Source organism: Kogia breviceps, chromosome 11, assembly GCF_026419965.1.
Source record: "Kogia breviceps isolate mKogBre1 chromosome 11, mKogBre1 haplotype 1, whole genome shotgun sequence".
Classification (NCBI taxonomy): domain Eukaryota; kingdom Metazoa; phylum Chordata; class Mammalia; order Artiodactyla; family Physeteridae; genus Kogia; species Kogia breviceps.
In genome coordinates, this window is record NC_081320.1 from 43,370,893 (window position 1) to 43,441,533 (window position 70,641).

Below are 70,641 nucleotides of genomic sequence, written 5' to 3' on the forward strand. Positions count from 1 at the left end.
CCTACCTCTTAGGAAGCATTCATGACTTCATCGTACACGGGGCAGAGGAGACAGGAAGGGATGGCATTACAGAAGAGCAGGCAGCTTTCAAAGGAACATCAGGTATCCTGGTTTTTAGGATGCTCTTCGCCCATTTCTTAACTGGGGGGCCTTTCCTCAGCCTTTGCACACTGCCCCCACTGTTCCTCAGGCCATCTCCCCAGCAACTCCCCTCCCCATCTGGAGCAAACCAAATTCCTTCCTAGCATCGCTTAGGCGGAGCTGTTTAGAATCAGACACATCTTTTGTGGCCTTGAGATTGTCCTTTCTATGGCCCACGAGCTCACGTTCCACCCAAGAAATTTATCAAGATATTTTTTAACAAAGATAAATATCTCCCTAAGAAGAATTCTGTTGTCACCTGTTAAGACACTAATGTAGCCTTTTCTTTTCTTTTTTTTTTTTTTTTAGGTGGAGAGAATAGTTTAATGAACCTCATGTACCTCCACAGCTCCAACAATTATCATTGTTTTGCCAATCTTGTATTTACATGAGATAAATTCTTGGGAGAGGGCGGTGGTACTTTTAAAACACAAATGATCCTATCAGAACAAGACAGAGAATATAGGCTTAACCACCTCTGCTTCCCTTGTCGGGGAATCCAGGGAGAGGACTGGAGCGTAGGAGCCCCCCCATAACCCATGGGGGACTGAGGGTGGGCACGGAGCAATGGCTTAAGGTGTGCGGACCAAGAGGATGGGGCGGGGTGTGTAGATCGGGCGCCCGGCGAGGGCGGTGCCAGGACCCGGCTCCGGGGGGCCAGGCTTCCCGCGGGGCTAAAGCGCCGTGTCGGGCTCGGGGTCCAGCGGCGCCCCCTCGCGGGAGTAGAATTCTTCGATAATGTTCTGCGGGATGCGCTTCAGCATCTCCTTGGGGAAGATGCGCAACAGCTTCCACCCCAGGTCCAAAGACTCGAACACCGAGCGTTTCTCATAGGGACCTAGGGACAGAGCAGGAGTGTTAAGGGTGTGTGCGCGTGTGGGTGTCGAACTTGGGGGTTGCTGCCTGAACGCCCTCAAGGCGCCTCACCTTGGTTGATGAAGTTCTTCTCAAATTTCTGCAGGAATTCCAGGTAGAGCAGGTCCTCGGAAGAGAGCGCCTCCTCCCCCACCACTGCCTTCATGGCCTGCACGTCCTTCCCGATGGCGTAGCAGGCATACTGAGGAAGGGGCGAGGGGGTCAGCGGTCACGGCAGGCTTACCGCAGGAGTCCCGTGTTCTCCCATGTGACTGTGCGGGGACCCCAAAAGGGGAGGAATTTTTTTCTTCCAGGAGAAAAGTTCGTGGTCCAGCTAGGGCTCCAACCTCCAGCTTCTGAAACTGGCTTCCCCACCAGCCCTTGGGCTCTCTCCTTACCAGCTGGTTGGAGACATCTCCATGGTCCTTTCTCGTCATGCCCTCCCCAATGGCAGACTTCATCAGCCGAGAGAGGGAAGGGAGGACGTTGATGGGGGGGTAGATCTGGGCGGGGGTGGGGGGTGGGGGTGGGGCGAAGAAGGCGTGTCAGAAGGCAGGGTCCCAATTTTCCCTTCTTTCCCACCTCTACCTGTGTCCCCTCCCCCTGTGCTTCTCAGGAGACTGGTCCTTATTCATCCCACAGAGAGGTCGGCTGGTCACACCCCGCCCTCCTCTATCGCTCACAAATTCTAAGGCTTGGGTATACAGGTGGCTACATGTGCGCACCTAGACAGGAGAGTGGAGGGGGAAGATGACATGACATTAGTTCATGAAAGTCTCGCTATTTCAAAACTTCTGATAATTTGGACAAAAGCCAGGTAGAAACTTAATAGTTCGTAGTTGCAAAGATAAGCTGGCAAACAAAGAGGAAAGAGTAAGGGGGTGGCCTAAGATGGGACAGACACATTTTCTAACCCTTTGGTACATTATTCACCACCTACTTGTGTCGGTTACCTATTGTTTTTGTTCACCAAAGCAAATTACTAGAAAGGAAAGAGAAGTGATATTTATTTTGTATCTATGATCTGCTAGATGCTTTCTGTGGGCCAACTTATTTTATTTTATTCTCCACAGTGCAACTGTGTGATACATATTATCATTCCAATGTTATAGATGAGGAAACCTAGGATCAGAGAGATGAAATGATTTTCTCAAGGTCCCACATCCAGGTAGGCTGGATTCCACCCAGACTTGTCTTCTGTCTGGGAACCAAACAGTCTTCCTGGGGATTATCTCCTGTTAGGGGTTAGCCTTGTCTGGCCCCTCCTCATTCACAGGGAGATGAAGTACAGGGGGTGGTGGGACATTGGGTATTAGTCAGTGTCCTTTGGAGATGGTGGAGAGAGCAGGAAGTGGGTAAGGAGGGGACAGTACCTGTTTGTTATGAAGCTGTCTGTCCACATAGATCTGTCCCTCTGTGATGAAGCCCGTCAGGTCTGGAATCGGGTGGGTGATGTCTGCAAGGAAAGGCACTGGTGTCAGTGTAGATCCAGGTCTCCACCCACTCAGGGCCATGTAGGTTCTATTCCCTCACAGGAGTGGGTGATCGGGGGAGGCAAGGAAGGGACGGCGTCTACCCTGATGGAGGAACAGAGCTACTGCACATCTATATAAAGAAGCATGAGCGGGACGGTGGCCATGGAAGTCGGAATCCACTAAGGAGTGTGTAACAACTCACCTGCTGAAAAATTTTAAAAAATTAAAAAAAAAAAGAAGCATGGGTCCTTTAAGTGTCTGGGTAGGATGGGAGGGCAGGAGGGCTGCAGAGGGTAGCGGGCAGGGAGGCAGCTCACCGTCGTTAGGCATGGTGAGGATGGGGACCTGAGTGATGGACCCGCCCCGGCCCTCCACGCGGCCTGCCCGCTCGTAGATGGTGGCCAGGTCTGTGTACATGTACCCAGGGAAGCCTCGGCGCCCGGGCACCTCCTCTCTGGCAGCTGAGACCTGCAATGTTCGTGGGCCTTGGGGTAAGAAAGGGGGCAAGAGGCTGACACAAGGAAGGGGAGTGGAGGGCTCAGTGACCGTGAGGAAAGGGGTGGGGACAGGCCTGCGTGGGCCAGCCCTGGGCGCAGTGACTACAAACACCTCACCTCCCGCAAGGCCTCTGCGTAGGAACTCATGTCCGTCAGTATGACCAGCACGTGCTTCTCACACTGGTAGGCAAGGAATTCAGCCGTGGTCAGTGCCAGGCGCGGGGTGATGATCCGCTCGATCCTGCAGGTACGGCCAATGTTTAGAGAGCCTCGAGGCCCAGGCCTGTGCTTCATTTAGCCCCAGTGCTGAGTGGATGGTGAACTGGGAAGCTGGTACAGTGCCGAGCAGCAGAGGACTGGGTAAGATGAGCTCCAGGCCTAGGCCCCCAGATCCAGGCCATGGTTCCTGGGAGTGGGCCCTCAATTACCTCCTGCTATTCAAGGTAGGAATAAGGACAGAGGCTGGGACAGGCAGGGAGCTTGGGTGAGAGAGGGACAGGCAGGGCCAGAAGTGACTGATGAGGATGACAGTGTCCCTCGCCCCCCAGGGCACCCGAGCTTGGGTCAGCTGGATCACTCACACACTCTGTGTCCTCAGGGTTCTCTCCTTACTGTTCCCCTCACTATTCCTTGCTGGGCATGGCTCAGAGGCTGGCCTGTCCTGGCAGCCCCTTCCACTGGGGGCACCCCAGGCACTCTCAGTCCCCGGGCTCTGTGCCTGTGGCACTTTTCTCCGGTGACGTCATCTGGGCCTCCTGAACTCTGCTACCTGGTTTGAGTTCCTTCTGCGTACCTTCAGTTCCCAGGACAGTTTATTAGATTTTTTTTTTTTTTCATCACCTAACCTACAGATTTAAACTCACATTTTCTCAACTTTTAAAACAGCAGTTTTTCTAAGCGAATGGTTTAGGGAACTATCTCTTTAGTGGTGACCTTGTGGAAGTGAGTCTCGGATGAGGAGCCCTGACTTGGGATGGTGGCTGGATGCAGGTTGTGGGCAGGGCGGAGGGGCGGCAGGTGGCGGGCGGGCTGTGGCCCAGCTCCCCGTCTCTCCGTGTGCCGTCCCTACCTCTTCCCCGGCCTTGGTGTCCCCATCTCCACAATGAAGGGGTGTTCTCCCAGCTCTGGCCCATGGCTGTAGTTCTGGGATGTCTGAGACCTGGTACTCTGGGTCTTGGAAGGGGACAGGGCCTGCTGCCTAAGGGCAGTATGGGTGCCAGGGGACGGCTCACGTGGGGTCGTTGGCCAAGTTCAGGAAGAGGCAGACATTTCCCATGGTACCGTTCTGCTCGAAGTCGGACTTGAAGAACCTGGCTGTCTCCATGTTCACCTGGACACACAGCAGGGAGGGCTGGAGGCGGGGCCCAGGCTCCTTCCCTCTCTTCTCAGTAAAGCCTATTGACTGACCTGCTAACGGTCACTGGGGTGAACCTGGGGCTTGAGAGGGCAGGGGCTGGGTTTGCTGCCCAGTCCAGGATAGGGTCTCATCAGATCCCCAGAGAGAGGTTCAGACTTCAGGCTCAGCTCTGCTCAGTGCCACCCCTGCCCCTTACCCTGCCCGCTGCTTCCCTGCTAAACTCCCCGTCCCTGCCTTGGGCCCTCTAAGGGCCCCCAGGATCCCCTTTCTGAAGCTGTCTTGTCTCCCTAAACTCCCTCCTCCCCCAGCTGTCCTGGGCTCATCTTATAGCTGCCGTGGCCTCGGGGCTTCTGTGGGGGACACACTGCCCGCTCCCCCAGTCATGCTCTTGCTTCTCCCACCAGACAGGCTCCGACTTTGACGGCTTCTCAAGAAGAAAGATAATGCCTCCCCCATAAGACTGGGTGTGCCAGGGGCCAAGGCTGTCCGCCCACAGCTTCCAGAACTTGCCAATCGGCCCAGCCCCGCTTACCCCCATGGCTGCAAAGACGATGGCAAAGTTGTCATTGTGATAATCCAGCACGGCCTTGGACTTCTTCACCAGCCCAGCCTGGCGGCAGATCTGGGCGGCGATCTGGGGGTAGGAGGAAGGCCATCAGAACCAGAGCTCGAGCCAGGCCTCTGAGCACCACTGAGGAGCACGGACAGGGTAATTCCCAGCCCATCCTCCCGCCAAGGTCTTCGGTGGGAGGGACCCAAGGTCAGCAAGGTAAAAGGGCTGCCCTGGGTCCTACGGCCGCTCTCAGGGGAGGGCTGCCTTATTCTGTGGCACCTGAGGACCCAGGGTGCCTGTCATGAGGAGCAGCGTGGAAAAACAGTTCCAGAGAGCAACTGCCTACCATGGGTTAGGGGCGACTTGGCCCTTCAGAGTCCTCTCTGCGCCCCCAGGCTGCTAGCAGTATCTCTGGGGTTTGCCCCAGGCCTGCAGCGTGTGGAGTTTCCGGTCGCCATGTCCAGATCCAGGACGAGCGTGTGTGTAGGGGAAAGGTAGGGACACTTATGCCGTCTAATTCCTCCGAGCATTTCGAGGGTGAGCCGGGGCGCATCTGGGAGTAGAGGAGTGGGAGTGGTCGGGGGGGGGATCATTCTAGAAACCTTGTCACACCAGCTGCTCTGGGAAGAAATGGGCTGTCCACTCTGGGTAGAGGGGGTAGGGCAGGAAACCTGCACAGGGAGGCTTCAGACGGCCGTGGGGCTGGCCCCAGGTGGGGTTCGCTCAGTGCAGGCAAGTAAAGACCATTGCAAGGACCAGTGGTAGAGCCGTGGGCTCAGCTGCACAGGACATTCAACACTGAGGCTACCCGTGGGGTCTCTTGTGAGCCAGTGCGAGCCCCACTCACTCTGGATGGAGGCTTGGAGATCTGTCTGGGGGCCCTGAGTCCCTGAGCTGCCAGGAGACAGCTGCCCGTGACCCCAGCCTGCTCGGCACAGGAGGTCTCCCTCGCTGGCCCACCAGCCCTGGCCTCTGCTCTGTCCCTTCCCCTTGGTGGTGCCCACAGGCCCCTCGAGGTCCTCACCTCATTGTGGGGGAGCCCAGCTGCTGAGAAGATGGGGATCTTCTGGCCACGGGCAATGCTGTTCATGACGTCAATGGGCGAGATGCCCGTCTGAATCATCTCCTCTGGGTAGATGCGGTCGTGGGGGTTGATGGGCTGGCCTGGGAGACGGTGACCATGGACACTGCTCAATGGGTCAGGCCTTGCCCACCCTCCCCCACCCCTGCCCCAGACTCCAGAGCAGCACTGTTTAACAGAATTTTCTTCCATGATGGAAATGTGCTCTAACTGCGCTGCCCAAAACATAGCCCTGGCCACGTGAGCATGCATAATGTGGGGTTTTTAAAAATTAATTTATTTTATTTTTGTCTGTGTTGGGTCTTCCTTGCTGGGAGTGGGCTTCTCCTTGCGGTGGCTTCTCTTGTCGCGGAGCACGGGCTCTACGCTCGCGGGCTTCAGTAGTTGTGGCTCGAGGGCTTCAGTAGTTGTGGCTCGCGGGCTCTAGAGTGCAGGCTCAGTAATTGTGGTGCACAGGCCTAGTTGCTCCGCGGCATGTGGGATCTTCCCAGACCAGGGCTCGAACCCGTGTCCCCTGCATTGGCAGGCGGGTTCTTAACCACTGCGCCACCAGGGAAGACCCGCAATGTGGTTTTGAAATGAACTTTTATTTCATTTGAATTAGTCTGTATTTAAATAGCCACAGTCCAGTGCTCCCTTGGACGGTGCCACCCAGGCACATTAGAAGTGGCAGGCAGGTGGATACCAGAAGGCAGGAGAGTGAGGGTCTTGGGCACCTGGGGAACTTTGCACAATGATGATAGCATTTTATAGGGATGGGACATGAAATGCAGCTGGCCCCAGACAGAGAGGCCTTTGCTGCTCTCATATCTCACCTGACCTGCCTGTTAGTATGACCAGTCCTGGCGGTGAGCCCTGGGCAATGGCCCTGGCCTTTATCTGGGGCAGAATTTCCAAAGGCGAGGTGACAGAGGCAGTGACTGGAGTGGGGAAGGTAGTTGGGGACTGGGTCCCGAGAGCTGTCCCGAGCCTCCGGTCACTTACCATTGATATCCAGGAAGTCCTCTGCCATGACCACTGGCCCCTTGTCAATGGGTTTGCCAGAGCCATTGAAAACCCGACCTGGGAGTGGGTGAGAGGGGTTGGGTGATGCTCAGGAACAGCCCTGGGTCTCAAGTCCCCCTCCCCTCAGCCCTTGGTTACCCCCAGGCAGCTGGCTACAGTGACTGCCTCCTTGGGGTCTTCCCTCCTCTCCTGGAAATCTTTACAGGCAAGGCCTTGGCCCAGGACAGTGAGTCTAATGGGGAGTTTAGGGCTGGAAAGAGGAGAGGGCCAGGTATGGCAGATCTTGGGAGAAAATTAGGGGATGTGCAGTTCGTTTCAGCTTGACCCCAAATAGATGGCTACCTCCTCTGCCTCTAATTTACTGAAGCTGCCTTCCTCATGTATTGAACACCTGCTGTATGTCAGACCCTGAGCTGGAGTTGGGGGTCAAAGACAAGGCACAACCTCTGACCTTACAGGGCTCCCAGGGGAGGCAGACTAGGTAAAGAGGCAATGACAGTGCAGTCTGCTAGGTAAGCACTTTGTCAGGGAAGCTGGGCTGGCCAGACAGAGGGACGCCCTCACCCTGCCCATCCCTACCCCTCACCCAGCATGTCCTCCGACACTGGAGTCCGTAGGATGTCCCCTGTGAATTCGCAGGTGGTCTTCTGGGCATCGATCCCAGAGGTCCCTTCAAACACCTACAAGGTAAGAGGTTAGTTAGTCTAATAAGCGGTTTACTGGGGAGAACGGGGCCTCCTATTCTAGGCTCCCTTTGTGTCCAGCTCCGGGCAAAGCTCTCTCACGGGAAATAGAACATTTTCTGCCTTTGGAGTTTATAAGATAGTGTGGAAACTTTGTGGATTCATTCAGTTATTCAACCACCAACATCTTATTGACACTGCTTACCTGAACAATTGCCTTGGTCCCAGCCACCTCAAGCACTTGCCCACTCCTCTGAGTCCCATTGGGGAGGGTGAAGTTGACGATCTCAGCATACTGGGCAAACTGGCAGGAGGGGAGAGCACCCCAGAGTGTCAGTGAGACCAGAGGTGAAGTCCCTGTCTCCTCCCCAGACTTCCTTGACCCAGTCTCAAGCTCCTTTCTCCCATCTTGTGCCCAGATACTCTTGGAAATGAACTTCAGAGACTGGTAAGTGGAAAGCTTGAATTCTGTTTGGGAGGCAGTATACCTGGGTGGGTAGGAACGCTGACTTTAGAGTTGGAAGACCAGGGTTAGAACTGAAGCTCTGACAATTAGAAGCTGTGTGACCGTGTGGAAGTTACTTAGTGTCTCTGAGCCTTACTTTCCTCATCTTTAAAATGGGAATAATACTAATACCTATTTCATAAGGCTACTGTGGGGAGGAAATATATGGAAAGTCATTAGCTGGTGCTGGGACCTTATAACCGCTCAATAAAATGTAGTAGCTATTATGGCTGTTTAGGTCTCCTGACAGCACCATTGTTTCTGCCCCTGCGGACTAATGGTGAACACACTGGCAAAGTTCTCTCCTCAGCTCCCAGGTGTCCCCATCTACCAGTGGCAATCTTTCCCTAGCCATGCGGCTGGGATCAATTCACACGTAGTCCTCAGAGGCTTCAGGAATAAGAAGAATCAGGCAATCACTTTGCTTTTGGCTAAGATCAAGTGAAGTATTCATTCTTATCAATGTAGAAAGCATCAGGCCAACATCTGGAATATATAAAGAAATCTTACAACTCAACAATGAAAAGATAAATACCCTATTTTAAAAATGGCAAAGGATCTAAATAAACATTTCTCCAAAGAAGATATACATGTGCCAATAAGCACATAGATGCTCAACTAATTAGTCACTAAAGAAACACAAAATCACACAATGAGACAGCACTTCACACTCATTAATATGGCCGTAATAAAAAAGACAGATAATAACAAGTGTTAAGGTTGTGGAGAAACTGGAACGTTCAGACACTGATGGTGTGAATGTAAAATTGTGTGGTCACTTTGGAAAATAGTGTGGTGGTTTCTCAAAAGGTTAAATATAGAGTTACAATATGACCCAGCAATTCCACTCCCAGGTGTATACCCAAGAGAAATAGAAACACATGTCCACATAAAAACTTGCATATGGGGCTTCCCTGGTGGCACAGTGGTTCAGAGTCCGCCTGCCGATGCAGGGGACACGGGTTCGTGCCCCGGTCCGGGAAGATCCCACATGCCGCGGAGCAGCTAAGCCCGTGCACCACAACTACTGAGCCCGCGTACCACAACTACTGAAGCCCGTGCGCCTAGAGCCCATGCTCCGCAACAAGAGAAGCCACCGCAGTGAGAAATGAGAAGCCCGCGCACCGCAAGGAAGAGCAGCCCCCACTTGCCGTGACTAGAGAAAGCCCGCATGCAACGCAGCCAAAAATAAATAAATTTTTTTAAAAAAGGGATGAATTACTGATCCATATTACAACATGGATAAACCTTGAAAACATCATGCTAAGTGAAAGAAGCTAGACACAACAGGCCACATAGTATATAATTCCATTGATATGAAATGTCCAGAGTGGTCAAATCCATAAAACAAAAAGATTAGTGGTTGCTGGGGGCTGGAGGAGGGAGGATTGGGGGTGACAACTAACAAGGTCAGGGTTTCTTTTTGAGGTGATGAAAATCTTCTGGCATCAAGTAGTGGTGTTGGTTGCACAACTCTGTGTATAGACTAAAACCCACTGAACTATACACTTGAAAAGAATGAAGTTTATCATATACACATTATATCTCAATGTTAAAAACCAATCAGGCTGTCCCTCCAGGACCACAGGCAGCAAGTGGGTAGGTGGATGTCTGCCCCAAGGGAATCCCCGAGCTCCGCGGTCTGTGTGTGCTTCAGGAACCAAGTTCTAGATGAGGCTATGAGCCAAGCCAAAGAAGCTGGGCTGGGAGAGCAGACGCTCTCAGCTGACACTGGTCCTCAGCTCTGGGCAGCACCAGGAGAGCTAAGTCCTGCACCTGCACCTTCTTCCCAGGGGAGGTCCTGGAGAGAATGCATAGCATCGCCCAGGCTCCCTCACCTTGCTGCCCATCCACCTGGCTTCCTTGGTTCACTTCAGGGGTAAGTCATAATCTTAATCCAATTTAAAAAAAGACTGTACCTCTCCCTGCAATGTTTCTAATATTCTGGGAAATTAAAGTACTCCTCTAAGTTACTTCTTAGATATTAGAGGAAATCAAAACTAAAATCACAGAAGAAACAGAAAATAATGAAAAGGATATCACTTCGAACACATCAAGCTGTACAGTGTTTTCTGATCATAATCAAAGTACGTTAGAAATCAATAACAAAAGGATAGTTAGAAAAACTTCATACATTTGGAAATTTTGAAACGTTCTAAATATAGAAAAACTGGGACTTCCCTAGTGGTGCAGTGGTTAAGAATCTGCCTGCCAATGCAGGGGACATGGGTTCGAGCCCTGGTCTTGGAAGATCCCACATGCCGTGGAGCAACTAAGACCATGTGCCACAACTACTGAGCCCACGAGCCACAACTATTGAAGCCCGCATGCCTAGAGCTTGTGCTCCGCAACAAGAGAAGCCACTGCAGTGAGAAGCCCACATACTACAAAGAAGAGTAGTCCCCCCTTGCCGCAACTAGAGAAAACCCGTGTGCAGCAACAAAGACCCAATGAAGCCATAAATAAATAAATAAATAAAAACTTATAATCCGATTAGAAAACATTTAGCACTAAACAATTATGAGAAACTATTTTTCAACACACATGTGATGCATTTAAAGCTTTAAATGCTTATATTAGAAAAGAAAAAAGGTAGAGGTAGTTTAAATCTATGCAACATGAAAAGTTAGAAAATAGAACAACATTAAAATTCCAAATAAAATAAAAGAAATAATAAAAGGGCAGAGATTGTTAAAATAGAAACAAATATATAATAGAGATGATCAATAAAGCCAAACTGGTTCTTTGAAAAGACTAATAAAATAGACAAATCTCTGGCATCACTGACTAAAAGACATGAGTAAATAATTGTTGGAATAAAAAAAGTCAAAGCTAGCTATATTAATAATATTAAAAAATAATTTAAAAATTATGAATAACTTTACACTATATGTTTCAGAACTTAGATGAATAAGTTTCTCGAAAAATACAAATCAAACCAAATCCAATGAAAAACAAAATAGAAAGCCAGGATAGTCCTATAGTCTTCAAGATATTGGATAAATAACTTAAAATCTTTCCAGGAAGAAAACACCAGTCCCAGATAATTAGTGAGTTCTAACAATCAAGGAACAAATAATTTGAAACTTACTTAAGCTCTTCAAAAGACTGGAAGAAAAACTCCAGTCTTAATTCAATTTATGAGGCAAGGATAATCTTGATACAAAATAAGATAATAATGGGAAATTTATAGGCAATCTCAATCATGAACATAGATGCCAAAATACTAAGCAAATATTAGCAAACTAAATCCAGCGATGTATCAGAAAAGACCACAAGTTACAAACAAACCAAACAATAAAAGAAAAAATCTAAAAAACAACATATGAAGATAAACACACATACATACACACAAAAGACCAAGTTGGATTATTCCAGGGATTCAAGGCCAGTCTAACATTAGAAAATTTACTAATAAATTTATCTTATTAATGAAGTAAAGGATTAAAAAATGTTACCTCAACAAGTTTTACAAAAAGTTAAAAAAACCACTATGATTGAAAACAAAGAAACAAAGAACAAAACTATTCTTTGAAAACAGAATAAAAGGGAAATTCCTTAACCCCCAAAAGTAGCCTCAGAAAACCTACAGAAAATATACTCAATGGGATAATGTATAAAACAGTCTCTTTAAATGTAGGAGCAAAACAACACTGCCTGCTATCATCATTCCATTCAGCATTGTACTGGAGGAGCTAACCAAAGTAATAAGATGAAGAGAAAACAGAAATTAGAGGAAAACAAAACTATAAAATGGAAAACTCCAAACCCCAAATCAAATATAGTACCCCCAAAAAACTATAGACTAATTTCTCTTATAAATATAGATGCAGAAATTATAAATAAACTACTGGCCAGTCAAATCAAACAATGTATTAAATAAATAAACATGTATGACCCAATGGGGTTTATTCCAAGCATACAAGCTTAGATCAATCAACCTCTGGGAATCAGTCAACATTTCACAACATCGTTTATAATAATAGGGAGTTTGTGAACCTAAAGGAAAAACCCCACAGGATTATGCAAATAGAAATCAAAAGGCTTTTGATATACTTCGGCAGCTGTTTGTAATGCAATTCTATGTAAAACAGGAATGGAAGGTAACTCCTTGAATACTAGACAATTTACCAAAACCAACATCAACATCCTTCTAAATGGTAAAATGCTAAGCCTATTTTCATTTCCAATAAAATCAGTAATGCACAGAGAGAGATGCCTGTATCACCGTTGTTACATAATATTGTTTTGGAATTTTTGGTTTATACAATAAGACCAAAAAAAGAAATTGAAAAGTATACCAATAAACATAAATAGAGAATGTTCTATTTTAAAAAAAGGTAGTGAGGGAAGACCTTATTCTTCAGAAATGTTAAAGAAAGGCTGTAGAGGGCTTCCCTGGTGGTGCTGTGGTTGAGAATCCGCCTGCCAATGCAGGGGACACGGGTTCGAGCCCTGGTCTGGGAAGATCCCACTTGCGGAGCAACTAAGCCCGTGTGCCACAACTACTGAGCCTGTGCTCTAGAGCCGATGCGCCACAACTACTGAGCCTGCGCTCTAGAGCCCATGAACCACAGCTACTGAGGCTGCACGCCTAGAGCCTGTGCTCCACAACAAGAAGAGCCACTACAATGAGAAGCCAGTGCACTGCAACAAAGAGTAGCCCCCGCTCACCACAACGAAGACCCATTTTATAAAATAAATAAAATAAAGTCATCAAAAAAAAAAAAAAAAGGCTGTGGAAATATTCCAGGTTATAGGAGGCTAAACAGACATGACGATTAAATGTGATACCAGGCCCTAGACTGGATCCTGTACTGGAGGGAGAAAAATGCTATAAAAGACTTTATTAGGTCAGCTTATAAATTGGAATATAGATTGTAGATTAAAGTATCAGTGTAAATTTCTGAAGTTGATAACTACTGTGGTTGTGTAAGAGAATATCCTTATTCTTCAGAAATACACACTAGAGTTTTGGGCATAATTTACCCACAAAATATCTAAAAAAAAAAAAATTAAGCACACACATACACGCACACACATGCATATACACTCAGAGCAGTGATAGAACAAATGGGTAGGTGGATATTCCTTGTACTATTTTTATTTTTGCAACTTTTTATAAATTTGAAATCGTTTCAATAAAAAGTCAAATTAAAGTATGGCAGTGGAAAAAGAGACGGGATTCCCTTTATTTGCAGATGATATTGTATATCTAAAAAACCCTAAGGGAATCTAGTTAAAAACAAAAACAACCCCACCCAGGATTAATAAGAGAATTTGGCTGTATACAAGATAAATATATAAAAATCAATCTCAGATTATTTTCCATTATGTTATCATAAGATATTGAGTATAGTTCCCTGTGTTATAGAGTAAATCTTTGTTGGTTATCTATTTTATTTAAGTAGTTTGTACCTGTTAATCCCACACTCCTAATCTATCTCATAATCTGAAAAAATATATATACAGGGCTTCCCTGGTGGCACAGCGGTTAAGAATCGCCCCTGCCAGTGCAGGGGACACTGATTGGAGTCTTGGTCCAGGAAGATCCCACATGCCACAGAGCAACTAAACCCGTGTGCCACAACTACTGAGCCTGCGCTCTAGAGCCCATGACCCACAGCTACTGAGCCCACGTGCCACAACTACTGAAGCCCGTGCGCCTAGAGCCTGTGCCCCGCAACAAGAGAAGCCACCGCAATGAGAAGACCGCGCACCACAACAAAGAGTAGCCCCCGCTTACCGCAACTAGAGAAAGCCTGCGTGCAGCAACGAAGACCCAATGCAGCCAAAAATAAATAAATTTATGTTTTTTAAAAAAAGCTTCTCATTTGAAAAAATATATACATAAAACTGAATCACTTTGCTGTATACCTGAAACTAACATAATATTCGAAATCAACTATACTTCAATTAAGAAGTGTTCCCCCCAAAAGAATCACAGAATATTAAAACATATCATTAAACAAAATTTATGCAAAAAGTGAAAAAAATCGCTTATTTTTTCTATTCCAGCAATAAATGGAAGAGGAAATGGAGAAAAATATTTCATCCACAATAGGGTCAAAACCCATAAAATATCTGGAAATAAATTTAACAAGAAAGGTACAAGAAAATAATAAAATCTTACTGAAGGACAGAAAACAAGCCCTGAACAAATGGAGAGCAATAGTGTTTTCCAAGACAGAATGACTTACTATCATAAAAATAGAAATCCTTTTCAAAAATATATAAATTCAATGCTTTCCCAATGGATTGTTTCTCCTGGAACTTGATAAAATGATCTTAAAATTCATGTAAATGTCTGAGAATATGCAAAAACAGTTATGGAAAAGATCAGGGGTGGAGGACTTGCCTTCTCTGATATTAAAACTTGCACTAAAGCTACTGAGGTCAAGTGGTCAACGTTGGCGTGAGGCAGATGAACGGAGATGTTGGAAGGCTAGAGTCCAGAAACAGATCCCAGATTTTAGGAGACTATTAGAGAACAAATGTGGCATATAAGTTCATAGGGAAAAAGAATTTATTGTACAAATGGTGCTAATACACTGGGTATCTATCCCTATCATAAACACAAACGCATTCCAGGCATATAAAAATTTAAATATAAAACTAAAAAAAACAAAATACCAGAAGCTTTTCTTCTTTCCTTTTTTATGGAATAATCCAGTTAAAAGCTGGATAAGAGAGACATCTTTAAGCAAGATAAGAAATCCAGGGGCTTCCCTGGTGGTGCAGTGGTTGAGAATCCGCCTGCCGATGCAGGGGACACGGGTGGGGAGATCCCACATGCCGCAGAGCGGCTGGGCCCGTGAGCCATGGCCGCTGAGCCTGCGCGTCTGGAGCCTGTGCTCCGCAACGGGAGAGGCCACAACAGTGAGAGGCCCACGTACCACCACCACCAAAAAAAAAAAAAAAAAGAAATCCAGAAGCCATAAACAAAAAAATAGAAATCTTTGATAACATAAATATTTGAAATTTCTGTATGACAAAGATACCATAAACAAAGGTGAACAATAAACAAAGCAAAACGTACAACTCAATGTGTAGGAAACTGTCACAGAGGAGGAAGTGCGATCTCAGCAGATAAAAAGATACTCAGCTCCGCTAGTCATCAGGGAAATGCAAATAAAAGCAAGATAGGACTAGTCTTAACCATTAGGCAAAATTACTGGAGAGCACATATTCAGTGCTGGCAAGGATGCTGGGAAGTGGGTCCTCTCATGCATGGCTGGTTGGAATATGAATGACCACAAACTTGCTTGGCAAGCAATTTTGCCCCAAATTGTCAATATCTATTTAAAAATAAACTTTGAACCAGCAATTCCATTTTGGGGAATCTATCCTGTAGCAATAAGGGCACCAGTATAAAAGGGATATATATATACATATATATATGTAAAGGGATATATATTGCTCTACTGTTTGTAATAGCAAAACCTGGAAACATGCTGATTGTCTATCAAAAATGGAATACATCACGGTACATCCACACCACGGTATGTCCAAACCATAGTCGCTATCAAAAAGAATGAGTGGGCTTCCCTGGTGGCGCAGTGGTTGAGACTCCGCCTGCCGATGCAGGGGACGCGGGTTCGTGCCCCGGTCCGGGAGGATCCCCCATGCCGCCGAGCGGCTGGGTCCGTGAGCCATGGCCGCTGAGCCTGCGCGTCCGGAGCCTGTGCTCCGCAACGCGAGAGGCCACAACAGTGAGAGGCCCGCGTAAAGAATGAGTAAAATGTGTATCTACTGACATGGAGGAAATACTCGATACATTTTAAGAGACTAACACCAACGTAAACATCTAACTTGCTTATATTTGTCCATATACAGCAGGATCTTTACATTGGTTATCACAAGAGGTTGGGAATAAAGAGGTTAGGGGCAAATAGTTAACCTTGTGTCTTTTATTTCACTAGTTACAAAAAGCATGTTTTGTGTGTGCTTGTAATTAAAATGCAAAAAAAAAAAAAATGGGGGGGAATTCCCTGGCGGTCCAGGTATTAAGACTCCGTGCTTTCTCTGCAGGGGGCCGGGATTCCATGGCTGGCGGGGAACTAAGATCCGGCAAGCAGCGCAGTTCGGCCAAAAAAAAAAGGGGGGGGGTAGGGGGGTAGGGGAACATGTTCAAGTACAGTGACGTCGTTGTCACCATCATGACTATCATATTCCCTGCTGTCCACACACCAGTGACCTTCAGGGCCAGGGATGAAGGGTGGATGGCTCAATTCCCCAAAGGGGTGTGAGCAAGGTGGGGGCGTCCCTCCAGGGCTCCCTGAGACCGGAGGTTGAACCTAAGACAGGAGGATTCCCAGCTCTGACAGTCACTGAAACAAGCTCTGGCTTGGGCCCCTCCTTGTCCTGTGAAGAGGATGCCAGGAAGGCGATCTTGTTCCCTCCCATACCATCGTCAGTCCCCGCGGAATGGGGTCACTGGGGGAGGGGGCTCACCTCAAGAGGAGTGCTGAGGTCCGCGGAGGGGCTGATGCCGGACAGCCTTTGGCTTCATAACCACAAGAGGGAGCCCAAGAGCAAGGACTGCAAGGCTCCGGGAAACAAGTTAAATACAAGTCCTGGCTCCAACCCCTCTTCCGGTCTCTGTGGGCTTGTGTCTTTCTCTCTCTGAAATGGTCACTGGCCTCATTGTCTGGGGCGCAGATGGTGGGCTGCTAACCTCAGGAGGAAAAATGCTGGACAGAACACCGGCCTGAACAGGCCCCAAAGCAATTAGGCAGTGGGCCCAATGAAAAACAGGCAGCAGGCTGATAAAAAATCGATCCTTTGGGAACTTCCCTGGTGGTCCAGGGGGTAAGACTCCACGCTCTGGGAACTAGATCCCACTTGCGTGCCGCAACTAAAGATCCCGCATGCCGCAACTAAGACCCGGCACATTCAAAATAAATATATTTTAAAAATTCTCTATTACCTTAAAAAAAAAAAAGCGATCGTTGGTATGTGGGTTTGTGTGGGTGATGGAGAGAGGAGAAGAGATGACATACTGTGTGTCCCTGAAAGATGAAACATCACAGAAAGTGAACTTTAAACAGTAGAGAGGTTACAGCCAGATAGGAGGAAGAACTCTCAGAACCATGGCGCCCAAACATGGAGGGTGTTTTCTGGAATCCTTAGGAAGAGAATGCCAGTTATTTGTCTGGGGGGAAGGGTGGGTTTAGCCACTTAGAGCAGTGTGTGCAACGGGAGAATTCCAATGTGCAGCAGTGAACTTTTATTTATACCCCTTTTCACAGCCGCAGACCTGATTCTCTCAGCTCTCACTGTTGGTTCCTAAGAGAATTGCAGGGAGTGTGGATGATTCAGTGCAGCCCACGTCCTCTGCTGGAGATTCAAGCGGGTTCCCCCAGCCAGGGGTCAGGCACAGGGGTGCTGTCACATCCACTCAGTAGCCTGGGAAGTTCTTAGCAAGCCTGGCAGGACTTGGACAGGGCGTGCTGCCTCCAACGCTTCTCCCCATGACAACGCCCAGGGCAGTTTGGGAACTCCTCTTTGGAAATTGTTTTTGGACCTGATGCACACACACTTTTGAAAGTTTTTTTCCCTGAAGAGTTTGGGAGCAGCCACAGACATTCGTAACCAAGGCTGGTGGGTAATGTGAATCTCAAACAAGGGCCGGTTTGAATCACCGAATATAGCCGGCGGAAGATCCTCTAGAACAGCGGTTCCAACAGTAATCGGGCCCTCCCCTCAGCATTAACCACCGGGAGCTTGCTAGGAATGCACATTATTGGGCCTCAACCCAGGCTGCTACCTTAAGAGGTCTTCATACAATTTCAAGGCCCTGATTACCTGTCTAAGAACTTTGGATCTATGCAAAATTCTTCCCCCAAATATTTTTCCATTTGAGAAGGATGGAAGCAGAAAGCGTTATTGCCTGTGTGATTCAATTCGGGCAGAAGGTGGCGCTATAGAGACAGAATTGTGGCATTTTTGCCCAAGCAACTCTAGAACAAGGAGTGTGGGACAGCGGTGAGGGGTGCATAAAGGTGCCTTCTCCATCTCCTGCACTTATGAGACTGTCAACTTCTGATTCCTTTCCTTCCCTCTGCAAGCCCAGGATTTTCTGGGTGTCTCCATCACCCAGTTACTCTGTTCTACACGAGCTACCGATGTGTCCTATAATCACAGAACCATAGCCTGGGAATCTACCTCCAGTCCAGCCCCACCTTACAGCTGGAAAATGGATGTCTGCATAGGTACTGACTCTCCATACAGAGTCCTATATAGACTGACAGGGAATGTGGCAGAGGTGGGCAAAGGGGCAGGAGATTCACCAACTGTTTATTTAATCAGGCATATTAGCATTTCCGCATTCCAGGCAGGGCTCTCTCTAGCTGTTCTCAAGGAGGAATAATAACAATACATTTATCTGATTTGATCCTCACAACAATCCTATTGTCTGTTTTTTTTTTTCCGGCCTTGCTGCAGGGCATACTGGATCTTAGTTCCCCAGCCAGGGATCAAACCCATGCCCCCTGCAGTGGAAATGCAGAGTCTTAACCACTGGACCACCAAGGAAGTCCCCTATTGTCATTTAATGGATGAGGAAACGGGGATTTACAATCCTAGACAGACGGTTCTCAGACTTCAGAGAGCATCAGATCACCTGAGGGCTGGAGGGCTGAGAAAACAAACTTCTAGGCCCTCAGAGTTTCTGATTCTGTTAGCCTGGGGTAGAGCCCAAGAATCTGTATTTCTTTTTTCTTTTTTTTTTTTTTTTTTTTGCGGTACGCGGGCCTCTCACCGCTGTATGGCCTCTCCCGTTGCGGAGCACAGGCTCCGGACGCGCAGGCTCAGCGGCCATGGCTCATGGGCCCAGCCGCTCCAGGGCATGTGGGATCTTCCCAGACAGGGGCAAGAACCCGCGTCCCCTGCATCGGCAGGCGGACTCTCAACCACTGAGCCACCAGGGAAGCCCAAGAATCTGTATTTCTAACAAGTTCCCAGGTGCTGCTGGTGCTGCTGATCTAGAATTGACGGGTAGTTAATAGAAAGGGTGGGATGGATCTGGGATTAAAGTTCAAGAAGTCTGAATCACAGGGTCTGGTTCCAGTGCGCATGTGCAGACCAACTCTGCCACACTTCTTCCCAGGGCATCCCTGACACTAACGGGCCCAACTGTGATGTCTCCATGAGCTTGGAATCTGTTTTCCAGAAATGAGTGGGTCTGATCTCTTTAAAATAGTTGGCTCAGATTTTGACAGGCCCATACTTATTCATGCTCTTATTCATTCATTCATTCATTCACTCACCCTTCCTTTGAACAAACTGAGCTCCCATGATAAGCTAGGTGTTCAGTAAAAGTGCAACATGGGGCTCTGGGAGCTTGGAATTTATAAACACCATCCGAGTCCAATAGGAGGTCACATTGTGGTGGGCTGGGAGGGGCAGGGAGAAGACATGTGGCCAGGTGGTGACCAAATGCCTCGATGGATGCTGCCAGCAAGACAATACACAAAGCCGAGAGCAGGGACAGGCTCACTGCTTCCAGGAGAAGGTGAGTCGGAAGAAGGGACTGGGGGGAGAGGTAGTGGGGAAGGCAGAGTATGTGCAAAGGCCCAGAGACATCAAATGGCAGCTTCACACAGAGACAGTGTGGGTTTCTAAGTGGGGAAGGGAGAGTGATGAGATGTGGAGAGGTATGCAGGACGCTTATAGGACAGAGGGCCTGTGAGGTGAAGCCATGGGGAGACCTAGTGAGTTTGGAGCAGCGGAGGGAATGGGTGAGGGCTGCATGGCTGCAGGGTAGAGGATGGGAGGGCGCCAGGCTGGGGCCCCAGAGGCCATGGCCGTGATAATGGTGTGGTGGGTGGGAGATTGCCGACAGAGCATGGGCCAGGAGGGGAGGAGTCAATGTGGCACCCAGATTTCCAGTGTGGGGTTGGGTGGCGTGGGGTGGGAGACAGGGGCGGACCTGGTTGGGGGGACGCACGCAGAGTGATCGGGTAGCTTTGCAGAGCTCTTTACGCCTCGAGAATCCCCAACCCCGGGACTCAGAATACTGCTGGTGTCTGCCATGGTCCTACGGTTCCCCGAGGACACCAAGTCTCCCGCACCCCACCTCCTCCGTGAGGCCCGCCTTACTTCCCGCTTAAGCTGCCGGCTCCCAGGCTGAGACAGTCCAAAGACCTTTGAAAACCTCAAGCTCTGGAGAGTCAGCTGGCATCCTGCCGCCTCCTCCTCTTCCTTTTAAAAGAAGACCCGTGAAAGGCAGGTGGGAGAGTCCTGCCTTCCGGGGAAGTTAGACACAGCCATTCTACTGATGAAGAAAGAGGCACAATAGCTGCAATGCCCCTGTTCATTGCTGGTAGGAGCAGGTCTCTTAAGGCCCACAGAAAAGGTGGGAAGACAAAACTTCGGGTGGCCAGGGAGGGAGAATGTGGAGGTGGGTGTCTGGGGATCAGGAAGAAGGGGGTGGGAGCATGGGGGCCACTGAGGGGCAGGGCAATGTAGAAGAGATCAGTACAGGGGCCAGGAGCACTGAGATTTGGCCGTGGTGCCTGGGAAGAAGTCTTACCTTGACCTGGTCCAGCACCACCAGGGGCCCATTGACGCTGCACACGGTCCTGTAGGCTGGGGGAGGGGTGGGGGTGGGTGAGGGTCTCACACCGACACCCGGACAGACAGAGACAGACACACACACACACACATAAGCATCCTCCATCTTCCCTCCCTCTAAGAACCACCCCCTCTCCTCTCTGGAGCCAGAGCTGTCAGGGTCATTAGCTGTGACAGGGCCAGCCACCATTGCTGTAAGGGTCATGCCCCTGCCCGCAGGGCCCCCCGCTGCCTCGGACACCTGCAGGAGGCTGGGGGAGGGCCAGGGCAAGGGCAGAGGCCCCTTGAGTGCTCCCCTCCCACCCCCCAGCCATCAGAGGCCTTTCTCATCTCTGAGGCTACTTCCCGTCTGGCCTCGGCCCCCGCTTACCCACTACTCCTTCCTCTCTGACCCACAGCGTTTTCCAAAAGCTAGAGATGTGATGAGAGCTGCCCTCTCTGCACCTCAGCAGGACCACACTTCTCTCCATCACCTCACACTGACTGGGCACTCTGTGTGTGTGTGTCTGTGTGTGTGTGTCTGTGTGTGTGTTGGGGGTGCAGGCATCAGTGAGAAAAGTCAGCCAGGGCCCTGCACTGCCAGGAGGTCGGGCTCACTGGGCGCCTGTGGGAGTGGGGAGAGAGCAGACCCACAAAGAAGGAGCATGAAGCAGATTGCCCCCGTCCTGATGGCTGCAGAGAGCCACAGATGGGGATGTGAGCTCGGCTTACAGGGAGGATTGGGTTAGACATCAGGAAATACTTCCCAGCTCCAGTGCTGGGGACCCCAGTAGGAGAAGCACAGACTGGCAGACAGGAAGCTTACTTTGGTTCTGTGAGGCGCTAGCTGAGGGACCCTGGGTCCTTCCACCACCCATGACCCCGGGACACAGTAGCCCATTTCCAGGGTCCTTCTGAAGTGCCAATGGGACAACTGGGGTGAAGGAACCTGGCAGGGCAGGATGGTCAGGGGTGTCTGTGAGGTCTCTGAGTCACTCCCAGGCTGGAAGGGCCTCCGACAGGACAGCAGTCCAGCCCTCCTCTCAACAGGCCAGGAGAATGGGGCTCAGAGGGGTGGAAAGCCTGCCCAGGGACACTGACCCTTGTGGCAGAGCAGGGGCGGGGCCCCCCTCGTGCTTCCTATCAGACCACATGGGCTCCCACCCGCCCTCATGGTTTTAGCAGGCCTGCCGCCCAGCTGCTCCCACCAGGTGAAGCTAAGTGGGGCTCAGTGGTCAACCCCTTATTTTTGTCAGATCAAAGTTCCTTTCTTGGGGACTTAGTCTAGGAAGACGGACTGGGCAAGGTGATCCTTGCACAGATGTTTTCTATGTTCTCCCGAGCTTAAGGACTATTAGGGAAACTCAGGAAAGCTAAGTTCTTCTCGGACTTGGGCCCAGAGTTGGGGCAGTCCCCCCCTTTCCTGCCCTCAAACTACCAGCCCCCACGTGCACCTGAGCCACTCTCTTATCCTTTTCCCACAGAGGCGGTGTCCCGTCTTCCATCTAAGCCAGCCCCTCCCCGGCACTGGGAACCAGGCCCTAGAGAAGGCTGAGCACTGGGGTGACCGGCCAGCGCTCCTTCTCTCTGTGGTCTTCTCATCAAGCAAGTTCTGGTATTTTCCATCTTAAAATCACGCCCTCCGCCCCAGTCCTTGTCCAGCGATGATCACAGCCCGGCTCCACTGCCCTCTCCCTCCACCTGCCACCCACACCTCACCTTCCAGTCTGGCTTTGCCCCGTGGAAGGGACCAGGGCCTGGATGCACTCTCTCCTGCAGGTCCCTGGAGGCCCCGCCCTGCCTCTCCCCCTCACCTCTCTGGCTACTCCTCAGCCTATTTTCATACCTTTGGATGCTGAGACCTCAAGGCTGGAACCTGGCTCTTGACATCTCACTCCTGCCCTCCAAGCTCTGCTTCCCTCCTCCCTCCTCCCGTCCTATCTTCAAGCCTGCCTCTCAGATGCCTTCGAAATACTGGGCTAGGCAAATAAAGGAGGCAAAGAAAACATGGAGCCTACCATTTAAAAGGGGATAAAGATGAAATAATTGCCAACTGCTCTGAAGGGAAATAGCAGGGTGGGCAGGAATGGGCTTGAACACCAGGCTTGGAGCTCATGGGGGAGGCGCCTTGCAGCAAGGGCCATTTGAGCTGAGGCTCCAAGGTCAAGTGGAGTCATCCAGGCAGCCCCCAGACAGCTGGACAAAGGGCACATCTGGCAGAGATAAGGAGGCCCAGGGGCCCAGAGAAAGAACTCGGGGCCTTTGGGGAACAGAAAGAAGGGCAGCATGTCTGGCGTGCACAGGCTCACTTCCCTTGTGCAAGAGGGACACATCAGTTCCAAGACACGTGAGGGCAGGAGTGTCTGTAGTGTTCAGTGCTAGATTCCACCTCTTAGAATGAGGATGGGCCTATGATAGACACTCAGTAGATATTTGTTGGATGAATTATGGAAGGCATCACTTTGCCCCACCAGCCCATTCCCATATATCCCACCACATCAGGACCTATGTGTTCCCCCTACATATACACACACACCTTCCCATCCCCAAACCAAATGAGGATCCTGTCGCCTACTCTGGCTCCTGCCACCCCTGTGAAGGTAGAATGGAAGGGATGAGAAAGTGAATACACAGCCTAAAGGGGTTGTAGGCACAGGAAGACCCCAGCCTCTGGAGGGTTAGGGCAGAGGCCAGGGCATCAACCTGCCCACCAAGAAAATCACCAAACAGCCCTTCCTGCCCAGAGGGCATTTTGATCAAACCCTCTGGGTTACTAGGACTGTGTGAAGTAGAGAGGAGCCAGGGAGCCCAGCAGAGGGAGGGTGGAGGATTGTGAGAACAGGGGAAGGAGCACGGGGCAGGGAGACCCGTGTTTTCAATAGCCCTGGAGAAGAGCTGACATCTTACTGGCCCTATGGAGAAAAATACCAAGACAACTCTAAAATACCAACAACTCTACCTGCTAAGGGGAGAAGCGGTGAAGGTCACAGGCACAAAGAGGAGAGCGATCTGGATGTGGGGGGGCCACTCCAGCTCCCGAGGAGGGGCTGGTCTGCGGGGAGCCCAGGCAAAGTGCTTGCCTGCGGCAGAGCTGGGTGCTCGGCACTTCTCAATTCTTTGCAGCATGAGGTCTCTAAGTCCCCCAGCCTCATCCATAAGCTGCCTTCCCAGGATTCCCGCGGACACGGTTCTTGGCTCTAGTTGCTAGGTAAATACATGGCTCCATAGCCTGGACCTTTCAATGAAGACAATCCACTTACGTGGCCATTTCGGTTCAGTCTCTGGCGATTGCCTTTCTTTGTCCGAGGCCTCGCCCTTGACTAACTACGGCAGCTCACTGGGTCCTTCCCCCTCTGAAGTCCCACAGCTGGCACCCAAGTGGGTGCCCTGCTCTCCAGCTTGTCCGGTACTGGAGACAGATTGTGTCTCTCCCTTCAGACCAGGGTGTCTCCTCTGTAGGACTAGACAATATCTTTTCTTACAGGCTGTCTGGTTTGCACACAGCCAAGGTGGTGGCTGAGCAACAAAGGGGTCCTTGACCGGAAGCCAGGTCTTTTGTCTGCGCCCACCCCCAACTCTGACGGTGTCCATTGCATGGAGGGGCAAACTGAGGCCCAGGAAGTGAGTGGATTTCTCCTAAGGCCCACCACCAGTCAGGACAGTAGCCTGTGGCACTCGAGGCTTACGGCCCTACTCCAGCCCGGGGCACGTCCCTGACCCTGGAGGTGGTGCTGGAGGCAAGGGCTGGACGAGAAGACCCCTGAAGGGCACGGACACGTTGCAGACACTCCCTCCAGCTGCTCCGCCCACCCCCTCTCCATTGTCCTAGCTGACACTTCGGGTTGCTCTTCGGGCTGCGGGCCCCTCCTGCTCCCACCTCCCCACCGCCTTCCCCGGCAAAGGCTCAGCAGGGCTCCGCTAATTAGGGCCGGCCCAGCCACACCTGCAGCGTCCCGGGAGCCAGCAGAGGCGGGCGTCCATGCGTGAGGCCGGGGGTGGGGGGGGTGGGGCGGAGCAGGCCCTGTACCTCCTCCCAGATCCCCGCTGGAGGGATTAGGGGAGGGAGGGCAGGGGCGGAGGGTTCTTAGAATCGGCCCAAGACCCTGACGGTGGAACTCTCTCCGTGTAACCTCCCTTGCCTTTCTGTTGAGGAAACCAAGGCAGCCAGTGGTTTGGCACTCAGGGCCCTGGGCCATCGGACCGGGCTCCAGCCCTCCAGCCAGACTGCCAGCCCATCCGTCCTAACCTCTGCTCCTGCGGGGCACCCCGGCCCCTCAACCCCACCCCTTCTGCCCCACACAACCAGACAGAGCTCCTGCCGCCTCCTCTCCGTGGAGCACAACTCCAGCTCTGAGGAAGGCAGAGTGGTCCCTTCCTTTCCCAGGGTGGATACTGCTGGGGTCCCTCCCCATCCTGATTCTACCCTCCTCCACCCCCGCTTCTGCCCTATTCCCTCCCTCAGCCACTGCAGAGAAATCACCTTTAATGCCTCAGGCCTGTTTAGTCCACCTCCTCCTCCAGGAAGTCTTCCCCTGGACCCATGCCATGGCCAAGCGAGCTCTGGGACTGGGAGTCAGCTGCCCCAACCCCTGGCCCTCTGGTCCCCCAGCTCTCCTCCTAGGCTCCTCTGCCTCTACACAAAGTTCTCCTGCCTGGAAGTGCTTAGAGTCCCCTGGTGGGGGAGGAGGGCAGAGAGGGGCACAGGAGTTCACCTGCCCAGGCTCCCGAGGAGGAAGTGGGCTGTTGGAGAAAGCTGCAGGTGCAGAAGCCGCTGAAGAATCCAGCCTCCCTCTGGCTGGGGATGCCGGCCGGCCCCGGCCCCTGGGTGGACCTGTGAGGACACCGGTGTGCAGCGAAAGCACAGGAGTGGCCTCTGGGCGAGGGGCTCACCTCGCGCTGACCCGTGACTCTGGGTGGGCTGTTGGGTGTGAACACAGTTGCCTGGCTGGGGGCTGCATGGTGCCAACGGGGGGACACTGCTGTTCCTGCTTCCAGCCGGGGTCAAACCTCCTGGGTGTTGGCCTTAGTGCCAGGGCTTGTGGACTATAAATAAGAGGCCGGCTGCGGGGGGGGGGGGGGGGGGAATCCCGGGTAAGATTGCACCCTGGGAGGGCACATTCCAGGGAGGAGGAAAGCCGAAGCTGTAGGTCCAGACCTCAGACCCCACCCCCCACTCAGCACCCAGGAGGCTCTCCGGTTCTCACAGGGGGAGGGGAAGACGGTGGAGGAGCCCGCGGGGGTGGCCGTCACCGGGCCTGGACAAAGGTCAGCTGACTCTACTCAGGTCTCCAGACCCGGGGTCTGGACCCCGGGGGGGCACAGTCACTGCATATTTCTGGGCCTTGGTGACCCCGGCTTTGCAGTCGGGGAGGATCTGGACCTTCATCCTCCCCGGGCCCGCGGGGCCTTCCTGATAAATCCGACCCCACTCGCCCTCAGTTTCTCCTTAGCGGGAGTGTTCCACCCGCCTCGGTGCCGGCCTCCGGCCTCAGGTGGTGGCCCGCCCAGCCGAGGCGCTGCTCCCCCGAGCCCTGGGCCTGGCCGTTCTGCTCCGGCTCTACTCTCTGTGGTGCGGGCCCCGCCGCACACCCAGCTCTCAGCTGCCTCTCCGGACACTCCCCCTGCCCCGGTGGGGCTGGCTGGCTGCAGAGGGAGGGCTGGCCGTGCTAGGCCAGCTTCTCCCCATACACACCCTCTTAGGAGCCTCTGGCTCTGCTTAGCTGGTGCCGGCCAGGCCGGTTTACTCCAGTAAACGGGGCTGTCTGAGAATTCAAGAATTCGCCACACCAGGGAATGTGACCTTGGACAAGGAAAGATGGCTGGAGCAGGGGTGCTCAGTTTGGTCCTGGGGACTTCCAGGGTTTTCTGCCCCAGACATCCGTACTCGGCCCACCCCTGCAGGGCGGGCAGTCGAGCCACACCCACAGATGCCCTCGATGTCCCCTCGGAAGCCCGCAAGGGTCCACTCCAGTGCCTGTGGTCCCCACACCCCTACCCCTGGATGCCAGGCATGCGCCCTTCTCCTAGCTGCTCACACAGACATGTGACATCATCTGACCACACACTCATCCATGTTCTCCCCGTGAGCACGTATGCGCACACACACACACACGCACTCTGAGTGTACAAGCACACACACAGAGTCTCACACATTTACTTTCTGATCACACACACGCTCAAGCTGTCACATACATATTCACACACATATGTCATCACCCAAGTGAAGGTGGGAGCACACGCCCACCCAGGTACATGCCTTCCCCTGGTTCCACACCCAGGCACCCTCCCCCAGAATGCACACATGACATGACACACACGGTGTCATGTGTTCCCCATCCTGAGAACGCACACACACTCTGCGTTGCCACATACATCCCCCAGGGACACTTGATTATACAACCCCTCACACTGAGTATTCTGGTGTACACATGCACACACCCCAAACACACATATGCACACAAGAGTGCACACACACACACACACACACTCTTGGGGACAGTTGGGAGCTCTCTGTGGACTTGGGGTCTCAGTGCAAGATCACTGACGACAGGAAGGTCCCAGCAGCTACTCCCCTGCCCTTCCTTCTGGAGTACCCTGGGCTGGGGACCCCCATCCCCCCACCCGCATCACTCCGCAGGACCCAAAGCCCCTTAGGTCTCCCCAGGTCTCAGGTCCTCCGCTTTCCCTGAGGCTAAGAAGGAGGAGACCTGGAGACCCAGCAGCCCACCCGACCTCACCCACTGGGGGTCATACTCACTGACGCGGGGGTGGGTGATGTAGTTTCGGGTGACCGCCTGCACGTGCTCTCGGGTGGCACCCAGGTTGGAGCCACTGCTGGGGACCCCCCCGGGGCTACGGTCTACCTTTGCGGCCATGGTGAGGTGGAGGGCTGGGAGCTGAGTGCCTGAGCCTCCAATACTTCTGGCCCAACTGGAGCTGGAGAGAGCCGGCCAGCCTCCCCCTGCGGCCACCCCTCCCTTCCACCCTCCTCTCCTCCCCCGGGGTTGACTGTAAACACGGAAACCTGGCGCTTTGGCTCTGAGCTCTTCCAGGTCTGGGAGGTGCCCTAGGCCACCTGGGAGCGGGAGGCTGGGGGAGGGGCAGAGGGGTAGGACAAGCTTCTCCCAACTCTGTCTGTTCCTCCATTCCTGCCCTGGCCCTGCAGCCAGTATGAAGTCAGCCCTTCCCCGGGAACCTCAGGTGCTCCGACAGCCCCATGCCCCTCCCATCTCCTCCTGGGCTCCCTCCCACACCCCACTTCCGGCAGGCTGCCATCTCCTCAGGTCTTCTCACTGTCCTCCCAACCTGCCCTCACCCTGCCCTCCTTGCCCTGACCACATGTGGGTATCTCTTCCCCCGCAAAATTCCATCATCATCTTTTTTCCGCACATCTATACAGGATCATTCTCAGGCCAGCTTCAGTGCCACCTCCTACAGGAAGCCTTCCCTGGATCCTCCAGCACCCTGGATTCACCACACATCTGATCTCTTTCCTATGTCCATGTCCTGCCTTTTGGGGAGTTTTCTCATTGCCACCACTTGGCTGTGAGCCCCCACGAGCTCAGCCTGTGTTGTTCCATCAGACTTGGGTCTCCTTAAGCCTTTCTGTCTCATAATATTGAGGGCTCCCTGAGAACCAGGGCACGTCTCTCTCCATCCATCGCAGGACCCTGTCTCTCCTAATATTTCACCTCCAGGGTCCCAGACAGCAGGTCTGCCCTGACATTTTCAACCCAAGGTAGAAAGTACAAATGGAGGATCCCTCTTCATGCCTGGTGGCTAAAGAAGTTGTCCCCTGGGCCGTGGAGCATGCACAGGTCTGTTGGGCAAGGCATCGTGGGCACTGGTGTTTGGCTGCTCCGGTGACCTGCGTGTCTCCTTGCAGACTCAGGATCTCCCAGCATCTCTAAGGACCTCCCCAAACTACACTGCCCCACCGAGGGAAAGGGGAAGCACAACTGTCTGGGGGTCCCTGTCTCCCAGCACCCCCCTCTGGGTGACTCAGGGCAGCCAACTTGAAACCAAATATGCTTCCCAGAGCAGACTGGAGCTGACGGTGCTTGCCGTTTCTTCCTTCAGAGTCAAAATCTCACCCTGCATCCTCCGACCTGACAACCCATTTCAGGGTTCTCCCTCTCCCACTTCAGGTTCAACCCCCTCACAATTCCTAGTCTTTCAAACAACTCTCTTGGGCTGGGGTGGGGGATGGGTGTGACTTTGAAGGGCAGCAGGGGGAGATCCTTGTGGTGATCAACAGTTCTGTATCTTGTTTGTGGTGGTGGTTCCACGAATCTTACACAGGTGATAAAGTGACATGGAACTACACACACACACACACACACACACACACAGCACCAATGCCAATTTCCCACCAGTTTTGATACTATACTGTAATTATGGAAGATGCAACCATTGGGGGGAACTGGGTGAAGGATACTCAGATTTCTCTGGACTATCTTTGCAACTCCCTATAAGTCTACAGTTAGAGCAAAATAAAAAGTTAAATAAAAGTGTCTTATTTAAGCAAGAAAAAATTTTCAAAAGTGCTTCAGATTGGGGTGTTTGTAATGGGTGGGTCCTCTAAAGCATTGTGCGGTCATGCCTGGGTTTACCTGTGATGCCCTCTCTCCAGCTCTCTGGATCCTGATCTCACCTTTCACTAGTCACCCTCTCCAAGGCCTTGACATGCCCCCTCTCAGAAGCTTGCAGAGGGCAATGCTTACCAAGGAAAGCACCGTTGGTGGTACCATGGGACTTGTAACGCCCGGGTGGGAGCTCTAACTGGCAGCGGGGCGGGGTCAGGTGGGTACCCCGATCCCCCCCAGTTGCGAAAGTGGCCCCAGCTTCCGCCTCTCCCATCAGAGGTCCCTCTGACTGTGGCCCATTTTCCTTCCCAGTGAGGAGCGGGAGAGGGGATTGAGGGGCAGTGGCAGTGCTGTGGGGACTCCGTTTCCCTTCTTGTCATTGTTTTCCTTTTATTTCAGTTAGAGGCACACGCACGCACGCAAGCCGCACTCACACACACAAGCTGCGGTACCAACGTCATCCCCTGGAGAGTCTCTGAGCCGCAGGGTGGGCGGGGCAGGGGGTGTGGCTGCCCCTTCTCGTCTCTGGGCCCAGGAGGCAGGGGTGGTGCTGTGCTTGGGGACTCAGTGTCACACGGCGGGGTGGTGGAGACTTAAGCGCTGGCCTTCTTGCCGCAGCCGGGGCTGCCTCCCCTCCCGTCCAGCCGGCTGTAGGGCTCGAAGGCCGAGGAGCCCAGTTCGTAGCCGGCAGGCAGGTCCAGGAGCGGGGAGGTGCAGAAGCAGAGTGCTGGCGGAGGGGGCGGCAGCGAGGGCGACGCTGAGGCGGAGGTCAGCGGGGTGAGGTGCGGGGACGAGTTCCTGGGGTCACCCAAGGAGGCGCCCCTGTGGCTGGCAGGCAGGCGCGGCGGGCCGGGGGTCAGTGTCAGAAGGCTGGGGGCGCCGGGCGGGGACAGCAGCCGGCCCTGCTCCAGCAGCCGCAGGATGTCGGGCGTGGCAAAGGCCTTGGAGGCCGAGGAGGACGCCCGCTTCTCCAGGTCTCTGCTCTGGTCTTTCTTCTGCTTGGTGCGGCGGTTCTGGAACCAGACCTTCACCTTGGGGTGGAGCGAGGGGAGGGGTGTCAGCGACGGAGAGGGGACAGGCAGAGCAAAGTGGCGGCAGTGGCGGGGTGGGGTGGGGTGGGGGGGACGAGAAAAGGAAGGGGCAGGGGAGTGGGGAGGGGGGAGCAGGGGTGCAGTGAGAGAGGAAAGAAGAGCAATCAGACTGTCATTATGGTCTTCCCACAATCAGGCTGACTGGGGAAACTGATAAGAGACACTGCCCCCCCCCAAATCATGGGCACCCCTCCACTGCTACGCTGACCCTAGGATGGAGGGGTGGATTGGCATCTGGAAGGTGGAGGCGGGAGGGCACAGATGAGTTCCCCTCTTGGCCCGCACTCCTTCCACCCTTAGCCACCCACCTCCCCCTGTCTCAGCCCAAATGCTGCCTCTGAAGGGAGCTCCCTACAGACCATCTGGCCGTCCCCCTGTTTGACACTCTCAGCAGTTCCCTCCCACCCTATCACCTATAAGCGCTTCTCAACGTGATACCAAGTGTAAGAAGATGTGTCAGGATGGTGAGGGACACTTCCAACGGCCACACACCCAAAGCTGGGGACATCCTAAATGGAGGCACCAACCAAAGGGCAGAGACCTTTTTCAAGGCCTTTGAGGGGAGGAGAACTTGCCCTCTGCCAGCACCCGGCACTCCAACCCCGTCCTAGTCTGTAGAAGGAAAGGAAGGCTGGGGTCAGGGCGGGGCTCAGTGGTCAGTTCTGCGGGGCCCCTGACAGTGATGGGATTTTCTCCCTTCTCTGGGAAGGACAGGGTGCTCCCCCCAGGAGGCAGGTTTTGGGTCCTGAATCAGTTGCAGGGCCTGGAAATGCCTGAGAGAAGGAGAGACTGACAGTGGCTCCTCAGCTGGAAAACCTGTCAATCACTGCAGCACCCAGACCCGTGTCCCCAGGAGCACAGAGGCTGGCCCTGCTTCTGGCCCAGAGGCTGGCAGCTGGCTGGGTAGTCTGTGCCAGCAGGATGAGGAGGGACCACGGAGTGGAGGGTCCAGAAAGAAAAGCAGGAGGAGACCCGCTGTTTCCCTCCAACCTCGGAGGACATAAGGGAAGCTGTGACTCACGTGAGAGCTGGAGAGAAGAAGCACGGGGCCTGGGCAGGATGAGGGCTGAGCTAAGGCTGCCTGGGGCCGTGCCTCCCATGCCGCCTGTGGGAGCAACTGCCCCTCTAGCGAAGGCCTGCAGCCATGAGGCTCCTCAGGCCACAGGGTGCCATTCTCCTTGGCCTCCTACCCTGGGGGAGGTTGCTGGTGGGCGAGGGTGAACAGGTGGCTCAGACAGAGCACACTCCCTTCCAGCGGCTGTAATGGGAGGGGCTCTTCCCCTGCAGGTCCCTCCAGCAGTGAGTCAGGCCTGTTCTGAGTGGGCGAAGGGGGGAGGGAAGAAAAGATTTGAAACAGATGCGAGTTGGGTGTTTTAAATGGGATTGGATTGAGTTTCAGTAACTGAAAGTGACCAGGGAGTTATGGGATCTACTTGAGGTTGATGGCTGCATTCACTCACTCACTCATCATTCAGCAGATAGGTATCGAGAGCCCGCTCTGTGCCAGGCGCTGTTCTAGGCGGGCGGAATCAGCAGTGCACAAAGCAGAGCAAATCCTTGCTGTGTGGAGTGGACGGGGAGAGGGGGAGATAGAAGGTAAACAACCAATAAAAACAAACAGGCGTGGCGGTCCGGTGGCAATAAGTGCTTTGAGCAGTGTTTCTCAAATTACTCGTGGTGAGGAACCACTTTTTATTTAAGTTTCCAACCTGTCGTGGACCAATACTTTTGTAAAATACAATTAAAATGAGCTACTAGAAAAATTGCTATGTGTATTTCTAAACACTTATTCTCCATTTCTGTACTTAACTTGGCATGCACAGATAACAGTTTGTGGGCTGGCACTTTGGGGGCACAATAAGGAGGGGAGAGGCGGGGAGGTGACTATCTTATCAGTGGGGTGGCAAACACAGCACCTCTGAAGAGGCGACGTTTGAAGGTGATATCATAAGGGATGGTTGAGTAAGATTCAACCAAGTCTGGCTGAAGGAAGTGACTATTAGTCACTCTAATAGTCCTTGATTGCTCCAGGAAGTGGTCCCACCAGATCCGTGGGGACCGTGGCTCCGCGTGTCACTGCAATCCTTTCCCCTGCTGGGAAGCCTCCTGGGTTCTCGGCCAGGCTAGCGCCTACCTCAGGCCAGGCACCACCCCCCAAAACCCCTGAGTCTCAGTTTCTCATCTCTATAATGAGGATAAAAATACCTGGGCTGGACTTCCCTGGTGGCGCAGTGGTTAAGAATCCGCCTGCCAATGCAGGGGACACGGGTTCGAGCCCTGGTCTGGGAAGATCCCACATGCCGCGGAGCAACTAAGCCTGTGTGCCACAACTACTGAGCCTGCGCTCTATAGCCTGCGAGCCACAACTACTGAGCCCGTGAGCCACAACTACTGAAGTCCATGCACCTAGGGTCCGTGCTCCTCAACAAGAGAAGCCACCGCAATGAGAAGTCCGCGCACCACAACGAAGAGTTGCGCAGCAATGAAGACCCAACACAGCCAAAAACAAAACAAAACACAAAACCTGGGCTGTGGCAGGGATCAAATAGGAAATCCCTGTAGAGGGCTTAGCCTATAGCCCACACTAAGTGTGAGGTATTGTTTATTGCTCACTTTCTCTGTTCCTACTTCTGAACTGGAGGGAGAGGACAGACTCAGAAGTCATGGTTCCTTGCCTCAGGAAACTGAGGATGTAGTGGAGAGTGGCACTGACCGCTTCCAGCAAACGGAGGGCAAGTGGGTACAAAGGGCGTGGCAGTAACAGGGGTGCCACCAATGATGAGGGAAGATTTCACCAGTAATCTCCTACCCGTCCAGTCCTGCTGCAGCTCTGGGTGTAACAGAGAGGGGAGGGCATGCCTAGAACAGCACCTGCTACATAGCAGGCATTCAATAATATATTCACCCCAAAGTATGGGTGAATATACTGAGAATTCCACAAAATTCTAGCCATGTAAACTTGGGCAAGTTAATTAGCCTCTCTGAGGCTCAGCTTTCTGAAATGGGGATAATATTACCCATAAAGTCATCTTTCTTTTAAAAAAAGTTTTTTGGCCATGTCACACGGCATGTGGGAATCTTAGTTCCCCGCACCCCCTGCGTTGGAAGCGCAAAGTCTTAATCACTGGACCACCAGGGAAGTCCTGAAAGTCATCTTTTTATAAAGATTAGAAGAGCTAATGAATGTGCCTGCTTTACATTTTGAGCATTTTATTTAATTTCTGTGTGCCTCACTTTCCTTCTCTTTAACATAAAAATAATAAAGAGCCATTCTGGTGTACTGAAAAAATACACCTGGTCTTTATACCTGGTTCTTGGCCCAGAGCTTTTTGTCATCCATAACCAGCTCCTTCTGAGCACACCTGAGTTTATGCTAATGAGGTGACTCAGGGTGGACCTCTAGTTTCAGAATGGGGGTTGGTTGCAGCAAGACCAGACCTGTGACTAGAGGGTTGGAACTTTCAGCCCCACCCCTCCAAGGAGCAGAGGGGGCCGGAGACTGGGTTATAAAGTCTCCTGAACAATGAGGTTCGCTCCATGAACTCTCCCCACTACACCAGGCTCCATGCATCTCTTCCATCTGCCTATTTCTGAGTTGTATTATTTATAATAAATCCCTAAAAGTAAATGCACTGTAAAGTGTTTTCCTGAGTTCTGTGAGTCATTCTAGGAAATTATCAAGCGTAAGGAAGGGGATGTGGGAACCCCCACATTTATAGCTGGTCAGAAGTAGGGGTGGCCCTGGGACTTGCTACTGGCATCTGATGTGGGACTGTCCCATGAGGCTGAGCCCTTAACCTGTAGTGTCTGTGTTAACTCCAGGACTTAGGGTCAGAACTGAATGGAGTTGCATTGCTGGAAACCCAGCTGGTATTGGAGAATTGGTTGCTGTCGGTGTGGGAAAACACCACATATTTAATGTGGGAAGTGGTGTCAGAAGAAAAACTGCACACCTATCCCACGAGGCTGTGGTGAAGACTAAACCAGTTAGAACACGTTTAGCACTTAGAACAGTGCTTGGTGCACAGAAGCTCTCAGTAAGTGTTAGTTATACTGTTAATTATCTGCAAAACCCCAGGACTGGGGAAAGAAGAAGGAGGGTAGTAAGCAATCATCAGTTAGTCGAGGATTGACTGAGGGCCCACTGTGGGCCCAGATGTGTGCTGGGCTCCCCAGGGAGGCCTGAAGAGCAAATGTGGCTTTCAGATACATTCGTGCTTTTGGGAAGTGCATACTGGTTGGTGCCCACCACATCACACACACACACACACACACACACACACACACACACACACACACACCCCACACTTTACAGGTCAAGCCATGTGGAATAGGTCTTGCAGCAAAGTCAAGAAGCCTTAGGGAAGGCTTCCTGGGGGAGAAGGGGCTTGGCCTTGACCTTCAAGGGCAGATAAATGTAGCCCGTACTGCATGCAGGGCAGGGGAAGGATGAGCACTGAGAAGGAGCTTCTGGCCTGGGCGTCTGAGGTGCCCTTGGAAAGAAAGTTTCAGGGAAGAGTTTGGGGGTAAAGCTAGGCAAGGCAGAGGGAAATTAGGGCAAAGAGGAGGGGTGACTCTGTGCCTAGACTTCAGGGTCTGAGGGGGTCTCCCTGACTCCCCACTCGGAGCTCTGGCCCCGCCTGGCCACTGCAGGCCCCCTGAACACAGCCTGGTTTCCAGCCCCAGTGACTCAGCTGGACGGAGGGCCCAGCTGCCCCAGGCCATCTGCCGGGTCGTTTGGGGCTCTACAGGGGCAGCTGGAGGAAAACAGTCCAGGCGGAGATGCCCCAGCCTGCAGGACAGCAGCTGCTCCCAGCAGCCCATGTGATACTGACCTCACTGCCGCGGGACGGCGGTACCACGGCCGGGGCCAGGGCGGCAGTGGGAGGTGCACGGAGAGCCTCACAGATCCTCTGGCAGCTTTCCCCAGACTGTCTGCTTCCTTCTCCTCTCCTTCCTCTCCCCTTCCCTTCATGTGTCCTGGTTTGGCCCTTTCCATACATTTATTGACTGACCTCCCTCAGCCGTTTACCTGTAGCTGGACTTAGAGTGTCTAAGTCTTTTTTGACAAGCTCCAGGGTGGTTACCCAGTTTACAGGCAGCACAAAGAGGCCAGACTGCTTGTCTAAATCCTACTTCTGGAACTTAGTCGTTGTATGACCTTGGGCATAACCTCTCCTGATCTGTAAAATGGGATAATATTGGTAGCTACATCATAGGGTTGTTGGGGGGATTAGTAAACTAACAACTAACTTAGAACAGTGCCTTAGCACAGTAAGTACTGGGGAAGTATTTTGGGGTTGGCCAAAAATTTCGTTCAGGTTTTTCCCTAAGATGGTTTGGAAAAACCCGAACGAACTTATTGGCCAACCCAATATTATTATTATTACTATTGCTATTATTATTATTTAGCTCTATTACCAGCTTGAAATACCTCCATGCACACAGAGTAGGTGCTCAGTGCCATGTGCTAAGCCCTTCCTGGGTGAAGGGGGCATTCAGACCCCTTCTCTCCAACAAGAGGTTCAGAGGCACACTGGGATGAAGGGAGGATGGGAAAAGGCCCAGAATGGGGAAATGAGAGGTCCCCAACCCAATTTTGTAATGTCTCATCTTGCCGCTGAATCTTTGCTCCCAGCAAGCCCACCCCTCACCATGCCTTCCTGCAGGCTCCCTCCTGCACCAACAAACACCCCCCTGCAACTTGAATGACCCTTCCTCTTATTCCCATACTCCACTGGAAGTAGCACCTGATACATCCAGAAGCCCCGCACACCCCGACTCCCTCACCCACACCCTGTTGGCATATACCAACTTTCTCTTGTCAGCACTATATTTATTTGCTCTGGTTTATCTGTAACTTTAAGCCTTTCCCTAGTACATGTCTGAACTCCAAAGCTGGGTCTCTGAGCAGCAGCCCACAGGCCTCATACCCCAAGGACTTCCCGGGCTGCCAGGGCAGGGATGGAGTGGCCTGGCCCTGCCCTTTTACCTGGGTCTCCGAGAGGTTCAGCTGACGGGCCAGCTCAGTGCGCTCACGGCCCACCACATACTGGCAGCGCTGGAACTCCATCTCCAGGCGGTATAGCTGCTCAGCTGTGAAGGATGTGCGGCTCCGCTTAGGCCGGTCCAGGTCCAGGCCCTTGGGCAGGACAATTTCCCGGATGGCTCCTTTGGCGTCTGCAGGGGTCATGAAAAGAGGCAAGTTAGTTCACTAATTAAGGATTTAAGCCACCAATGAGCATCTTAATGAGAGGCAGCATGATCTGATGGGGAGCTCCTCATGTCTGGGTCTGGCTGTGTGACCTCTGACAAGTTGTTTACCCTCTCTGGGCCTTACCTCCTTAATCACCCAATGCAGTATGTTGTATCTAATGTATGTATGTGAATGGGCCTCAGCACAAATGTCAGGTCTATCATCATAGCCTGGTCAGAAAGGACTCAGTCTGACCCAGTCAGGATTGTCTTCCCTTAGCAGAATAAGAAACAAATGGAAAGAGAAATACCAAGTCCTCAAGTGCAGAGGAAAAGATGGGTTATAATTGGATATGATCAATCAGGTAAGGCTTACCAGAGGAAATGTCCAGAGCCAGGTCTTAAGCCCCGTGTGTGTGTGTGTGTGTGTGTCTAGTGTGTTATGGGTGCAGTCTCTGTCCACAGACCCTCCTGGGGTCCAAGAAGAGGCTTGCTGGTGTGGAGCTGGGATCCCCAGGAGGAGCCCAAGGACCATTGCCACTGTATCAAGCTTCTGGGGTGCCTTTGAGAGGGGGAACTTCAGCCACTCCTCGTGTGCCTAGTCCTAAACAGCAGGGCCACCCTCCTGCGCCCTGGTCCGATGCCCTCCATGCATGGGGTTTCTAATATTTTGGAGCCTACTTAGGAAAGGTTGAAAAATCTGTAGCCCACATTCACCAGATAGTCCCACTGAAAGAACTCAGCAAAAGCAAAATTTCTTGGGGTGGGGGTTTTATATATATATATATATATATATATATATATATATATATATATATATATATATATACATACACACACACACACACACACACACATCAGCTTTAAGTATAGGGGCAAAGATGATCTACGTTTGAACCACATACATTGATGGCTTGAAATCTTGTTATTAGAAAAGTTTTATGTCAAAAATTAAAGTGTGGAAATATGCAGCATCATATTCTGTAGGATTTACCAAACCTCTCCCAACACGTGCTGTTAATAATGATAAAGCTAAACTAAGAGTAATTTGCTGTTACATAGGAAGGTTAGTGTCACTGGGAAACTTACCAACTCAAGGCAGCGCTTGTTACCAAGCACAGATAACAAAGCAAACCTCCAAGCTTGCAGGAGGTCCGCCCATCTCCAGGGGGCATGCACAGTTGAAGTTTGCAATGCGGTCAGAAGCATTAGTGGCCGTGGCCGCTTATAATAATAGCTGACATCTCTGCAATGCTTGCTCTGGGCCAGGCACCGTTTTAAGTACTTAAACTCTCCCCATGTCTCAGTGGTTGGAACTGTTATTATCCCCATGTTACAGATGGGGAAATGGAGGAACAAATTTTAAGTCACTTACCCAAGTTCATACTGACGGTGTTTAATAAGGTCTAGAAACACCCTCATTTTACTTGATGAATACCCTCTTTTAGTAATCCTTAGTGATTCAATTGATAGGTTATAGTGAGAAAACTTTGGTCATGGGTAGAAAATAGAATGGGTTCATCATTGCCCTGGAAGATGCAGGAAAGGAATTGCATTTGGGATGTGCTGTTTGTTAAGAGGCTCCTTCTGAGCCACAGGACTGTAGAGCCTACTTTTAAAGTCCCTACTCTAGAGGGTGAACCTGAGACCTCTCCCTCCAAGTCCCTCAGTGTATTTTATGAGACCGGTTCTTCCTGCCTCCTGCTAGGGCCAGTTAATGTTCACTCCTCCAGGGTGCACTTTAGCTCTTCATGGGCTCCTAGCTCAAAGGTCCTGCCCCCCCACCCCCATCTCAGAGGTTTGAGCACCTTTGTATTCTCAGTCAACCCTCAGGGAGAAGGTGAGCCTGGGTGGGGGACAGAGTCACGGCCCAGAGGCTGCCGTCCCCCACCACTGGGCTAGTCTTGCTGAGCACTGGGCAGAGCACAGCACATGGAAGGGCGCCCTGCTCTTGGAGACTTGGTAGAACGGGGACAACTCAAGCTTCCCCCCACCCCGATACTTTCTACATTTTTAAGTAGTGGTGTAATATTTGTGACCCCGTTGTGACTGGGTCCTCTTTGCACAGGTTCTACCGTCTACAACTGTGAAACCAGTCTCAGAACTTTCCTCACAATACTCAAGTGAGCCCAGCTCCAAAGGCACTGATTTTATTAAAAATGTCTTGGGGGGGTGTGAACAGGAGACAGGGTGAGGGGTGTCATACGTGGTGCTGGAAGCTTCATATCCTCTTCTGGGTAAGCCTCCTGGAGCCCACCTGAAGCTCTGAGCCTGTGCTCCTGACCACTGAGGTCAAACCACATAGGCCCTCCCCCACCTTTCCTCTTTGTAGAGGAGCTAAGAGAAGCATTCCTGTTTCGGGGAGCAGCCAAGGGCAGCCCTCCTCCTCAGGGCCAGGAGAGGCAGGAGCATGGAACAAAGGCACCTCAGACTGGTCCCCAGATATCCAAACAGGCCCTACAAATCGGCACATGAAAGGATGTTCAACATCACTAGCCATTAGGGGAAAACAAATGAAAACCAGGAGAAATACGTATCAGAGTAGCAAAAATTAAAAGACTGAGGGGCTTCCCTGATGGCGCAGTGATTAAGAATCTGCCTGCCAATGCAAGGGACAGGAGTTCGAGCCCTGGTCCGGGAAGATCCCACATGCCATGGAGCAACTAAGCCCGTGCACCACAACCACAGAAGCCTGTGCGCCTAGAGCCCATGTTCTGCAACAAGAGAAGCCACTGCAATGAGAAGCCCACACACACACCACAGTGAAGAGTAGTCCCCGCTCTCCGCAACAGGAGAAAGCCTGAATGCAGCAATGAAGACCCAACACACACACACACACACACACACACACACACACACACACACACACACACACAAGTCAAGTTTTATGTTACGTGAAATGCATCTCAATTTTTAAAAAAAGGGTGCCAAAAGGCTGGTGAGGATGCCAAGAAACTAGATCTCTCATTCATTGCTGGTGGGAATGTAAAATGGTGCAGCCACTCTGGAAACTGACCTGGCAGTTTAACCTGTATTAACCACCCCGTGACCTCATTCCTGGGCATTTATCCCACAGAAACGAAATCTTAGGTTCACATCAAAACCTACAGAGAGATGTTCATAGTAGTGTTATTTGTGGTAGCTCCCAAATGGAAACAATCCAGATGTCCCTCAACAGGTGAATGGATAAACAAACCGTGGTACAACAATGACTATTGATAGACACAGCAAACTGGATACATCTCCAGGGAAATTATACTGAGTGAAAAAAACCAAGGCAGTCCTTCAGATTATGTACTGTATGATTCCATTTATATTACATTATCAAAATGACAAAGTTACAGAGGTGGAGAACAGATCTGTGCTTGCCAGGGGTTAGGGAAGGGAGGCTGTGACTATATAGGGGTTTCTTGGTGGTGACAGAACAGTTCTGTATCTTGATTGGGGTGATGGTTATATGGATCTATAACTGTGATAAAATGTCATAGTACTATATACAAAGAAAAAAGTGTATGCAAAAAAATGGGTGAAATCTGAAGAAGGTCAGTGGTCTAGTTAACTACATTGTACTAAAGTCAATTTCCAGATTTTGATCATTATTGTAGTTATATAGGATGTCACCATTGTGAGAAGCTAGGTTGTAGATACATGGGATTTCCCTACCATTTTTGCAACTTCTTGTGATTCTCCAGCTATTTCAAAATAAAACATTAACAACAACAACAACAACAAAACATGCCATGAAGCTAGAATGATGTTTTGTCACAGAAACTGACAAATCCATTAGTGGAAAGAATACAATAGTGTTTCCCCAAATGCCTTTGCATTTCACTTGTGGTTTGTAAGATGATTTAAAATGGTACATAAATAAACCTTTGTCATTTCAAAAGATATGCACTTATTTTAGGGTTTACTAGAAAAAATTTAAATCTATGATTTTATATGCTTAGCATGAAGCTAAAGTAGGTATTTCATTTTAAAATATATTATGCTAAAATATTAAGTAAATAAATGAAACATGAATATAATAGAAATGGTAAAGTTGGTATTCAAATAACTGAATATTGGGAAACAAAATGGAATAAGGAATACACAATAGAGCCATGTACATATAGTGACAGAGTTTATGATAAAGGGAACATTCTACATGGGGACAGGTTGGTCTAGTCTATCAGTGGAGTTAAGTAGATTGATGACCATAAATTATCCGTTTCGAATAAAATCAAGTTAACTTCACATCTCACACCATAAAGAACAATGTTTCAAATGGATGAGAGAGCAAATCATAGAGTATAATATGATAAAGGGATTAACAGAAAATGTAGGAGGCTATTTTTAGAATCCTAAGCTTGGGAAGAGCTTTCCAAGCAAAATGCAAACCTGGACTGTAAAGGAAAAATAAAGGGTGTATTTGACTACATTAAAGCTAAAAACTTTTGTATGACAAAGGCACCAAAACCAAGATAAAATATGAAAGACAGAATTGAAGAAAATCTTTTTTTAAAAGGCAAAGAAATAATATCCAGAATATATAAAATGCAATTATGAATACACAATTTTTTTAAAAAGGGCAATAGTCTAACAGAAAAAATGGTCAAGTAATTTATGTGAGCCATTCACAGAAAAGATATCCAAATGGCCAATAAATATATGAAAAGATGAGCACAGCTTCACAGTAATCAGGATAATGCAAGTTCAAGCAACAATGGATAATCATTTATCTCCCTTAAGATTGGAAAGACTTTACCAGATGATAAATAAAGCAATGATACACTGTTGGGGAATCCACACTCCCATTCACTGCTGGTAGAACCATAAATTGTCACAACGTTTAAGGCTGCATTTGTCAAGTTTAAAGATGCACACAACTACTGCTCCAGCAATTTTATTTTAGTAGGTATTTATCCAGGAAAGCACAGGCTCATGTGCTCCAAGGTATATATAAGGATGTTTGCTGCAGCATTGTTCAAAATGTTGAAAATTTGAAAGCATCCTGAGTGTTCCCTGTAAGGGAAATGGCTGAACAAACTGTGGTACATTCATACCATTCATATTTTATAAAATACCATGTAGCAATTTAAAAGAATGAGGCAATATCTATATGAACTGACATTAAGTGAAAGAAAGTAAGTAGTACTACCCCATTTATGTAAATAAAACAACTGTGTCTATTCAAACATTCAATATAAATTTAATAAGCGCCTACTATGTGCCAAATAGTATTTTCAGGTCTGAGGATATAGAAATGAGCAAAATTGACAAGGTCCCTGTTCCCATAGAGCTTGTGTTAGGGAGAAAGACAGATAATAAATTTAAAAACTAATATGAAAGGTACTGATAAATGCTGTGAAGAAAATAAAACAAAATAAGGGGATATTACTGACCCTCTCCAAATAGCTAACATACAAGAGTCATAGTGTGTGGGACTTCTCTGGTGGCGCAGTGGTTAAGAATACACCTGCCAATGCAGGGGATGTGGGTTTGATCCCTGGTCAGGGAAGATCCCAAATGTTGCGGAGCAAATAAGCCGGTGTGCCACAACTGCTGAGCCTGTGCTCTAGAGCCTGCGAGCCACAACTACTAAGCCTGTGTGCTGCAACTACCGAAGCACGTGCGCCTAGAGCCTGAGCACCGCAATGAAGAGTAGCCCCCGCTCACCACAACTAGAGAAAGCCCGAGCGCAGCAACAAAGACCCGACGCAGCCAAAAAAAAAAAAAGAGTCATAGTGTGTGTTTTTGTATTTGCTATTTTAGCCAGGAGTGGCAGAGAAGGCCACTCATCAAAGTCAAGTTAATGTATAAGCCATGAATGCTGTTTGCCAGTGTTTCCAACTCCTTCCAGGCACATGGTAGGGTTGCACTAATTTTCTGCCCTTTGCAATCAGATGTGGCTAAATGATTTGTTTTAGTCAAGAGGAAAGAATGCGGGCACTTTCAGGAGAACACGTCAAAAGCTGGTTCGTGATTTGCCACACCGCCTTCCCCCTACAGTGATGGTCATAGAGGCAGGAGCCAAGCTGGAACTTGGGTTTCTGAGCACCAAGACCAGCCCCTACCCACTTGTGGTGGACTTATCAAGTGAGTTAGAAATATACTTGTGTTTTCTTAAACCTCTGAAGTTTTAGGTTGTCTCTGCAGCAAAATCTAGTCCGTCCTACTGACAGAGCCCCCTTCCCAGAATTGTTCCTTTTCTAGGTGGGGTTGCGGGGGAAGCACTGGGAAGGAGGGGCAGCTTAACTGCAGAACCTCTTTGTGGGTAGGGTCTTGTTAGGGTGAAATGCATGAGTCTAACTGGAATGAAGGCTGAGTTTTGGTGTCTTTCAGATCTCCTCAAAGAGAGGTGAGCCCTAGGGGTACAGGGGAGAGTGAGTTCCATCCAAAGAGCCTTTGCCATGGGAGAGGTGATGACCCCTGCTTGATAATAGATAGCTAATGCTCTTGACCTCCAGGACCAAAAATTACCCTCTCCACCTACCTCTCCCAATAGACCCCCTCAAAGTCCTACCCGACTTCATGCAGGTAGCACCCAGGTAGTTCCTTTGCATGACAAGCTGTTAACATGCTGATTTTTTTTTTTTGGCTGCATTGGGTCTTCGTTGATGTGCATGGGCTTTCTCTGTTTGCAAGGAGCAGGGCTACTCTTTGTTGAGGTGCACAGGCTTCTCATTGCAGTGGCTTCTCTTGTTGCGGAGCATGGGATCTAGGTGCATGGGTTCCAGTAGTTGCGGCACACGGGCTCACTAGTTGTGACTCACGGGTTCTAGAGCACAGGCTCAGTAGTTGTGGTGCACGGGCTTAGTTGCTCTGTGGCATGTGGGACCTTCCCAGACCAGGGCTCGAACCCGTGTCCCCAGCATTGGCAGGCGGATTCTTAACCACTGTGCCACCAGGGAAGTCCTGTGCTGATTTTTAAGTGTGACAAGGTCCTTCCTGCCTTAACAAACATAATGTGATCATTATAAAAATTCCTTATAAAAAATTCATTCTCAAGTTTATTGGGAAAATTTAAAATGGAAGAATAGTTGAGAAAAAATGTAAAGAATGAGGAGAGAATACTTGTATTACCATTACAGAAAAATATATTACATATCTACAGCAACTAAAATGGTATGATGATGACACAAGAAGTATGAAGCAAATCCATGCCTATATGAGGAATTGGTATATTATAAAGATATTTCAAATTAGTTAGAGGAAAGACAAGATTATTAAAGACCTGGCTTTTGGACGATTAGCTCATTATCTGGAATAAAGTAATTTATCTTACACTTCATGCAAAAATATACACAAGATGGATTAAAACTTTAGATGTAAAAAACAAAGCTCTAAAATTGGAATAAAAACTCTGAAGAATTAAAAAAAATGGCAGCTTTGAGTACCTAGAAATAAAATCTTCTGCAGGATGAGAGACAGTTAAAAGACAAGTGACAGATTGGGAGAAAATGTTAATAATACATGCATAACAGTCTTAATGTCTAGTACACACACCGCCTCTATAGTCTAATAAATAAAGTCAAGCAGTCCAGTGGGAAACTTAACAAATTAAATGAAAGGGTTATTCAGAGGAGAAGAAATACTAATGGCTAAAATATATGAAAAAATACTCAAGCTCAAAGGGACTTAGAGAAAATGAAAGTTAGAACAGCAATGAGAAATTTTTTTTCAGATATCATATTTTATCTATCAGGCTGGGAAAGTTGTGCTGGCAAAGGTGAGGGAAAATAGGTTTTCTCAAGCTCTATTGGTGAGAATACAAATTAATACAAAATAAGCTTTTCTTGGAGGGTAATTTCACAATGCCTAGCTAAATTAAAAAATGCATAGTTCCTTTGTTTCAGAACTTTTATAGAGGTTTCTATCCCAGAGAAATATTGGTATACTTTCATAAAGATAGACTCACTGTTTGTAGCAGTTTGTAAGAGGAAGAAAAAAAGGAAAAAGCTGAATGTTTATCAACAGGAATACTGTTGATGAAGTCAGAGTATAGTCATGCCTTTGGCTGTTATGTAGACATTAACAAGAATGAGGTACATCTTCATATACTGACCTGAACGGATGCCCATTAAATCCTGCTACATGAAAACAAGTACATGTGTACAAACCCAGTTTTATAAAGAACAAAAGGTAAAACTAAACTTTGTGTGTATGCATGCTTGTACCTACATAGAATTAAGTCTGGCAGGTTGAACACCTCTCTTTTCTGTTTGCTCTATGGAGTGGGAGCTGGTCAGGGAGAGAAGATTTCTCCCATCTTACTTTATGCACTTCTTTATTATTTGGTTTGTTGCAAAAACAATCACAGTCTATATAACTATCACAGTCTATATAACAGACTATTTTAGTAGTGTGCAAAAATATCCCATTTTTGTAATATATAAATTACATATTTGTGTTTTTCAATTACTAGGGAAAGTTTGGGAGGTTACGTCTTGGGAGTGGAAGTGTATCGTGTGAGAGAAATGAAAAATTTTCAACTTTCACATGATTTCAGCATGGATTGGTTTTGTAATTAAAAGGATATTTTACACAATACTGAGCAGAGGTCCCTGTGCTATACAGTAGGTCCTTGTTGGTTATCCATTTTAAATATAGCAGTGTGTACATGTCAATCCCATACTCCCTAATATCTGCTCAATATATATATATATTTTTTGCGTTATGCGGGCCTCTCACTGTTGCGGCCTCTCCCATTGCAGAGCACAGGCTCCGACGCGCAGGCTCAGCGGCCATGGCTCACGGGCCCAGCCGCTCTGCGGCATGTGGGATCTTCCTGGACCGGGGCACGAACCCGTGTCCCCTGCATCGGCAGGTGGACTCTCAACCACTGCACCACCAGGGAAGCCCATGCTCAATATTATGTAACAACCTAAACGGGAAAATAATTTGTAGAAGAATAGATACATGTATGTGTATAACTGAATCACTTTGCTGAACACCTGAAACTAACACATTGTTAATCAACTATACTCCAATATAAAATAAAAAATTTAAAAAATGGATATTTTATACTTCAAAAATGAAGAGACATTAGAAAGAAAAATAAAAGATAAATTATAAATTCAAAAAATTGTAATGCATACTGAATATTTTGTAACAAAATTTAAGAGTATTGTATTATAAATATATATAACATAGACATTATATATAATATATACAATATTGTTACCTTTTGTTAGAGAAGAACTTTCTAGTTGAGAACTAGAAGCCCAAAAGGAAATGACCATTAGATGTGATTAAAGTTTAAATTTGAGTTCAGAAAACCCCCCAACTCACAGAAAAGTCAAAAAAAGAAAAAGAAAAAGATCTGGGGATGTTTGCAACACGTCACAGAGAAAGGGATTATTTCGGGCTTCCCTGGTGGTGCAGTAGTTGAGAGTCCGCCTGCTGATGCAGGGGACGCAGGTTCGTGCCCTGGTCCGGGAGGATCCCATGTGCCGCGGAGCGGCTCCGCGGCTGGGCCAGTGAACCATGGCCGCTGAGCCTGCGCGTCCGGAGCCTGTGCTCTGCAACGGGAGAGGCCACAACAGTGAGAGGCCCGCGTACCGCAAAAAAAAAAAAAAAAAAAAGGGATCGTTTCCCGTCTATAAAATATTTTAAAATATGTATATGTTTGTATGTTTACATATGTTACATATATATGTTTACATAAGTATATTTATATAACATATATTGATCTATAAATATGTATAAATAATGTTTACTACTATAAGAAAACAATGAGCAAACCAATAGAGAAATGGCTAAGTATACGAATGAAAAATTCACAGAAGAGGAAATAAAAATGAAAGATAAGTATATTTTAAATATGTTTAAGTATTTTAAGTATATTTAAAATATGTTTATATATTTAAAACATGTTTAACCTCACTAGTAATTAAAATGCCAAATAAAATAAGATATTTTTTTCACTTGAAAAGATTTTACTCTAAAAGATTGAGTATATCCTGGGCTGGGAGGATGTGGAGAAATGGCACATTTATACACAATTTCTGGAAGTATAAATTTGTACGTTTTTGGCATTTAGAAATAACAATCACAGTTTTAAGCATATATACTTGTATTTTAAAATTTCACTTCTAGGACTTTATCCTGTAATTATATGCATACCAGACATATGTGAAATGATGTTTTTTATTTTAAAATTTTTATCATGAGAAATTTCAAACATACAAAATAAGAGAGAATAGTATGGGCTTCCCTGTTGGCTCTGTGGTTAAGAATCCGCCTGCCAATGCAGGGGACACAGGTTTGGGCCCTGGTCCGGGAAGATCCCACATGCTGCAGAGCAACTAAGTCTGTGCGCCACAACTAATGAGCCTGTGCTCTAGAGCCTGCGAGCCACAACTACTGAGCCCGTGGACTACTGAGCCCGTGTGCTGCAACTATGGAAGCCCGTGCGCCTGGAGCCCATGCCCCGCAACCAAAGAAGCCACTGTAACGAGAAGCCTGCGCACCACAACGAAGAGTAGTTCCCACTCGCTGCAACTAGGGAAAACCTGTGCACAGCAACAAAGACACAATGCAGCCAAAAATAAATAAATAAATAAAAAGAGAGAATAGTATAATGAATTCTGATATACCTATCCCTCAGCTTCAACAATTATAAACTCAGGAACAATCCTATTTCTTCTATATCCCTGTAATTTTAAGCAAATTCCAGACATCATATCATTTCATCCAGAAACATTTTTATATGTATCTCTAAAGACTCCTTTAAAAAAGCAATCACAATACTATTGTCACAATTAGAAACATTAACAACCATTCCTTAATATAATAAAATGTTTCACCTGTTTACATATTTTTCACATTGTCTCATAAATGAGACTTTTAAAAAAATCTGGGGCTTCCCTGGTGGCGCAGTGGTTGAGAATCTGCCTGCCAATGCAGGAGACACGGGTTCAAGCCCTGGTCTGGGAAGATCCCACATGCTGCGGAGAAACTAGGCCCGTGCGCCACAACTACTGAGCCTGAGCGTCTGGAGCCTGTGCTCTGAAACAAGAGAGGCCGCGATTGTGAGAGGCCCCGGTACCGCGATGGAGAGTGGCCCCCGCTTGCCGCAACTAGAGAAAGCCCTCGCACAGAAACGAAGACCCAACACAGCCATAAATAAATAAATAAATAAAAATCTGTTCAAATTAGGATACAAAGATGTTCACTGAAACATTGTTAAGTGTGAAAAAATAGAACCAACGTAAATATCCATCAACAAGGGACTGGTTAAATAAAAGTTTATTATATCTGCACAATGTAGTACTATGCAGCTGTTAAAAATAATGAGGCAGTTCTAGATAGAAATATATATATATATATTTATTTATTTACTGTATGTGGGCGTCTCACTGTTGTGGCCTCTCCCGTTGCGGAGCATAGGCTCCGGACGCGCAGGTTTAGCAGCCATGGCTCACGGGCCCAGCCGCTCCACGGCATGTGGGATCTTCCCGGACCGGGGCACGAACCCGCGTCCCCTGCATCGGCAGGCGGACTCTCAACCACTGCGCCATCAGGGAAGCCCAGAAATATATTTATTAAATGAATGTTTATTAAATGAAGAAAGCAGTTTGCCAAAACTCTCACTTTTGTAATATATAATTTACATATTTATGTTTTCCAATTACTAGGGAAAGTTTGGGAGATTGCATATTGGGAGTAGAAGTGTATTATGTGGAGGAAATGAAGAACTTTCCATTTTTACATGATACAGCAAAACAGCACAGATTGGTTTTGTAATTAGAAAGATATTTTGTATTTCAGAAAATAAGACATCAGAAACAAAATTAGAGAACAATTTATAAACTAAAAAAAAACTGCAACATATATTGAAAGCAATGAGCTACTGTCCATAATACAGAATTTCTACAAATCAGTAAGGAAAGGAATATTTGAAAATTAAAATGGTCAAATGAAATGAATTAATAGATAGCAGAAGAAATACAACTGGCCAATAAAAATGAAAAAATGCTCAACTTCACTAATAATCAAAGAAATAAAAATTAAAATGTCAGTGAGGTACTTCTTAGCAAAGGTATGTAAGATATACAATGTCCAATATGGGGAAAGGGCAAAGGCGGGAGTATAAATTGCTAAGTATTTTTTTCCCCTGGAAGAACAATTTAACATCTATCGAGATATAAAGTGTAAACTGTGATAGAAAGATTTGGGGATACAAGCACTTTCAGGCATTGCTGGGCAGTCGGTTGGTACCATCTTATGGAGGGCTCCTGGGCATTGTCTTTGAAATTACAAATACAGATACTCTTTGACCCAGTAACCTACTTTCAGGAACTTCTTTGACAGGTATACCCACAAATGTGGAAATGACCAAGGAACAAGCTTATTTATTGCAGCATTGTATATAATAACAGAAGATAAGAAGAAAGCTAAGTGTCTGCCATTAGGGCACGGGTTATATAATATAAATTATGGTCTATCCAGTCTCTATAAATGGAATACTATGCATCTGTAAAAAAACTAACTAAAAAACTAACTAAGAACTAAGAAGTTCTTAACATCCCAAGATACACTGGTAAGTGAAAATAACAAGGTGCAGAAAAATATATAGAGCTGTCACCATATGAGTAAAAAACAAAAGGATAAAAAGGTAATATAGCTGCACTGACTTGCATAAGCATAGAAATTATTCCGAAGAACATATTGGAAAGCAGTAAATAATGGCTGCCTTTGAGCCGGGTGGGAACTGAAGGATGGGGGACACGCATGGGAAAGAGATTTTTCACTGTGTGCTTAAAACAACATTTTTTTTTTGGTAGTAGGCTGGCCTCTCACTGTTGTGGCCTCTCCCGTTGTGGAGCACAGGCTCCGGATGCGCAGGCTCGGAGGTCATGGCTCACGGGCCTAGACGCTCTCCCGCATGTGGGATCTTCCCGGACGGGGGCACGAAGCCGTGTCCCCTGCATCGGCAGGCGGACTCTCAACCACTGCGCCACCAGGGAAGCCCTAAAACAACTTTTTGATGTTTGAATCAAATGAAATAATTAATATTTTAAAATTAAAGGAAACACATTTAAAATTTTTTTAGTGTGTGTAAACATTTCAAAAGGTTTCCTAGCAGCAATTCCACTGCTAGGAATTTATCCTTTGGAAACACTCAAGGGCGCAAAGACCCGGGCATTGGGAGCTCATTTTGCAATCTCCCAGACCTTCCCTAGTAATTGAAAAACATAAATATGTAAGTTATATATTACAAAAGTAAGATATTTTTGTAAACTACTCTTTTTATTTGATAACATTTATTTAATAAATATCTTTGTATCTAGAAGTGCTCTAACCACTACATAGTACTGCATTAAGCAGATATAATAAAATTTAATTTAACCAGTTCCTTGTTGATGGATATTTAGGTTGGTTCTACTTTCTCACAATTACAAACAATGCTTCACTGTACCAGGGAAAAATAACAGGAACATCCTCCCAGAGGATAGGAGAATCCGGCATTCCCCCACCAGAGTAGTACTGTACAGTCACGGAACTGTGTGAAATGGGCCAAAGGGATGACCCCTGCGGACTGAATTTAAAAAAAAATGTTAAGTCGAAAGACAGCTTATGTAATATGATTCCGCTTTCGCTACTGTCGGTATAGGAGAATGAGGAAATCTCCTGAAACACACCTCAAACTGGGAATGCTGGCTTCTACCACTTCGGTTTGTTTTTACCTTGAGCACGTATTACTTTTTGAATTTAATTTCTCTATCTTCCTGTCTACATCGTGAGCGTGGCCTTAACATTCCTCGCGGGGGGTCCTGTGGCCTTAACATTCCTCGCGGGGGGTCCTCCACCCGCCGCGCCCTGGCTCCCCGCAGCTCCGCCGTGGGCGGTGTGACAAGCAAAACACAGAACAAACCGTGACTTTAAATACCCGGTTATTTCAAGCTCCAACAGAGGACTGGAGACGTGTGAATTGGGCGGGGAGGAGGAGTGCGGATTTATCTAGTTATTTACCTGGTTGGCTTTGCGGGTGGAACCTCACCCTAAGCAGCTGCAGAGAGCCGGGAGCCTCACTACCGCCCTTTCGGCCCTGTGCTTCCCTCGGCCTGATCCAAGGAATCAGTAAAAGAAACCATATTTGAGCTTTTTCAGGTTCTGTATTTTAGTGGTTCCCAAGTTGAGGATTGCACAAAATTCCAGAAATATGGCGTCGTCAACTTTATATTTTTAACAATTATTCTGTGCTCTGGAATCATCACCATTTCATGTAAGGAACGACTTTGTAACGTCAAAAAATAAGGAGGTCACTTCACAACAGATGTTCTTCCCAGGGAGGGGTGTTGCGGCCTCCTACCTAGTGAAACACGAGATGTGGATGGTTTCACCTCCTCTCATTCGTTCGGCAAATATTTACTGAGTGCCTACTGTACGCGTACGGAACGCGTCCGGGGAGATCGCGTGGGTTTGGCGAGTGCGGTGACTACCTCCTACGTGGTCCCCGCGGGGCATCAAGGGAACCGCGCTCCGACGCCCGCTTCCCTTGAGTTCAGCGCCGATATCGCCCCCTCGCCACCCGGGCACCGCCGCCGGGGCGGGTCAGGACCGCGGCAAGTCCCCGCTTGCGAGGCAGTCTCTCGGTTGGTAAGCTGAGCACCAGCAGCCCCACCGGGTCGGTCTGGCACGTAGTGAGTACTCATTAATGTTTGTGGAATGAATCAACTAGCAAGCGAAGGGCAAGATCATGGGAGAACGTGGGAGAGTTGGTTCGGGGGAGTTTACTGGGCCTGGGGGGAGGGGTGGCAAGCAGCATCCCACGGTTGCCCCCACCCCCCGGCCGCGCTCGCAGCCCTGGCTTTTCCGGGTCCGCCCACTCCTCGGCTTTGTAGGCCAGATTCGGTCCTGGCACTGCCACCTCTTTCCGTAGTGTCCACTGCCACCCCGGCACCCCCTAGCCAAGACCCTCCAACCTCCCTCCTGGATGGGCGCGGGGTGGCGGCCAAACCAAGCGCACGGACCACCCCTGGTCCCGGGGATCCCTGGGCAGGCCTACTCTGCCTCGGCGTCCTCTGTCAGAGATGTTCAAACTGGGGTACGCAACTCCGCGGATGCACTGAGAGCGATCCGCTACCCGCTTTCCGAGGAGAGTCAAGCCGATCTTTAGTTTATATTAAGCAAACAGGAAATAAAAGGCAAAATTCACATGCTTTTCCCTATACCGCCCCCGCCGGCCCCACGCCCATTTAAAGTACAAATCAAAGGAACTGCGAACTGAGAGGGAGCTTGGGTTGTTTACTACGACCCCAGACTTGAGTCCGGCGTAATTGAGGAAAGAGCAGCGTAGGGCCAACAGAAGCCTTAGAAGCCCTCTATCGCCACAGGGGGTGCACAGTGTGCGGAGACCCAATCTGTTTGGTGTCACCTCACAAAGTCCCAGGGACACACGCTGCTGCAGTCCGTCCCCTCCCCTCCAGTTCCGAGTACCCACGTGCAGTCGCAGCCTCTCTGCCCAGCTGGGTCACCTGTGGGCCCCCTGGAAGCTCAGACCTTTCAGGTGTGCGTGTGCGTGTGCCTGTGCGCGCGCGGGATGCGGCAGCGGGTCCACCGGCACCCGAGTTCAAGAGACCACCGGCAGCAAGAGCTGAGAACACAAGGAGCCGTCAAACGCCCTGCACAGTTCCCTGAAAATGAAACGGTGCACGCAAGACACACCAACAAGACTATGCATTTGGCTGCAGGTCTGCTTCTGCTTGTGTGTGTTGCGGGTGGGGTGGGGGCATGGATATAAAGGAGAAAAATAAAGAGCAAAAATGAAAGGGCCCAGCACAGACCTGCCCGAGAATGTGGGTCCTTCTGCCAAAAACAAGGCATAAACATAAAACAAAAACAATCCCAGGAAAATATAAAAGAAACCTAATACCCGCCACAAGCCCCCAAACTAAAACTAAAACCTAAAACCCCAAAGTGCAATCCTCTGCATGAATCATTTAAATCTTTCAACCACTGCCTGGCGGGCTGGTCCTGGGTTATCTCCTCTCTTAGCAGACTTATACTGAGGCTATAGTCCCAAGGTCTGGTGTTTGGAGGGCCCAGGTGCTGGGACTCACAATCCAGTACTCCTTCCAATACAACACTCTGCCTCACCGACTCCACTGCCAAAACACTCCATCAGGAAGATGGCAGGTGTGCCGTTGTGGAGCTGCCACGACCTGCCAGGGGAGGACTGCTAGGTCTGGGCGGAGTCCTCCTAGGTCCAGGGGCTGCTGTAAATCCAAGTAGAAAGGGAGGCGACGCTGGTCAACACTGAGCCCAGACCTGGCTGCAGAAGGGGGTTGTCTGTTCCCACGGGCCGCTACTAGCTCAAGCCCCGGAAGACTTGGCCCCTTGCCCAGCGTCCTCAGACATGTCTGCAGCATCCATCCAGTGCCCTGCCTGGTGTACACCATTGTGCTGTGTTTCGACCAGTGCATTTCTGCAGCGCGGGTCTAGCACTTCACTCAGATTCTCAGGGGGCTGCACCCCACTAAATTCAATGACCCCCTGCCCCAAACCCACATCCACAGAGGGAATTGTTCAGCCACAGCCAGAGGCCCTGGCCTTCCTTTGTCCTCCCACATCCCCAACCACTGGTCACATACATCAGGCTCCCAGATGAAAGCATTTCCGCTAGTGGGTGTCGGTGCTACGGGGTGAGGGGGATAGCCATTCACTCAGTCAAAGGATTCCACAGTTTTCCTGTCTCCCTCCTCCCAGAGAGAGGGGTGCTGAGCCAAGCCCAGAGTGCCGCAGGCCTCAAGGTGTGGGAGTGCCCAGCTGGCAGCCTCTAAATCCTGCTCCACTCAGGCCAAGGTGGCAGCATAGAGTTGGTGAGGCCCAGATTGGGGTTTTGAGACTGGCAGGTCAGAGGGACGCTTTGGGTGAGCTGGGACCAGCGCTAGGCATTGTTCATAACATCTGCTGGGTGGGGTGACGCTGGCAGGCAGCCATTCCCGGCTCTATCCAGAGGGGTTGTTGAATTCGACTCTGAATTAATTTGAGAATCACGTAGGTGCATCTGAGTGTGCATAGACTGTGAGGTTTGGGAGTTTTGGGGTGAGAGTTTTCCCACCTCTTCTGATTGCAGGGATCCCGCTCAACCGAAAAAGCCATAGCACCCAAGGCTGCAGCTAACTTAGAGCCATGGCTCTCCTTCCATCTGCTTCCCGCCCGCAGCTTGTCCTTTCTAAACATAAAACAAAAGGATCTCCCTTGGGCTTCCCTGGTGGTGCAGCGGTTGAGAGTCCGCCTGCCGATGTAGGGGACGCGGGTTCGTGCCCTGGTCCGGGAAGATCCCACATGCCGCGGAGCGGCTGGGTCCGTAAGCCATGGCCGCTGGAGCCTGTGCTCCGCAACGGGAGAGGCCACAACAGTGAGAGGCCCGCGTACCGCAAAAAAAAAAAAAAAAAAAAAAAAAAAAAGGATCTCCCACCCCTTCCCCTCATCAATCAACCGGCTGCGCAAGCAGAGGTGTGGGGCAGCCTAGGCGGCTCTAAAGTCCCTGTGGAACCCTAGCGGTGTCCCCGGTGGAGTGTGTGGGGTGCCTGTTGTGTGTACATCCGTCATCCTAGTGGCCTTGTTTGTGCCCATGTGTAGCACGAAGCAGCCTCCATTTTGAGGCAGGGGATGCAGCAAGGTCACCCCCCTGGCTCCCTGACCCACATTTTGCAGAGGCAGGGAAACGTGAGTGATTGGTGGAGCGAGGGTTCCTCAAAGGGGATTGGGGAGGCTGCACTGTGTGGTCTGCATGGTGGCACTGGGCCTCCTTTCATCAGCCGGTCCTTGACCCCTTGGCCGTTCACCTCCCAACACTTAACACAGCCTCTGGGCCCAGGGGGTGCAGTTGGGGAGGCCTCTGAGGAAGGAGGCCCACTGCCTGAAGCAGTTTGAGTCTCCTCAGAGTTATCTCTCCTTTCATTCAATGGAACATTTATTTATGGAGATCCTGTTGGTTGTTTGCAGTTTTATAGACACCATCTCTGACCCTTAGCATAGCCCTTGAAGGGAAGCACTATGCTTTCTTTGTACAGATGAGGAAACTGGGGCACGCAGAGGCAAAGAAACTAGTTCAAGTTCAAAGGGCTGAGTAAGGCCTGTATTCCAAACCAACTTCACTTAATTCTAGCACCAGGCTTTCCTCTTCCTCCCCTGCACCTTGGGACTCCCCCAGCAGATCTGCTACCCTGGGGTACAGCCCTCAAGGGAGCAAGTGCTGAGTGGAAAAGAGAAAGAAAGAAAGACCCAGAGAGAGTGGTGCTCTTTCCCAGAATCTTCACCCCACCAGCAACCTGACAGCTGAGATGCTGCTAACTGCCTACATTCCCCCTTTTATGGCTTCCTCCAAGGGTACTTTGGGAGGATGTGTCCTTGGAAGTCAAGGGTAAAATGTACTCTTCACTTAGAGCATACTAGAGGGACATTCAGCCAGGGGCCAAGACACTGCAGACTTCCTTCCCTTCACCAGTGCAGGGCCTTTCATCTGTCAGAGCCTCCGCCCTGGGCCCAGTGGGGCTGGAGTGACACAGGTGACCCTGGCTAGGAGGGATTAGTGGTAAATGATGTCCCTGGTATCTCAGGCCTGTAATAACCTCCTTGTCATTAAATGGAAAGGACAGAGGGATTTATGAGGGCCCTGTTTACCTTTTATTTATTTTAGGTGCATAAATACCTCCTCTGTGCTCTATTTCCATTATACTGTATAAGTGTAATGGCACTGCTGTATTGTCTACACCTGGCAATGCACACAAGCTGCCCCACATACAGTGGGGGGGTCCATCTCTTCCTGGTTGTGGATTGCTCCTAGAGTGGGTGGTCTCTTGGAGGGTAATTTTTTACTCCTACCTTTTGTGAGTCTACACCTGGGAGTTATTTGACTGACATCTATACACAAAATCTATTTGATCTACATGTGCAGTTAGTAGAGCAGAAGGGATGGTAGGTGGACACAGAACTCACAATTGTCCAGGCAGAAGGAAATGACTACCCATAGATGGAGTGTGAGGTGGTGAGTGTCCTGCAGGGACTTGAGGTCCTAAATTTGGGAGTGTGGACTTAGGGGGCTGATTTCTCTGTTTCTGGAAGCCCTGCAGATTTCCTTAATGGAACTCCAAGTTGACTGCTAACGCCTTGTACCCAGGACATTCCACAGTCTATGGAATGAGATCTAATTTAATCCCAGGTGCCCAACAGGTCCACATACCTGTTGGAATCCCTGTTGGGCGGGGACCACCTCCCCATGCCCTGTCCTTTGACCCAAGCCTGACCCAAAACAGCGCTGGATGACCATACCTGGCCTGGAGTTTCCTGTGTTTTCTGAAGACCAGGGTCCCTGAGTCTGCGTCCAAGATGGTCATCAGTCAACTTCACATTGGGCCGCCTCCATGCTCTACCTTAGCCACCTTTCCCAGAGCCACCGAAACCCAGCGGCTGTGCCCGACCAGGCCAAAGTGTCCTAGTCTGTGTGTGGGTAGCTCACACACAGCGCAGCCCAGATCAGACAAATGCGGGGTCCTGGTGCTGGAGCGAGCTCGAGCCAGTGTCAGTCAGGCTGGTTTCCCTTTCCTAGGCAGTGGCCGAGGAAATCAGCTCTGGCTGATTTCTCTCTAGGCCCTTAGGCTTGCTGGAGAGGGGCTCAAAAAGAAAGGGCAAGAAAAAGGCAGCGGGAGGAAGCCGGGAGCTAGTTGGAGGAGGAGGCCCTGGCAGCCGTTACTCTCGAGTGGCCTCTTCTAGGCGCTGGGTCTCCCGGTCCTGGGACTCCAGGATGATGGGGGAAACAGACCTCAGGCTCCAACCACGGCCTAGGGACGGGCTGAAGGCAAGCCTCCGGGATTCCCTTTCTTCTCCCATCTCGCTAGGCCAGGACCGGGTCCGGCAAAAGGAGAGCCTAGAGCTTCGCGTGAGGCTGGCTTTGGGGGCCGCGGTAGCCTCAGCCTCGCGACGAGGAAGCCAGGCAAGGCTGGGCACTCGGACGCTTGCAGGAAGGGAATGCGAGCTCGGCGGAGAGAAATGGCCAGGAAAGAAGAGAGGAGGGCGAAGGGTGAGGGAGAACGGGAGAGACGCAAAAGGCCCGGCAGGGAGAAGGCCGCGCCGAGAGCCGGCTGGGCCCAGGCGCCGCGAGGAAGTGGGAACCGAGAAAGCGAAGCCCAGGCGGGCGAGCGGGGCGCACGCTGCCCTCCGCGTCCCGGTGCGTCTGCGTGGCTGGGAACGGGAAACAGGGCTGGTCAGGGGGCGGCGGAGCGCCCCAGCTGCTGAGCGGAGCCTGGCCTCTTCCTCCCGCGGTGCCGGACGCTGGTGCCTTCTCCTCCTGACCCCGCGGAGCGCTCGTGACGCTTTTCTCCGCACCCGCAGCGAGGGCCGCGGGGCGGGGACTCGGCTCTCCGCATCCCGCACTTGCAACTCCGCCCCCGCCACAGTAACCCGCCCGGATGGGCCTGGGAAGCTGAGAATCGTAAGGCAGTGAAATGGGGATTTCTTCGGTACCGGGCGCCTCTTTGTCCCCTGCACTCAGCTCGATGTCCAGCACACAATAGACGCTCAAAACAATGTTTGCTGAATGAATGACTGAATGATGACTGTCGAATGAATATATGAATTGGGAGGTGGAGGCTGCAGGAAGGTCGGAGGCGCCAGTAGGGGATGGGAGGGGCGTCCGGTGGGCCAGGGCTTCGAGTTGTCCTCTTACCTCGCACCAGGATGCGGCGGCAGTGGTCTGCCTCTCCGAGCCCCGGCTGCCCGTCGCTGTCGGCGCCGCTCTCCCTGGAGCCCGCGGGGCTGGAGGCGGAGGTCCCGGCAGTCTCCTTTGGGCTGCGGCCGCCGGCATCAGCACTCGAGTCCTCCGCTCCGCAGCGGTCCCCGCCGCGCCCGCTCCGCGACTCCCGGCGTGAGGTGCCGCGGTCGCACTCGGCGCCCCCATCGCCCATGCCGGCCGCCACTTTCGCCTTAGCCACCGCCTTGGCCAGCCTGGGCCGGCCAAGCCCGCGCCTCCCCGCCCCTCACGCCCCCCGCCCCCCGCCCCCCTTCACCCCCCTCGCCCCGCGTTCCCCCCTCGCCCCCCGCCCGCCCCCTCTTCCTCCGGCCCCGCCCCCGCCCGGCCGCTCCACCCCTCCCTGCTGATTGGTCTTGAGTCGGGGTTCTCCGACTCCCAGCGGTGCGCAAGGGAGCTGCGCCTGGGGATGGGGGTTCGTTGGCCCTGCTCCCCCACCCTACTCTAGCCCCACACTCAGCCCGGCAGAGGGAGGCTAGGGAGGCCCTACATCGTCTCCTAAATTTTATCAACTCACTCCGCCAACCACCAGCCTCCCCACCTCCCCACTCCCTTCATCCCCAGGGAAGCGCTGTCTCCGCACTCCGGCTCTTTCAGCGGGATCAATAATAACCCAAGTGTTCCAGAAGGCGACACCTACGAGACGGAGCAGAAAACAGGAAGTTGGCCTTGCTCGGGAGCTTGGAGAGGTGGGGGGCTGGGGCTGGGGCTCAGGCCTGGGGCTCACTGGCCGCCCTCGCCTCCAGACTCATACCTCTGCCCACACTCAGGAACACAGACCGCAGGCCCTTCCCGGCGCTCCTTGCAGGGCAAGGCCAAGACTGTGGTAAAAAGAGCCCGAGACAGCGAGGCAAGGGTACTGAGGGAATGACCCGCACTCGCCGGGGTGAGAAGACAGATTTGCAGACGGATAGCCGGGTCCGGGAGCCGAGAGGGTCGAGTGAGGCCGATACTGTGGTAGGCTGCAAACGCCCAGGTCCCCTGCGGCTCTGAGGCCTTCACACGGGGGATCTCAGACTGAGATAGAAGGTGAAAATCTCCCTGTCTCCCCAACCCCACTCCCAGCCCCGAGGAGGTTTTCCCGAGTCCCAGTTCCGTTCGCCGGGCTGGGGAGAGGGGAAGGGCGGGGGTGAGCGCGGCTGGAAGCCGAGCTGGGTTTTGAAGCTGAGCAGTGGGGTCCCTGGGCCCTCCGAGTCCCAAGCACTTTATGAGGATCCCAGTGTTCTCCTGAGTCGAGCTTCTCCTTGGACAGCGCCTGGAGAGGCCAGGCCCGGATCTCCTTTCCTTTGACTCAGAAAGGGGCTTGGAAGAGAGATTGAGAGACCCCAGCGAAGACGTGTGTGCAAACCTGTGTGTGCGCGCGGGAGGGCCCGTGACCCCCTTCCCTAAAACGCTGTAACCTCAGACTTGGCTTCCCTTTTCTGCGCCTCATGGTAGCGAGCGAGGGTGCTTCGGTGTGTCCGAGGGTCCGATCGAGAGTGTCTGGGGGCAGGGCCCATGGCTGTGCCGGGTGCCAGTGGCTGAGGGGTGGTGAAGTGCGTTGCTGGTGCAGCCTCCATGACTCCCTGAGCCGGAGGAGTGGTAAATGAGTGAGCGTGTGAGTCAGTGCCTTAGTGGGTGTCCAGTGTGCATGTGCGCGGTTGAGTGTGTGTTTGTGTCCAACCTCAAATGTTCCCAACTGAAGGCGAAGTGGGAGGGGCGCACCAATTATTTAATTGGGTGACTAATGGCGCCTCCCCACAGGGTTGGGGACGGGAAAAAAGGGGGGGTAAAGGGGGCAGGGGAGGAGGCCTGCTGGTCCGTACTAATGGAAAGGAAGGAAAGAAGGAAGGAAGGAAGGAAGGGAGGGAGGGAGAGAGGGAGAAAGGAAGGAAACGGCCGCAAGGTAGTTTGGGTGGGGGAGGAGAGCGGCGGGATCGCGCCCAGGGTGTAGGGCAGGGTGTGCAGAGTGAGAGCAGCGCGGACCAGCTGCGGGGCCTGAGAATTTGTGGCGCCCTAACGCTCAGAGGGTAAAAAGGAGGGTTATAGTTACAGAAGGCCTCTAGGGAGTGTAACCCAGAGGGATCCAGCTCGGCTGGAAGGACCCATGCCGCGTGGCACCGTGAGCCCTGCACTTTGCATTTGGTCCCTCGGAGCCTGGTGCCTGGAGGGGATGCCGAACTCCTCTGTGAACCCCCCCCCCATCTCCACCTCAATGGGCCAGGGCGCCCGCCCTCCACCCCAGCCCCGTAGGACGCTGGTCGTTTGATCCAGCCCGTCATCTTCGCTCTGCACTTCAGTCTTTCCTCTCTGGCTCTCTCAAGTTTATTTTTATTATTCAAGTAAGACGTGTCTGGTGTAGAAAAATTCTAAGCAGAAAGCAAACATTCGGCTGAAATCTCCCCGGCCCCCAAGTCCTCGCTGTTACGTCGACCACATGGGAAGCCCGGGTTTCTGTTCAAAGAAAAATAGAACAGCACCTGCTGAACCCTACCAGGTTTTGTTTGTTTTCACCCCCCTAAATTTTCATTTTATGAATGATGGCTTACGTGTCAGGAGCTCAGTTCTACGTCCTGGCGTCCTCTTCCAAAGTCAGTCGATGGGCTTCCGGGCATGCGCACACTTCCGGGGGAGCCGGGCCGTTCTCCGTGAGAGGCTGCTGGCCTCCCGCAGGGTCCCGTGGAACTGTGACCTGGGAAGTTGGGGCCTCCTCTCCTTTGCTGTCTGCTGGGAGAGCCCGGCATGGAGCATGGGAGGGGGCTACAGGTCAGCCCCAGGTTGACTCTTGGGAGTTCCCAGTCTTCCTCCCGCGCCCTTTCTTCTTTCCTCTCCTTCTCTCTTGACAGTAAGGGATTTGGCGTCCCGCAGAAGTCCCGGCTCTCTCTACTCTGCAGGCCTAGGAAATGGGATCACGGCCTCCGTGATTGTGCGAGCGGGGATCCAGTGAGGAACGCAGGGCTTCTGCTCCCTGAGGCGGAGTTTGTGGTGTGCGTGTGTGTATGGCTGGGGATGGTGTTGGGCTGGAGCTCCTCGTCAATCCCCCGCTCTGGCCCAGCAGAGACCTTGACCAAGCCGATCTGGGAGCCTGGGCGACCCTTAAACCCAGGCTCTTGAACCCTCCTGGGGCACACTGCCTAGGCAGCCCAGTTCCCCGCCCAGGAAGTGAGTCCACTGGGCTCCCCACCCGTGCCCTGCCGGACTACATCCTCTGAGCCCCGGCTGAGGAAGGCTGGGAGCGCCAGTGCTGTGTATGGCCACGTGGCAGGGATGTGTAGGATCGGCCTTGTTGAGTGTGCGTGTGTGTGTGCGTGCGTGCGCACCTGCGGACAGGTTGGAACACTGTTTGGCTCTGCCGGGACCCTCCCGCCCAGGAGGATAAGTGGGACGCAGAGCTCCAGATGTCCTGAGTCCGCCTGGCGCGAATTTTCGAGGATCCGGGTGGATCCGGGATTCCTCACCGGGCAGCGGGGACCAGAGGGCCCGTGGCCTATGCCTGCTGCCCTCACCCTCACCGCCAGTCTCCAACCGCCGTCTGAAACATCTCGACCCGGCCAAGACGCTAGGAACCCCGAGAATTTCCTCTGCTTCTCTGCCCCCACCCCACACCCTTACCCTTTTTGTAAAGCGATTGAAGAACCTTACTTAGCTTGGGAGATGTGGGGCGATCTCAGCCGATAGGGGGCGGGCCATAGCCTAAACTGCTTTTTCAGTGGCTCTGGTCGCGGGCTGAGTGTAGACAAATCCCAGGTACTGATCCGTCCCTTCCGGGGTTCCGGAGGGCCCTGGCAGCTCGAGGCCCCGCTCGATCAACGCTATCAATCTCCCTTCCGGCCTCAGCAGGTCCCCGGGAATTAGTTGCCTTGGGCAATAGGGGATGAGCGGGTCTGGGCACAGAGAGCTGGTGAGTCCTGGGCTGGAGTCGGGTGACACTTTGTCACTAGGAGTTCCTCGGACACGTGGTGGTCCAGGTTCTCCACTCAGCAGATGAAGTGGGGAGAGGGTCATCAGGAAGGGGCCACCAACCCCAGCTCCCCTCAGACCCCCCTTGGGACTAGGTTTCCAGAGAGTTTCTTCAAGGAACCTCCTGAGTTGGGGAAAGAACCCTCTTGCCTGGCTTAGTACCATAAGTCTCCAATTCCTTCCAACTCCTGCCACTTTGCCAGGAAGTAAGCCTATTCCACTCTTTCTCCAAGAACCTTTCAGTCCCTCCCCACCTACCTTCTCCATGCCTTTTGGCACCTCAGTGGGTGAGATTGACTTCCCGAGCCGCTGGGCTGCTGAGAGCTGGGTCCCAGCCACCTGCGGGTAAATAGCAGCCCCCTCCCACGCCCAGCATCAGGGCTTTCTAGGATCAGAAGTGGGGTTCTAGGGTAGCCAAGGTGTGTATGTGGGTGGATGGGAGTCAGAGCCTGGGTTCCCCCAGGAGCTACGTATACCTGCCTGCCCAGCCCCCCAGTCCTCTGCTGCCAGTTGGCCTGCAGCTCTGGCCTCTGGCAGGAACCTTCAGCATCGTCTTCTGGTGCTCAGAGCCTGGAACCCCAAAGGTCCGGTCCTGTGTCTGGTTATTCTTCCATCTTTCATATCCCTTGGGTGCTCTGACAGGCGTACCCGACCCGGTCTCCAGACCTGGACCTCTGGTCCCAGCTCAACCCACTCCTTATGCCTCTTGTCCTTGCTGAGGCTGGGGCCAGGCCACTCCCCCAGGACTGCTGGTGAGCCTGCGTTGAGCTTACAGCCAATTCAGATGCCTTCCCCAGATGGCTTCCTTTTCTTTCCTGTCCTCCCTCTTGGCCTCTCTGTCTCTACCGTGCCACTTCCCTCTCTCAGCCTGTGCATCTCTCCAGCCCATTCCCTGTGCCTACAGGCTCAGGGGGTCTGTCTTCCTCTGCCCTGATTCAGCCCCTGCCTGGATCTCCTGTTCACCTTTCTTCCCACTGGTTTGGGGGCCCTACCCAAATGTCCGTGGGAGATCCTGGGCAGCATTTGCTCTGCCCCCAGGGAATCTAGTTCCCCCAGATGATTGAATCTGCTCAGCCATCACTGCTGGGATGGGGGTTTCCCTGCAGCTGAAGGGCTCTGGGAATTTGGGGTGAACAGGGAAGGACACTCCTCACACACTCGGCTGGGGGGCACAAGACCCAGCTTGTAGAAATAGCCCATTCATCACTTCCTTCCCTCAACCCACCTGTGCCCCACCCCACATGCCTGGGAGCTGGATCCCTGCACTGGCACATTAGGGAGGGAGCCACTGTCCCACCCCCAGGTAGGGAGGGATTGGCATTTTAAAAGGAGCAAATTTTTCCCATTTGCTTTCCTCCAGGCATGGGATGTTGTTGTTTTTGTTTATAATGAACATTATTATTTTTGTAAAACACAATCAAATGTATCTGTTTCTGAGAACATCAGCAGCGCTGAAACCCAAGGAGGGCAGTTCTAATGATGGGATGTTGGGAGCGGTGCTAGGGCCAGAGTGAGGCTCTTCAAATTCCAGTGCTTAGGCTACTCCTAGATGGTAGCTGCCCGCAGGCTCAGTCACTGCAGTGTCATTGTCTTATTTCAGGCGACACAAGATGACTGAGGCTTGTCTGTGCTGGATGCGTGTTGCACTCTGAGAATTCTGCAGGGAGCAGGATGCTTGGGGTGCTAGAGGTGCCCACCATGGGGGTGGAGGTCACCCCTGTCGGGAGAGCAGGGAACCCAGTGGGCTGCGCCAGGGCCGTGGTACAGGTGAGATGGGGGACCACCTCCTTCTGCACCACCCGCTGCTGCACCACCTCCTGGGGCTGCCTGTCCAGCTGCCTGACATTTCCTTTCCGGCACCTGGTTGGTTCCCATTCTAGGTAGCTTGGGTGGTTGCTGAATCCTTTTCCCCACCCCACCTTGTCCAGTTCTGAGTCCTGGGGTATGGTCTAGACTCCCAAAGCCACCTCCTAGGCACAGCCTGGACCCTCCCCAAGGCAGCGCTCTCCTGCTTGGCTCTGTCTCCTCCTCTGCTTGGGCAGGGATCCCAGCTGGGCTGTCTTGAGCTCCAGGGCCATCATGTTCTGTCACCCACCCCAGTCCTGGTAGAACTTGCTGATGCCTTTCCTGAGCCTATGAGTCCAGGGTTCTATCTGGGAGTGCTGCTCAGGGGGAAGCTGTGGGTTTGGCCAGAATGTAAGGAGGAGTCCATTGGAGTGACCCTCATCAGGTCTGATGAGATTCTCCTGATACCTACCACATAGTGGGTGGCTTGTGCCTTGACTCTGGCCTTGGCCCAGGGCCAAGAAGGCTTAAGGGAGGACACAAAGGAGTTCTCAACACCTGCCATGTATTAGATTACCTGGAGAATTCAGAGAATAAAATTTCTGCTTGGCCACAGACCAAGTGGCTTAAAATCTGCTTGTGAGAGGGCTCACCATATTTGAAAGGCTTCCAGGTGAAGCTTGGTTGGAAACTACTGAACTGGGCCAAGAGTGAGGGATGCAGACATTGCTGGCTGAGAAAAAGTGGGCGTAAGGTCTGGAGGTGGCAGATCAGGGAATGAGAAATTGTTGTTTCGGCCAAGACCTTGGGTGGAGTGGGGAAGGGGAAGCCAGCATGCTTGGGGCTGGTGGGTGGGGGCAGTTTCACGGAGGGGCATCAGAGAGGGTGAATAGGCCTGGGCAGGACACAACTGGACCCAACTCGAAGTGTCCAACTTGATCTGAAAACTCCCCCCGATAGGACTCAGGAGTCTCTTGGGTAGAGGCCACCCAAGGGTGAGGGAAAAGGCTGGGTAGGTAGGGCTAGGTGGGTGTCCCTAGGTTCTAGGAAAGGAGCTTAGTGACTCAGGATTTGGTGATCTTCTCTTCCCATTTGCTTTCCTCCAGGCAGATTCCATGAGAAAAGTTTCTTGGCTTCCTGCTTCTCTTCCCCACATAGTTCTCTGTGAATATTCCTTGCTCCCCCTCCTCTGATGATTTTGCCGCCTCTTCTTTCTCCATTTGCTTCTTTTCTCCTTCAGGTTCTCCAGCTTTCCTCCCTTCTCTGGGCCATCAGTTCCCCGCACTGCTGTCCTCCCCAGCAGGCCAACCTCTGGACCATGGCAGTCTCCCTCCCTCCTCCTCCCCATCCTCTCTCCCACCCCCCCTGCCTCTCACAAGCCCTTATTTTCCCTCTTCTCTTCAGCCCTCTCCCTGCTGAAGCAGGAGTGCCCTCTTCTACTTGTCTGTCTTTGGAAATTATGATCCTGACATGCACACGGAGTTAAAATCAATGAAAAGACACCACCGACTTGAGAGAATCTTCTAAAACATTTTCCTTCTTTCTTAACAAAACCCCTTCACTCCTACCACATTCTGATTTTATTTGGATCATCCCCTAAAACAACTGCACCTTCATTTTTTTTTTTCTACCGAGGGATATGTGGTTAACTGTCCGAAGCTATGCTAGGCTCATAATTTCATGAAATAGTCACAAGTCTTAGAGTGGTGACTCAGTTGCTCCATTTTGCAGAGAAGGAAACCGAGACCAAGGTCAAACAGTGGATTCAAACCTGGGTGTCGGATCTTGGGGCTCAGCCAAGGCAAAAATCTCTTGCCCTCACTCTTCCTTCACTCTGAGAAACCGGCTCCCTCCCAAACACAGGAAAGTACTCCCGGGCCAGAGCTTCAGGGAGGGGCTTTTGGACTGAGGGGCAAAGCACCCACCCTCGCAGGGAGCTATAGCCTCTGTGGTGACTGAAGGAAATCTGGACTTGGAGGATGCAGACTCTGGCAGGGCAGAGCCGGGTTGATGTGGACAGTGAACTGACCTCCTAGAACTCTGTGTGTGTGCGTGTGCGTGTGTGTGTGTATGTGTGTGTGTTTACATTTCTTTATTATTTTTGGCTGTGTTGGGTCTTCGTTGCTGGGCGCCGGCTTTCTCTAGTTGCGGCGAGCGGGGGGCCACTCTTCATTGCGGTGCGCAGGCTTATTGCGGTGGCTTCTCTTGTTGTGGAGCAGGGGCCCTAGGCGCACAGGCTTCAGTAGTTGTGGCACGTGGGCTCAGTACTGTGGCTCGCGGGCTCTAGAGCACAGGCTCAGTAGTTGTGGCGCATGGGCTTAGTTGCTCCCTGGCATGTGGGATCTTCGCAGACCAGGGCTGGAACCCGTATTCCCTGCATTGGCAGGCGGATTCTTAACCACTGTGCCACCAGGGAAGTCCTGTGTATGTGTTTTCTTTTTGCTGTTTTGGTGATAGCTTTATCGAGATATAATTAATATATCATATAATTCACACCTTTATGGTGTACAATTCAATAGTTTTGTATATTCACAGGTATACTAAAATATATAGTATAGGCACAGATATACAGTGCAGACATCACCACAGTCAATTTTAGAACATTTTTACCACCTCAGAAAGAAAGTTGTTGGTGACTATAGTTAATGATACTGTGCTGTATATTTGAAAGTTGCTAAGAAAGTCAACCTTAAAAGTTTTCATCACAAGAAAATAAATTGTAATCATGTGTGATGATGGAGGTTAACTACACTTATTGTGGTGATCATTTTGCAATATATACAAATATGCAATCATATCTTGAACACCTGAAACAAATATATGTCAATTATATCTCAATTTAAAAATGGAAAAAATGAAACCTGTACCTTTATGTATCACCCATAACTTCCCATTCCCCCCTCAGCCCTAAGCAACCACAAGTCTACTTTTTGTTTCTATGAAATTGGCTAGTATGGAAATTTCATATAAATGGAATCATAATATAATATGTGACCTTTGTGTCTGGCTTCTTTCACTTAATGTTTTGAGTTTCATTCATGTTGTAGCATGTATCAGTACTTCATTTTTTATGGTTAAATAACATTCCATTGTAGGTTTATACCACATTTGTTTATGCATTCATTACTGACAGACATCTGGATTGTTTCCATTTTACCTGGGTGAGAATGTGGGTGCTCCCCTGGCCTAGGGTGCCCTGCTTGGCCAGAAGAGGGAGGAAGTTTTCTGGGAGCGGATGGAGGAGACTGGTGAGGCTCAGGGAAGAGCCATCCACTGGCTGTGTGCCCCCACCTAATCGATCACCTTCCAGAAGCGTCCTTTCTACTTCTGTCTGAAGAGGAGGGCCAGGCAGGACTGGGAGGCTTGTAGGAATTATAGACTCTGGAGTAAAGATTCAGAGCCTTGGCTCTCTGCTAGGCAGGGTTGGAATCCTGGCTCTACTGAGAACTCATTCTTAGGCCTCTCTCGTTACGGAGCACAGGCTTGGGACACGCATGCTCAGCGGCCATGGCTCACGGGCCCAGCCGCTCCACGGCATGTGGGATCTTCCTGGACCGGGGCACGAACCCGCGTCCCCTGCATTGGCAGGCGGATTCTCAACCACTGCGCCACCAGGGAAGCCCCAGAACTCATTCTTAATGGGTTGTTTAACCTCTCTCTGCCTCAGTGTCCTCATCCCTTAAATGGGGATAATATTAGTACCAACCACCTGAAGCTGTTATGAGGAGTAAGTTAGTCTGTGTAGAGCACTTTATCCAGGATCTGACACGCTGTGGGTGCCGGAGGAAAGAATATTGATGCTTTCTTTTATCGTTTAAGGCTTAAAGCCGAGAGCCCAGTCTCAGCAGTAGCTGGTAGTTGTTCTCCTCGCGCTGCCCAGGGGAACAGCGAGTTGTGGGTTGTGAGCCCAGATTCCAGGCCCTCAACCCCAGCTTCCACGGTTGGAGTCGGCGTCGGGGTGCGGAGAAACCAGACTCGCTGCCAGAGCCGCGGGACAGAAATCTTTCTGCTGTAGCCCAACCTTCCTTCAAAAGTGGCCATTGAGAGAAGACAGTGAGGGTGAGACCCGGACTCAGCCCTGCCTTCAGTCCTCCAGCTCGGAGCCCTGGCGCCAGCACTGCCGAGCTTTGCGTGTTTATAGGGCCACTCGTGCCGTTTGTGGCTCCCAAGCCAGATTCTCCCGATCGCCAGCCTCCCGGCGGCCTTTCCCGACGCCCAGGGAAGAACGACACAGGGATGCGGCAAGGAACAGCAGGACGAGCCCGGAAGGCTCCCAGTCCTGCCTAGAGGCAGGGGGCTTCGCAGTGGGCAGGGTCCAGGCCTTTCACCCTTTCCCGGGCACTTCCCACGAGGCACGCCCAAGAGAGAGCGCCAGCGGCCCAAGGGACTGCCTTTTATACCGTTTGATTTCTTTTGAATTTGTGGGATGACGCAATTCAAACAAACCTAGAAAAACAACTTCTTAAATGTTGTTAGAATAGGTTTGAAGAAGCGTTTCGTTTCCATGCTTCCATCAAGGGCAGCTAGCTGCCCCTCTTCCCTCCCCGACTTTGTGCCTCGGGTAGCTGGCCGGCAGCGACTCACCGTGTAGACAAGTGCCTTTTTATCTTGGCCGCACCCTCCGGAACGCTGCACATTCAAGGTCACCAGCTACCCCGATCCCCAGTTCCCAGCGCAGGGGAACCCGCGAGCCTTGGGCCCTGTTGTCCCAAAAAGTGATCATTTGCGATCAGTGTCACCTGTAGGTGGGGTTCCAGACTGAGCTTGGCAGGGAAGGGGGGAAGAGCGGTGTCGCTGGCACCCCTTCCGTGGCCACCTTGGCTCTGGAGTCTCCCCTACCTGGCGAGCCCGAGGCTTCCTTGCTCTCTGGGTGGGTTGGGTCCAGTTAGGAGTGCGGTGAAAGACGGGGTTACCTAGGGACAGGGGTAGGGTGAGGCTGGAGGAATTCTCCTTCACCTGACCCAGGGAAAGGACTTCCGAAGGGAAGGGGGAGGAGCTGCCTAGAAGTGGGTGTTGGGTGGCTAACTGTTGGCCTCTGTGGGAATGCTGAGAATGCCAGGACCAGTAGCCGAGACCCCCTCGTAATCCCGTGATCGTCCCTTAGGGAGCCTGGCCCCTTACTCCGGAGATGTGGCCAGTAATTTCTATCTACTGGGAGCAATTCTCCAGGAGCTGCTGCCACACTCTTTGGAATAGTTTTCATTCAACAAATATTTATTGAGCTACTACTATATGCCGGGCACTGTGCAGGGCACTGGGAGACAGTTGTGAACCGAACAGACACAAATCTCCACGGTCAGGACAGGGGACCTTGGAGTTTGATCTCGCGAGGCCACTCCACCTGGTGGTTCACAGAGATAGGCATGCCGGCTGATTTGTTTTTCTGAGTAGAGAACCGACTTTGAAAATAACTCTCCTTAAAGAGACACCTTAGAGCAGCCTCAGCCGCCCTATACTAAACGAAGGGCCAAGAAAGGGAACACATGGTCTCGTGTTCGGTTCAGTTGGCTGACAAAACAAACGAAACAAAACAAAACAAACAAGCATACAAACAACCCCCCCAAACAGACATGCGGACCCGCGCCTTGGGTGTGCATGGGGGCTTGTGTTTGTAAGTGCATACCGTGTGCACTAATTTCATCAACTCTTTAAACAATCAGTTTGATCTTCAGAAAGGAAAACTTGCATCTGAGGGAAAAAATTCTAAACAGCCCAAAGGATTATAAAGTGACAAGTGAGTGTCTTCCAGACCCTCAGTCCCATCGGTGGAAGTCCCAAGTTGTTGCCCCGTATGGGACAAATATCTACCCCCCCCCCATAAAAAAGGAATTAAGTCACACTGTCCTCTGTTCTTGGTCCTGCCTTTTCCGCCTTCGCCCGCGGCCCAGCGCTTGCTCCTGGCAGCCCGCCTCCGCCTTACCCTTTCTGCGCCCTCACTGCTTGCCAGCCTCTTGTGGCTTCCCCACTGCGTCGCCAGTTTAGGGTGTTACCTAAAATTTTGATCTTTGTGGGTCTGATAGATTTCTAAAAGAAACGAATTAATCTAAGGGGAAACAAGGGAAAGCAAGAGAAGGAAAGAATGCAACACCGGCTGTTGCGTTCGGAGGGCGCGTCAGCGTGGGTCAGGGCGAGGCCGGGCGGTGGTAACCAGCGCATCAAAGCGCCCGGCTTTCGGAGACCCGCAACCCTCGGCGCGCTTCAAAGCCGGGAGAGCGGAGAGTGACGGCGGGGCGGCGGGGTCAGCGGGAATTAGCGGGCCGGGGCCGGGGCTAGGGATCGCCACGGGGCGAGAGTTCGGGACAGGATTAGCGGGTTCAAAAGCAGGTCAGGGAGAGCTAAACGAGGCGACGAGGTCCGTGCGAGGTCAAGGTCCTCGGTAGAGGTGGGCTCCGGGCCGGGCGCGGGAACGGCAGCGGGGAGACTGCGATAGCGGGGAGGCTGGGCCGGGAAGCCCGAGGTCCGAGGGCGCGGAGGGGCTGGGCGGGCTCCCGGGGACAGGCCTCGCCTTCGGGCGGCCGCGGGACTAGCACCCCGCCGAGCTTGCGGCTCGGCCTCGGGGAATGAGCCGGCAGGGAGGTGAGCCCGGGAGACCCGCCCGAGACAATTTCAATGAATAAAGAGCAAATGTATCTGATCTCTCGATGCGCGCACGTGTATCTGCGGAACAGGGTTTTCTTTTCTTTTAGATTTTAACCCCATTTTTAATAAACTTATTTTTCTTTCTGGTAAGGTAAGAATATCTCTTACGCAAATAGTTCAACAAACTCCTCGAGCTGTGCTAAGGAATTTCTTGCAGGGCTCTCTCCCTTCCCGCGGCAGATTTCTGCGGCCTCTGCTAAGGAACAATTGCGGAGTGTCACACCTATGTGTAAAGATAAACACCACCCACAGCCTACACGTCTGTGAGTCCTGAAAGTGTATGAAGGGAGAGCTGGAGGGACAGTGGAGCGAGACAGCTCTTCCCCGAAAGAAGTGAGTGTTGGAGGTGTGTGTGTCATTCAGGGAGCCCCTGGCTTGAAGCTTTTTTTTTTTTTTAAGAATGAGAATGTATTTACATATTACTTGAGTTCGCTCTCCTGAAAGAGCTCCTGGATGCTGGTGAAGAATAAACTTGGGGATATTGCGTGATGCGAAGTGGGTGATCCACTCATATTCTGGCGTTGGTAGATAAACAGACGACGAATGGCTCTCCGAGTCACTTGGTGGAAGGGGCCCCGCCCTGGTCGCCATCGCCAGTGTCCCCACATTCGGTCACTCCTTCCCCAGGGACCTGCTTCTCCCTTCCCCAGCCTCGGCCTTTCTCCTTCCCTTCCCCAAGGGCGAGGCCGGCGCCGCCGGGAGAGAGGGAGACGGGATGCTCAGGCATAAGTCCTGATCTCCACGAAAGCCGGCCTCTCTGGATTGGGTTCTGCCGATTTTCCGCGGAGAACTCTCCAGAAGAGTCCGCTCCTCAGGGGCAAAGTTTGCCAGTCCTGGGGCGACGGTGACGGTGAAGGCGGTGCTGAACTTCGTGGAGATGGAGGGCGGAGGGTGGGTGTGTGAAGATGGCAGAAAGGGAAAGAGAGCGGGGACGAAGCCGGCAGGTAGGGGAGAGAAGCC

The 70,641-nt window shown here is 51.0% G+C and overlaps 2 protein-coding genes across 2 annotated transcripts; both read right to left on the reverse strand.

The window, feature by feature from the left end:
• Positions 1–815: 815 nt before the first annotated feature.
• ATP6V1B1 (ATPase H+ transporting V1 subunit B1) lies at positions 816–27,582 on the reverse strand. Its single transcript, XM_059079815.2, has 14 exons — positions 27,465–27,582; positions 20,688–20,743; positions 7,853–7,951; positions 7,551–7,644; positions 6,944–7,021; positions 5,903–6,042; positions 4,858–4,959; positions 4,201–4,298; positions 3,086–3,209; positions 2,789–2,939; positions 2,370–2,452; positions 1,395–1,499; positions 1,069–1,198; positions 816–979 (listed from the first exon to the last, which is right to left on the reverse strand). The coding sequence occupies exons 1-14, from the start codon at positions 27,580–27,582 to the stop codon at positions 816–818; spliced, it is 1,542 nt and encodes a 513-aa protein (XP_058935798.1).
• Positions 27,583–29,885: 2,303 nt separating this feature from the next.
• VAX2 (ventral anterior homeobox 2) lies at positions 29,886–57,475 on the reverse strand. Its single transcript, XM_059079829.1, has 3 exons — positions 57,238–57,475; positions 36,376–36,563; positions 29,886–30,323 (listed from the first exon to the last, which is right to left on the reverse strand). The coding sequence occupies exons 1-3, from the start codon at positions 57,473–57,475 to the stop codon at positions 29,886–29,888; spliced, it is 864 nt and encodes a 287-aa protein (XP_058935812.1).
• Positions 57,476–70,641: the final 13,166 nt, after the last annotated feature.

Coding starts and splice junctions, on each gene's coding strand:
- VAX2 (XM_059079829.1), bottom strand. CDS start 57,475: ATGGGCGATGGGGGCGCCGAGTGCGACCGCGGCACCTCACGCCGGGAG. Junction 36,564..57,237: donor CCGCCGCATCCTGGTGCGAG/GTAAGAGGACAA, acceptor TGACCCCTGCAG/ACGCCAAAGGAGCCATCCGG. Junction 30,324..36,375: donor TGAACCTCTCGGAGACCCAG/GTAAAAGGGCAG, acceptor CTCCACCCCAAG/GTGAAGGTCTGGTTCCAGAA.
- ATP6V1B1 (XM_059079815.2), bottom strand. CDS start 27,582: ATGGCCGCAAAGGTAGACCGTAGCCCCGGGGGGGTCCCCAGCAGTGGC. Junction 7,952..20,687: donor TGGTGCTGGACCAGGTCAAG/GTAAGACTTCTT, acceptor CCCTCCTGCCAG/TTTGCCCAGTATGCTGAGAT. Junction 7,022..7,550: donor AGTGTCGGAGGACATGCTGG/GTGAGGGGTAGG, acceptor ACCCACTCCCAG/GTCGGGTTTTCAATGGCTCT.